We start from the raw sequence: 57,450 nt of genomic DNA on the forward strand, positions 1-57,450 counted from the left end.
GCTAACTCATAGGGTTATATTGGGTAATATTTTCATAATTTTTGGATTGCTGGTTCAATACTAGATTTATCTGCAAGTTCACTCTATTTCTGCTCGCTGACACCCTAACAGCATGTGCTGTAGAGAGCATAACTCTCTCTACAGAATTCCAAATTGGATGAAACCAATTTTGTATGAAAGCTAACGTATAAGGCTATGTTTGGTAAAATGTTCATAATTTTTGGAGTGCTCGTTTAGTACCAGAATTATCTGCAAGTTTGCTATGTTCCTGCTTATTTCTGTGATTGATTCTGGAACTGCTGGTAAATTGATATGAGACATTTGATGATTTTGTGTTGCTATTTTGTCGGTGGAATAGTGAATGATTTGATAATTATATTGAAGTGTTATTTTGTGCAATTTTGGTGTGATTTCCGTTATGGAATTTGGTGAGAAAATATGTTATATATTTGGGGCTCGAGTGGTCTCAAATTGCATGTTTTAATTTACGAGTTTTTGCACGAAATACACTTCATTTAGTCAAGAGGCAACGTGTCGGTTTTCATCGGAAAACTGAGGTTTGTCCCAGAACTGGCGTGGTTCTGGAAGTCTGGAGTGGACTTCATTGGTGGTTAACTGTCTGGAGTGGACGCGGTGATACCGCTAAGGTTAACTGTGAGACCTAAGTTTTTAGCTTAGAATAAATTAGTGAAATTTCTTATTCACGAATAATTTCGATGTAACGTGAAGTAAGGAAACTGGATAAACGTTTATTAAATGGAATAAATGTATGGAGAAGATATTTCACGAGAAGGTTAAGGACAAGATTCGAATCGACGGAACTTATGACGCAAGTATTATTCGTTTACGCCTAGGACAAAAACCCTAGGAAAAGATTAATTTATACCCTTGGAACACTATAGGAATAAATTCCAAAAATCTTCAAGAGGAATATAAGAAGTTCTCTTATACCTTTCCATAACAAGCGTTTCGATACGAAACCCTGGAATGTACGAAGGTCAAATTCCAATACTCGGAAGTTTGCCGAAACTAAATCACTGATAGTTCAAGAAACCTAAAATCAACCGACGATGAAGACTTTTTCTTTTCGGAGCTTCAAATGAAGATTCCACACGCGTGCACCTATTTCTCTTGATGTTTCCAACCTTTCTTCAGAATGAAGTTTTCTCATCCGACATCAACTGCAAAAAGTAGTTTTTCGGGTAAAATCGATTTACACCGACTTTGGATCGTTTGATTTAATTCCAAGAAACCTCTTTTGAGTTTTGAAATTCTGTCGCCAGAACCTATCTTAGAATTCACAGAGGAATGCGCAGGAAAAATCGGAATCGCGAAATTTTCATTTTTCCGCATTTTCCAAAACCTATAAATACTTGAAAATGAAAAAAAAAAATTCAAAAAAAAATCACAAAAAACACACACACGGCCGTGAGAAAGGAGGAGGAGAGGAGGAAAAGTGATTCTTGCCTGATCGTCCCACAGTTCATTGCTACGCGTAGGCCTCGAGGTACTGATGCTTTTCCTTACCTCTGATCGTAAATTCTGTCGCTTTTCTCTATGTCTTTCTGTGCACAAAGTTTTGAGCTTTTTGTAAAACTGTCCAAATAACTTGATTTTAGTGTCTAAACTTATTCTCTACGTGCCCCTGAGCATGTTTAGCGGATTACATTTTGCCGAATGTCGCCGAAAGGCCGCCGAGTTTCAATTCTGCTTGAAAAACCCATTTTTGGCTAAAGTTCCGTCCTTTGGGCTTAAAACTCTCGACTGAGCTTAGCGTTAGTAGGATTAGTCGTCATAATCGTCGTTGGTGTCGACCCCATCTAATTTGTTTTTCGAAATTCTGATTTTGAGTTTCCGAGCTTAAAATATTGACCAAAATACCCCTGCGACAGTTTTCGACCCGATAATTTTTCTGAGAGTTTCCCTGGCCTAGATATCGCCTAAGAATACCTAGGAATCGATTTAGATCGAAGAAAAAGTTCGGAAACCCTATTTTTGAGAGTGGCCGAAACCTATTTGCTAGGGTACCGTGTCTAAAAATAATTTTTGGGTCTCTATGACCTGAGCCATTATGTAGCTCTTTCGATTGTCGAAATTTTGGCGTCGGTTTCGTGTCATTCCGAGTTCTGTAGCTCGAGTTATGCTCGTTTCGGCGAACGAAGTCTCCGTTGTCAATATGTGCTTAAATAGGAACTCTGAAGCTTTAAAAGCTTTCTATACGATTTCGATTAGTGTTAATAGATAGTGTTGTTTCTAGTGAGGCTTGTGTTGATGATTGTGTTTCCTTGTTCTAGGTTCACAACTTCCATGCACAACTTCTACTCACGAAGGTAAGGGTAACTCAGTTTTAGAGTGTCCTTGAGTCTTGCATGATTTATTCGCACTGCCTGCGTTTGAGATGAAGGTGTTTATATTGATTGGCATTGGATTATGATTATTATGCTGAACTGGGAAAATGTATTCTAGAGGCTTCGGCCGAGTGAACTTAATGAGACGTGTGTCTCCGTTTTCTGAGAGGCTTCGATCGTTTACTGGTTTCTGTCATTGAACTGAGTTGGTATGCAATTGAATTGATTTATGTTCGTTGATAATAGGAATAACATGTGGTTACTTTGGATTGGTCCTTGGTTGGGCTTTGTTGTTGTCTTACTTGGCATATAGGGCTTAAGTATAAGTGGCGATGAGGAGGTGTGTCCTATCATTGTCCCGTCTTGTGAGACGTTAAGTGGCATCAGGAGGTGTGTCCTATGATTGTCCCGTCTTGTGTGACGTTAAGTGGCATCAGGAGGTGTGTCCTATGATTGTCCCGTCATGTATGACGCTATCAGTGGCGATGAGGAGGTGTGTCCTATCATTGTCCCGTCTTGAGAGACGATATTGATCGATCCATTTTGGTAGAAGCATATAGTTGCATTATAGGGAACTAACACCTGACCCTATGTTGTTGGATTTTAGTTATTGGTTTATTGATATCTGATTTGATGTTACATTGTCGAGGTTATTATTATCTGAGTTAATCTATGTGTAAGTTGTTGATATATGAGTTGAGTTATGTTGCTAGTTATTTACCATGTCAGGTAATTAAATTTGAACAGCATGATTTTCTCTTTTATACATGGTAATTGCATGGAGTTAACCCTTTCTATTTGCTACTTGTTGTTTGAGCGCTTAATGCTATTAGGCGATGGAGATCCTTCCGCCGAGGCTTAGCTGTTCGAGTTGGAGATCGAGTTGTAAGCGGTGGAGTAGAGGTGTGAGAAGCAGCTTTGCTTCTCTTCTTGTGGTTTAGGTTTGAGTCTCTTTTTCCATACGAGAACTCTGTTATTAAAGCCTTGCTTCCGCCACTTTTAAAGTGCGCATGTTTATTCTGAACCTTACTTATGGAGTTGTAAACTATTATTACTACATATCGGGAAACAGATTATTTAAATAAAGTTATCATGTGTTTCCAACCCTATGGTATTCATTCTCAATTACAAAAAAAAAAAAAAACCCTTGGATTTTAGGGATTGCAGAATAGTCCTTAGACTTTGTTAGGTTACTAATGTGACTCCTCAGTTGAGAAACCGGGGTGTTACAATTGTGGTATCAGAGCTTTGGTTGAGAAAACCAGAGCTTTTGGGTAGAGTGTCTGCTTAAGATGTTTGAACTCTGAGACCGATTGATGGGGTGTCAATCGGAGGAAGAGTGTGCTTGATTACTGTTTATATAGATTATTTTTGAAGGTTATTCGTAAGTGAATAACCTTATGCTAGTTATTGTTAATTATACATTTGATATAAGTATATACATAGTTAGTTATTATAGAACTTTGTGTTGTTCTGACCTGAGTGTTTGTTGTGGTCTTTGACCGTTCATGAAAACATGAACAGGAGGTTTCCACAACTGAACGAGACTCAAGGTTCAGATCACATGAATTTGATGGAGCAAGCTATTGCTAATCTGACTGCCCTTATGGCACAACAAGTTTCCAACACTGCTGCAAGGGAGGAAGCTGAAGCTCAGCGAGCTGCTACTGCTGTTTTGGTGGCTACACAGAACCAAGCTGAAGAGAATGCTCGTCGTGTGCAGCGTGAGGAACGTGAACTAGCTGCTGCTCAGACTCGGGGTCTAAACGATTTCAAGCGTCAGGATCCACCGAAGTTCTCTGGGGGATTCGATCCGGAAGAAGCTAATTTATGGCTCCAGGAGTTGGAGAAGATCTTCACCTTTCTGCGTACCACTGCAGAGATGAAAGTGGATTATGCGACCTACCTGCTGACTGGTGAAGCTGAGTATTGGTGGCGTGGGGCTAGAGCTATGATGGAAGCCGACCATCAAGCCATCACTTGGGAGTGCTTCCGTGGAGCTTTCCTGGACAAGTACTTTCCTAATAGCGCTAGAGCCGCTAAGGAGGCACAGTTTCTGAGACTTCGTCAAGGAAGCATGACCGTTGCTGAGTATGCTGCAAAATTGGAGTCATTGGCGAAACATTTCCGTTACTTCAGAGGACAGATAGATGAAGGCTATATGTGTGAGCGCTTCATTGATGGGCTGAGTTACGAGCTTCAGAGGGCGGTGCAACCGCTAGGACTGAATCGCTATCAAGTGCTGGTGGAGAAGACCAAGGGGATTGAGGCCATTGATAATGCAAGGGGCAGCTTCCAAGGTCTGAACAAGCCTCACCAGGGGAGTGGAGGTCCGTCTAGGGCTAACCAAGGTAGAAATGACAAGGGCAAGCACTTTCAGAAGAAGTCGTACGTTCGTCCTCAGGGTAGGGGGACAGCTTCTGGGTCCTTTTATCCTACTGGTGGAAATGCAATTGCGTTAAGAACCCCATCTGGGAATCGGGAGGATGTGACTTGCTTCAGGTGCAACAAAAAGGGGCACTATGCCAACCACTGTTCTGAGAATCTTGCGGCGTGTTGGAACTGCAACAAGCTAGGTCACACTGCCGGAGAGTGTAGGGCTCCTAAAGTTGAGGCTGCTGTGAATGTTGCTGGGGCGAGGAGGCCTACTGCTGGTGGAAGAGTCTACTCGATTACTGGAACTGAAGCTGATGAAGACGATGGTTTGATCCGCAGTACCTGCGAGATTGTGGGTAATTCCCTTATCGCGCTATTTGATTCTGGTGCTACGCATTCCTTCATAGACTTAGCTTGTGAGACGAGGTTAAAGCTAGAAGTGTCGAAGTTACCGTTTGACTTGACAGTGTCTACCCCTGCATCTAAGAGTTTAGTAACTAACACTGCATGTTTGGAATGTCCTTGGATGTACCTAGATAAGAAGTTTGTAGCAAACTTAATCTGTTTACCTCTCAAGGGATTGGATGTGATCATAGGCATGGATTGGTTGTCCCACCATCATGTTCTTCTTGATTGCGCCAATAAGGTAGTTATCTTTCCCGATGCTGGACTCGCCGAGTATCTGAACTCGTACTTTTCAAAGCTTTCGTTGAGGAAAGGAGCTTTGAGTTCCTTTTTGTCTGCAACTGTGATGGAAGCTAAGGATAATGGAGTACAAGGAATAGTTGTTGTGCAAGAATTCGAGGATGTATTTCCCGAAGACGTACCTGGAATACCTCCGGTCAGAGATATGGAGTTCACAATTGATATGGTCCCAGGCACTGGACCTATATCAATCGCACCGTACCGTATGGCACCGGCAGAACTGACTGAGCTGAAGAGTCAACTTGAAGATTTAACCAAGAAGGGGTTTATTCGACCTAGCGTTTCTCCGTGGGGAGCGCCAGTGCTGCTTGTGAAGAAGAAAGACGGAAGATCGCGACTTTGCGTGGATTATCGACAGTTGAACAAAGTCACAGTAAAGAATCGTTATCCGTTGCCAAGGATTGACGATTTGATGGATTAGTTGAAGGGTGTTGCTGTTTTCTCGAAGATTGATCTGAGATCGGGATATCACCAGATTAGAGTCAAGGATGAGGATATCCAAAAGACGGCGTTTAGGACACGCTATGGGCACTACGAGTACTTGGTGATGTCGTTTGGAGTTACGAATGCACCAGCTGTATTCATGGACTACATGAATATGATCTTTCATCCATTTTTGGATCGCTTCGTTGTGGTGTTCATCGATGACATCTTGATCTACTCGAGGAATCGTGAAGAACACGAGGAACATCTACGTCAAGTATTGCAAGTTCTTCGAGAGAAGGTACTGTATGCTAAAGCGGCGAAGTGTGAATTTTGGCTCGAAGAAGTAAAGTTTTTAAGACATGTCATCTCAAAGGAGGGTATTGCTGTGGACCCCAGCAAAGTTGAAGCGGTACTTGCATGGGAGCGTCCTAAGACTGTGACAGATATAAGGAGTTTCATCGGTTTAGCTGGATATTACCGACGATTCATCGAAGGTTTTGCTAAGATTGCAGGACCATTGACGAAACTCACCCGGAAGAACCAACCTTTCGCTTGGACAGAGGATTGTGAACAGAGTTTCCAGGATATGAAGGAGCGCTTGACAACCGCGCCAGTTCTGACTTTACCACAAGAGGAGGAACCCTATGAGGTTTACTACGATGCTTCGTACCAAGGTTTGGGTTGTGTGTTGATGCAACACCGAAAGGTTGTGGCTTATTCTTCAAGGCAGTTGAAGATTCATGAACGGAACTATCCTACGCATGATTTGGAGTTAGCGGCTGTGGTATTTGCGCTCAAGATTTGGAGGCACTATCTTTATGGGAGCACTTTCACTGTTTTTAGTGATCACAAGAGCCTGAAGTACCTGTTCGATCAGAAGGATCTGAATATGAGACAAAGGCGTTGGATGGAATTTATCAAGGACTATGATTTCACTTTGCTGTACCACCCAGGAAAAGCAAATGTCGTAGCAGACGCACTGAGTTGCCAGACAATTTATATTTCATCGCTGATGATTAAGGAATTGGAACTTATCGAGACTTTTCGCGACCTCAGTTTGGGTATGCAAGTGACACCTGGAAAATTGAGCTTTGGGATGGTGACGATCACTAGTGATTTTCTGAACGAGATCAAGGTGAAGCAACTGTTAGATGAGGAGTTGATCGAGAAACGGAACTTGATCATTTTGGGAAAAGCGCCGGATTTCGAGGTACGTACCGACAACATTCTGCGTTGCAAAGGACGTGTCTGCGTGCCTTTGGACATGGAGTTGAGAAGGATGATTCTTGACGAAGGTCACAAGAGTATATTGAGTATTCATCCGGGATCGACAAAGATGTATCAAGATCTAAAGTTGAATTTTTGGTGGCCAGGAATGAAAAAGAATGTAGCAGAGTTTGTGGCGGCATGTCTGACATGTCAGAAGGCGAAGATAGAACATCAAAAGCCTGCGGGTATGTTACAGTCACTTGATGTGCCGGAGTGGAAGTGGGACAGTATCTCTATGGATTTCGTGGTAGCTTTGCCAGCTACGAGGAAGAGATTTGATTCCATTTGGGTCATTGTGGACCGTCTGACGAAGTCAGCACATTTCATACCGGTGAAGACCACGTTCAATGTGGAGGCATTTGCAAAAGTGTTTGTCGCTGAGATTGTACGACTTCATGGAGTACCATCGAGTATTGTTTCTGATAGAGATCCGAAGTTTACTTCGCATTTCTGGAAGGCCTTGCACGAGGCGCTTGGGACGAAGTTGAGGTTGAGCTCTGCCTATCACCCTCAGACAGATGGACAGACCGAGAGAACAATACAGTCATTGGAAGACTTGCTGCGAGCCTGTGTTCTGGATAGTCAAGAGAGCTGGGATGAGCTGTTACCGTTGATCGAGTTTACTTATAACAACAGTTTCCATGCTAGTATTGGAATGGCACCTTATGAGGCGTTGTATGGGAGGAGATGTAGAACTCCTTCATGTTGGTTTCAAGATGGCGAACATCTTCTCGTTGGACCTGAACTAGTACAACAAACAACTGAGAAGGTAAAGCAAATACAGGAGAAGATGAGGACGTCACAGAGTCGACAGAAAAGTTATGCTGACACACGACGGAGAGAGTTAGAGTTTGAGGCGGGAGACCATGTGTTTCTTCGCGTGACACCTACTACTGGAGTGGGAAGAGCGATAAAGTCGAGGAAGCTGACACCGAAGTTCATTGGACTGTATCAGATTATCGAGCGAGTCGGTAAAGTAGCTTATCGGATTGCGTTGCCACCGTTTCTGTCCAAGATTCATGATGTGCTACACGTGTCACAATTGAGGAAGTATATTCCTGATCCCTCTCACATCATCAAAGAAGATGACATCCAGCTTAGAGACAACTTGTCTTTTGAAGTGGCACCAATGAGGATTGAGGAACGTAGGATCAAGCAGTTGAGGAACAAGCAGGTTCCTCTGGTAAAAGTGATTTGGAACCAAGTCACGGGCGATGCTACTTGGGAACTAGAAGAGAAGATGAAGGAACAGTATTCGGAACTCTTCACTGAGCCTTAAGTTTCGAGGACGAAACTTTCTTTTTGGGGGGTAGTATTGTGAGACCCAAGTTTTTAGCTTAGAATAAATTAGTGAAATTTCTTATTCACGAATAATTTCGATGTAACGTGAAGTAAGGAAACTGGATAAACGTTTATTAAATGGAATAAATGTATGGAGAAGATATTTCACGAGAAGGTTAAGGACAAGATTCGAATCGACGGAACTTATGACGCAAGTATTATTCGTTTACGCCTAGGACAAAAACCCTAGGAAAAGATTAATTTATACCCTTGGAACACTATAGGAATAAATTCCAAAAATCTTCAAGAGGAATATAAGAAGTTCTATTATTCCTTTCCATAACAAGCGTTTCAATACGAAACCCTGGAATGTACGAAGGTCAAATTCCAATACTCGGAAGTTTGCCGAAACTAAATCACTGATAGTTCAAGAAACCTAAAATCAACCGACGATGAAGACTTTTTCTTTTCGGAGCTTCAAATGAAGATTCCACACGCGTGCACCTATTTCTCTTGATGTTTCCAACCTTTCTTCAGAATGAAGTTTTCTCATCCGACATCAACTGCAAAAAGTAGTTTTTCGGGTAAAATCGATTTACACCGACTTTGGATCGTTTGATTTAATTCCCAGAAACCTCTTTTGAGTTTTGAAATTCTGTCGCCAGAACCTATCTTAGAATTCACAGAGGAATGCGCAGGAAAAATCGGAATCGCGAAATTTTTAATTTTTCGCATTTTCCAAAACCTATAAATACCTTGAAAATGAAAAAAAAATCAAAAAAAAAATCACAAAACACACACACACAGCCGTGAGCAAGGAGGAGGAGAGGAGGAAAAGTGATTTTTTCCGATTCTTGCCTGATCGTCCCACAGTTCGTTGCTACGCGTAGGCCTCGAGGTACTGATGCTTTTCCTTACCTCTGATCGTAAATTCTGTCGCTTTTCTCTATGTCTTTCTGTGCTCAAAGTTTTGAGCTTTTTGTAAAACTGTCCAAATAACTTGATTTTAGTGTCTAAACTTATTCTCTACGTGCCCCTGAGCATGTTTAGCGGATTACATTTTGCCGAATGTCGCCGAAAGGCCGCCGAGTTTCAATTCTGCTTGAAAAACCCATTTTTGGCTAAAGTTCCGTCCTTTGGGCTTAAAACTCTCGACTGAGCTTAGCGTTAGTAGGATTAGTCGTCATAATCGTCGTTGGTGTCGACCCCATCTAATTTGTTTTTCGAAATTCTGATTTTGAGTTTCCGAGCTAAAAATATTGACCAAAATACCCCTGCGACAGTTTTCGACCCGATAATTTTTCTGAGAGTTTCCCTGGCCTAGATATCGCCTAAGAATACCTAGGAATTGATTTAGATCGAAGAAAAAGTTCGGAAACCCTATTTTTGAGAGTGGCCGAAACCTATTTGCTAGGGTACCGTGTCCAAAAATAATTTTTGGGTCTCTATGACCTGAGCCATTATGTAGCTCTTTCGATTGTCGAAATTTTGGCGTTGGTTTCGTGTCATTCCGAGTTCTGTAGCTCGAGTTATGCTCGTTTCGGCGAACGAAGTCTCCGTTGTCAATTTGTGCTTAAATAGGAACTCTGAAGCTTTAAAAGCTTTCTATACGATTTCGATTAGTGTTAATAGATAGTGTTGTTTCTAGTGAGGCTTGTGTTGATGATTGTGTTTCCTTGTTCTAGGTTCACAACTTCCATGCACAACTTCTACTCACGAAGGTAAGGGTAACTCAGTTTTAGAGTGTCCTTGAGTCTTGCATGATTTATTCGCACTGCCTGCGTTTGAGATGAAGGTGTTTATATTGATTGGCATTGGATTATGATTATTATGCTGAACTGGGAAAATGTATTCTGGAGGCTTCGGCCGAGTGAACTTAATGAGACGCGTGTCTCCGTTTTCTGAGAGGCTTCGATCGTTTACTGGTTTCTGTCATTGAACTGAGTTGGTATGCAATTGAATTGATTTATGTTCGTTGATAATAGGAATAACATGTGGTTACTTTGGATTGGTCCTTGGTTGGGCTTTGTTGTTGTCTGACTTGGCATATAGAGCTTAAGTATAAGTGGCGATGAGGAGGTGTGTCCTATCATTGTCCCGTCTTGTGAGACGTTAAGTGGCATCAGGAGGTGTGTCCTATGATTGTCCCGTCTTGTGTGATGTTAAGTGGCATCAGGAGGTGTGTCCTATGGTTGTCCCGTCATGTATGACGCTATAAGTGGCGATGAGGAGGTGTGTCCTATCATTGTCCCGTCTTGAGAGACGATATTGATCGATCCATTTTGGTAGAAGCATATAGTTGCATTATAGGGAACTAACACCTGACCCTATGTTGTTGGATTTTAGTTATTGGTTTATTGATATCTGATTTGATGTTACATTGTCGAGGTTATTATTATCTGAGTTAATCTATGTGTAAGTTGTTGATATATGAGTTGAGTTATGTTGCTAGTTATTTACCATGTCAGGTAATTAAATTTGAACAGCATGATTTTCTCTTTTATACATGGTAATTGCATGGAGTTAACCCTTTCTATTTGCTACTTGTTGTTTGGGCGCTTAATGCTATTAGGCGATGGGGATCCTTCCGCCGAGGCTTAGCTGTTCGAGTTGGAGATCGAGTTGTAAGCGGTGGAGTAGAGGTGTGAGAAGCAGCTTTGCTTCTCTTCTTGTGGTTTAGGTTTGAGTCTCTTTTTCCATACGAGAACTCTGTTATTAAAGCCTTGCTTCCGCCACTTTTAAAGTGCGCATGTTTATTCTGAACCTTACTTATGGAGTTGTAAACTATTATTACTACATATCGGGAAATAAGTTATTTAAATAAAGTTATCATGTGTTTCCAACCCTATGGTATTCATTCTCAATTACAAAAAAAAAAATACCCTTGGATTTTAGGGATTGCAGAATAGTTTTTAGACTTTGTTAGGTTACTAATGTGATTCCTCAGTTGAGAAATTGGGGCGTTACATTAACAATTGGTACCACATGCATACATTAGAGTCTCACATACTAAGTTTCACGTTTTCAGTGGTTTTATGTGTTTGGTGATTTGTTGGTGAATTGTTTTACTGTTGTGGTAAAGTCGAATTATTATTGTTCTTAAAGCTTATAATTTTCCGAAACATTAATAAGAATTGTGAAACTGTCTTGAGAGCAGATATTATAATCACTCAGATTTTAAAGAAAAGGTGAAGTGTTTATAAAGCTGAATCTGAATTGTTTACTTGCTCTTTGTTATGCTATATTTTATACAATGTAAGTTCTTACCCTTCTGTTGGAATGATGTTCTATGCGACATCGCTCAGGTACTTGAGGTAGAGATGTGGCTCATGAGGAGTAGCTTCGGAGAGTCTTAGCTTATGTTATTATTATTATTATTATTATTATTATTATAAAATAAGTGTCTTGCTCTGTAATGTAACACTGGGTAGATATTTTACGTTACTTTTACACTTATGTTGAGAGGATTTTATAACCTCTCCTTATGGAAGTTGTTGAATAAATTTCTAAATTATGGCGATGTCGTACTGTTGATGGCCGAAGTGCCTATGAAATTCAGTTTTGAGTATGATGAATTTTATTGGAATATTAAGGAAGATAAACCTATTTAAATAAGTGATTTTATGCATCTTAGGATTATCTGGCTGGTTTAGAAATTTTATTGGCAGAAATAATTCATTCTTTGGAAAGCATATGAACTTATAAATTTTCAAACACAATCAGTGTTAATTTTAATGAGTTTTCGTGAAGAAGTGTAATACTCCCTTGATATGTTTTTAAACTCTGATAAACGTTTTTAAATAAAACAATGCATTTATTTTTCTCCTCTTCTACAGACTGTCTTGTAGCTTTGATCATTTTTTTCTTGTGTAGATTGTCTTATAGCTCTGTCTTGCATTTATCATTAGACAGTAGGGGGCATGAACCATCAGTGATATTTCATGAAATTCAATTCATATGAAATTTTTAAAAGATACACTTATACCCTTGAAATTATCATCATTCAAAATATAATAAACGTAATGAATAGCATTTGAGCTTAACACTTTGTTCAATTGGGTTACAAATCTGAGGACATATTTCCTTTGGTAACAAGCGTGAGAAGTTTCATAAGACACCACATGATTTCGATGAAATTCTTGAGGTTAAGAGTCCCCTTAGAAGATGGAGAAGATGGCATAAATATTACTACATGGTTCTTGGTGGTTGTCCAATCGCCAATGTGAAGCATGGTCTTAGGACGACTAGTCCTACTGTTGACCCACAGGTATAAGGCTAATTTCATATGTCGTTTATTTTATTTTCTTTTTCTTTTTGAGTCTTATTTAGCATTGTTATTAAGCACATTTTTCATTTTTTTTGAATTTTTCTAGATTTTATTTTATTTTATTTGGAATTTGTAGATTTTTCTTTATTTTTTATTTAGTTGATTTATTTTAGATTTTATTCGGATTTATTAGTTATCCAGCAGGTTTTTAGTAGATTTTATTAGGATTTAGTTGTCCTTAATTTGTTGTTTTATTTTTGGGGAATTGGAGAAGTTTGGTCTGCTGCTTTGTTATTTCTTGTGCAAATGATAGTTTTGCTAGTAGTAGAGACCAGAAAATAGATTAATTGAGTTTTTATGCACCTTAGACATAAGGGTAGAGCATGATTTTGTTGGCTTCATTAATTTAAAAATAGATTGAATTGGTATAAAACTATAGTCTTTGTGGAGACGATCTTTTATTACTACGAGCATTTTGTACACATGCAAAAGAGTCATCACCTACATGACTTAGAGGCTACCATCTCGACTTGAAATCGCTTGCTAGGTTTTAGGAGCCGAAATGGAGCCGCAAGACAATACCGAGGAAATGATCAATAGCTGAGAAAGCATCTTCCGCCCGAGGAAATATAGACTATTGATGGAAACGACGACGGAGAAGGCTCGAATCATGGTCGAATCACAATCTATCCTCTTAGCCCGCATTAGGAAGTTTTCCACGACTCCAGAGGATGTGGACTTTTCTTTAAAAAAGAAAAGCATATTTTCTTTAAGTTTAAATTTCAAACTTTGAATATATATTAGAATTCAATAAATCAAAATGGAGTTTCTTGTATATATTTATTGTATTCAAAGATAAAACTATTCGAACACAAGGATTCATCAAAAGAATGTGATTCGTCATTTAAATAAAGAGCAAACAATTCATTCAAGAAATGTAGTCTCTCTCGTATAATTGAAGACCGAACATAAGCAATCATTTTAAGGAAATAATGCAGTCTCCGGGCGAAATAGACATGATAAGTAATCCATTCATGGAATATAATATATTTGTCTTGGTGATGATTACACAATGTAAATCTTACATGCTCACAAATGTTAATTTCTTACATTTTTAATTTAAATTCACACACAATCTCTTTCATCAAAAGTGACTTTGTTTAACATCGGTCGCAGAACCCTCCCAAATTGTAACATAACCGCTACCCAGCTCCTTTTGTGGTAGTAGCGGTTATAACTTAGATATTTTGTATTATACTTTGAATAGATTAATAAAGCGTTTTTTCTCATATTTAATTTATCATTGTAACCATGTATTAAAAGTGCGGTTAATTAGTGGGCACTGACTAAGAGATTTCAATTTTCTATAAAAGATTGTCGGTACATAGAGTATGTATGTTCATTTTACTCTCTCCGTTTCAAAATAAGTGTCCACTTACACAAATGTTAAGAAGTTCACTTAATATTGTTAACTTTTGAAAATATATTATTTATTTTTCTAGTTTGTCCCTTAAGATGTATTTCTATCTCTCCTCATTTATTGTTCTTATAAGGTTATTATATGGATAAACATCAATTAATAGAACATTAAAATTCTAAGTAAACACAGTTATGAAACAAATATTTTTACTCTAAGTGAACATTTATATTAAAACGAATGAAGTAGTTTTCAAAGACTGACCTTGAAAGTTCCTTTATTCTTAGTCTCCATATTCAATATTCACTGTGTGATAGTTGAATGAGCTTAATTGGGAGGTAACAATTGGGTCAAAATGTGAAAAGTTTATTATTTTTCATTTTCCTGACTAAAAAGCAGCACGATCCACGCGTATCGACTTGTTGCTATAAATAGCGGTCACTTCATTCGCCTATTTTGTTCAGTCACCATAAATTATTAAATTTGCTTTGTCATTATTTTTTGGCTTTGCAGGCCCTGAGTTTCATCACCCATAAATTCTCTCTGCAAATATTATTATCCACTCGCAGATAAAAATAAGGGAAGAGATGGCAGGTCCAGAGCTTACAAATGGGAAAACCTCATTGAGCTTCTTCAAGCCTAGTCATGAAACTAGAGGAAAAACCATTACTTGCAAAGGTTCATTCATTTCACATATCATTGTTAACTACTTGCATATATATACTTAATTTCTCATCTTGTCTTGCTAGCTTATATGGATTAACCATATCATGATGTATTTATTAGCCGCTGTGGCATATGGTCCTGGAGATCCATTCGTAGTGGAACAAGTTCTTGTTCATCCACCTCAGAAAATGGAGGTTCGGATCAAGATCCTCTATACCTCCATCTGCCACACTGATCTTAGCGCTTGGCAAGGCGAGGTAAACATGACACATGCTTCTCTATAATTTTTGCTCTCTTGAAAGACTCTATAATTATTAATAGGTAATACTAGCTTGGGTTATCTAGCTAGATGATTCTAGATTAAGTTTGAGTTGAATAAATTTATAGTTCTAAGTGTACTAATAATATTTAAAATAAATAAATAAATATGAAACTTTCGGCGTACTGATCTTGAATGGTAGTTGTTTAGCTTAAGACTAAAGTGGTTTAATTAACTCATATTTTACATAGAGTTATTTAGACAACTATTTATATGTACTAGCAACACTCAATTTAACAATATTTTCATCACTCTCATTAGTTGAAATTCATCTGAATTTTATTAAAAATATGAATTTCATTTCAACTTTAGCGAAATCCAGATAAATTTTGAACAATAAATAAAAAAGTATCAAATAGAGAATGTTAAAGTAAGCATTGTCGGTCGGCATTCTCAAATACATGTTTCCTTAGAATTAACTATTAAAACCATATTATAATATCTTATATGCTGTATAATTTTTGTTTGTTTCTCACATGTATGATTTTCTTTTCTTTTCTTGTGTTGCTGAACCAAAGAATGAGTCTCAGCGTGCTTATCCTCGGATTTTCGGCCATGAAGCATCCGGGTAAGAACATGAAAACATTTAATGTCACCCATCATCAACCCATGATTGCCAGTTGTGACCATGGTTCCAAATTGTGAGGATTTTTTTATTTTTTGGTAAACGTTTTGAATTGTGATTACCGTCACCATAGCGAATACATCAGAGATCTTGGATTTTTGTGAAAAATTGACTATTATAACCATGTTTGATTAGTGTATAAAAAAATCCCGTGTTTGATTAGTTTTCACAGTTTTTAATTTTTTTATAAATTGACAAAAAAATGTTTGTTTTGATATAAATTATTTAGCTCTAACCATTTAATGGGCTGATAGTAGGAAATAATATTTAGTCTTACCAGTTGTGGACATACTTTATTTAAGATAAAAGAAATTATTTTAAACAAGTTTTTATTTTTAATTTTTCAAATTAAATTTTTTTAAGTTTTCATTGATGTTTCCTGTTTTTATTTTCAATTGTAAGTCACGAATTTTTCAACTTTTGCCAAATAACTTCATGAGGAGCATTGTTATATTGCACGACGGTTAATATGCATAATTTGCACAACAATTGAATCAACCAATTAGTTAGATACACATGTATAAGTGAGGAGAGAGAGAAAATTGAATTGTAAAACTAGCTGAAAAGCAAAGATTGTTTCAACTTTTGAGGTCATTTTAATCGTGCCACACAACATTTCTCCTTAATGAAACTACCGTTTCTATTTGCAAATAAGATTCAAAATTTGTTTTTTATAATATTTTTTCTTTGACTTCTAATAAGTCTCAGATATTTCGTCTCTTAAATAAATTGTTGATTAGACTTTCAACTTCTATGAATGAAAAAAAAACCACCTTAATTAACCAACTTTCAACTCTTTAGTATACTGACCGTAGTGAGGAATTAGCATCACAGGCTCACACCTACTGATTTTGGGATACCTTTACTACAAAAAGAGTGTCTTGATCTGTTTGATGTTGAGAGTGAAACCTGTTGAGAATCACAATTTAAAACCATGGTTATTTGTGACAGATAATAAAGACGGTTGATCTAAATGGGCAATTTTTTAATGTGTAGGGTTGTGGAGAGCGTTGGGGAAGGTGTGAGTGACATTAAAGAAGGTGACACAGTGGTGCCAATTTTCAATGGAGAGTGTGGTGAGTGCAAATTCTGCAAGTGTGACCAAACCAACATGTGTGAGAATTTTGGTGTAAACCCGATGAGAAAGGTGATGTTTGGAGATGGAAAAAGCAGGTTCTCTACCGTTGATGGAAAACCTATTTTCCATTTCATGAACACTTCAACGTTCGCCGATTACACAGTGGTGGACTCAGCCTGCGTCGTCAAGCTCCGCCCTGAACCCCGCCTCAGCCTCAAAAACCTCACCTTGCTCAGCTGCGGAGTTTCCACAGGTAAAAGCTTGCAGTCAAAGTCAAATATAAACCACTATTTTTATAATTTAGATTTCATATCTCTTCTACATGCATGTTTGAGCTCAATTATATTATTATTATTTTTTACATCGAAAATATAAATTGTACCTGTTAGGAATCGATCTCTGGACCTCCCCTATATAATTCATATGTCCTCAACTTCTAGCACTTGAGTTATCCTACGAGTACATATATTATTATATTGATTGATATTGGTATTATAGATTTGAGTATAAAATATTGGAACACTTGTTTGATTGTTTCATAGGATAAGTTTAATTATTACTTAAAAAAAGGATAAGTTTAATTATTTGTAACCCCCACTTGTTTGAACTTTGAATATTCCGTTTCTCTTTTTTATTAAAAACAGTTTAAAAATATCATTTTCTGAAACTTTGATTATTTATTTATTTTTTTACAGAAAACGTTTTTTTTTTTTTGCTCCATCGGAAGATTTGACAGAAAACTTTGATTATTTGTTTTAGTTCGTAGAAGTTTTTTTTAAAGAATTTATATGCATTATTAGTTAGGATAAAACAATTTTACATCACGTGAGGAATAAAACTATTTTTATTTTAAATTTCAACTAAAATAAAAATATGTAATATAATTTAATGAAATTTAATTGGATGATTGTGAAAATAATATTTACACCGATTTGTTTACAGTCAGTAGATATACCTTTAATCTGTTTTTAAATACGATTTTATTTTATTTTAATTTTAATATTTTATTTTAAAGTAATTTTTATCTTCTTTAAAACAACAGAAAGGATTTTCCGATGCATAAAAAAATAAAACAACAGAAGCATTTATGTACGACAGGGATACACCCGGTGACGAATCCATGAATTTGATATTATGAGGGTAATATACACATTTAAATGTATAATAAAAAAATCAACATATACTATTAGAAGTGAGAGAATTTTTTATCAAAGAGGACACAAATGAAAGCATTTTTTACCAAAGAGATTATTAAAAATTATATACTTTTACTACTCAAGTGAGGGTATTTAGCATTGTGGAACATAAGTGAGAGCATTTTTTATCAAATAAATCATCTAAAACCACATATTTTTACTACTCAATTTTTTTCTAATGATTCTTTTTAAAATTAAGTGAGGGCATTTGCCCTCATACCTCCTAACCTCCGTCTCTGGATACACCGGCTTAATGTACTAGCTGTCTACGTCTTTCGACGTATTGGATAATTTTAACAAAAAAATCAAATCATATTTTTTACGGGAAAATTCAACATCATACTATTGAAAGTTACTGATATTTAAATAATATATATATACTCTGTACATGCCCCATATTAATGTCGTAGTTTTCCGTCCTTTTCAAAAGTTATGTTTTGTGCAAGTGCCCGGAAAACAAAATAAGAAAACAGCCACAGAACACAACTCCACACTAGGCCCCAACAAAGCGACCCAACACCTCATGATGCTGCGAGGGGTCTAAGATGGGTAAAACAAAAAGATATCATGTGAAATAACCAATTATCTTAAAAATTTTAATTATTAAATAAGAGTCACATAAATAATTTTATATTATTTTAACACAAATCCTCTTGTAACTTATAGCCTTCACTAAGCCATTCCACACCACAAACCCCTTGAATCCATCCAATTTGAGAAATCGATTTTGCTTAATGTGCTTCTCATAAAAAAGACTCACCTAAGGTTTATCTTCCTTTCTAAGAAGATGCCAAACATTCTTCCACAACAATGCAATGTTTTGCTCCCTAGCCTTCTGCAATCCAAAATACCCGCCATCGATCCTTCTTCAATTTTAGTAATTAGCTTGTCCTTCCATGCTCTTGTACATTCCTCAACAAACCTGCGAATAGCTCCATTAATCTGATCACACACGTTCCGGAAGCCAAAGGTGTTGTTGTTGTATACAATAAGCGAGCATTGACAAAATAACTAACTGAGCCAAATTAAGTAACCCTACTGGCCTTATTGAGAAGAATCAACAAAATTTATGCTGGTTAAAAACTTAAGATTATCAAGGCTGCGCCTACCGTGGGTTGTTTTGAAACTGACCCACGGTGGTCTAGTTACTGTTCCCCTCCTAAATTACAAAAATACCCAATTTTTCTTTTCATTTTTTTTTCTTCTCCTTTTTTCTCTCCATCTTTCCACTCCACACAGTACTCACCCAGCAATTTCAGCAATTCACTCATGCGTTTGAGGCAACAATTCAAAGTTTCTCCATGACCATCTTCTCATTTTGGATGCTAAAGTGATTTTGGTCCCCTAAATCTGGATTTTTAACATCATAACACACCAAAATCTGCAATATAAGTTTAGAAATCCAGATTAAAGCAGATTGAACAAAGAAAGAGGAAAAACCCCATATTAAACCAGAACTGTATTTTCACCACAGGCTTCTTGCGGGTTTGAGTGCTGGATTGGAGGTTCTGGTTTCCTTTATTTCTTCTCCACCTTCTGGTACTGAATTTGGGGCTTCTGATGGTGGGTTTTCTGGTTTGGATGGTGGTTACGGTGGCTTTGCAATAATGGGGATGGGTCAAGGTTGAGGAAGATGAAGGAGAGGTTTCATGGAGGTTGAGGTTGTTTCAGACTTTGACAGAGGATGGCGCATCTCCGGCGTGGTTGCGGTGGTGGCACCGTGGTTTGGTCATGGAAGTGAACGGCGGTGTTTGATTGTGATTCTGTGATGATGGTTGTTTTTTTGTGGCTGTGTGGTACTGGATGATCGATGAAGTAGAAGTAGACTACCACCGCGAGCCCCTGCGACCACCGCTTCAGACCCCATCTCTGCCGTGGGCTTCGTCAGGGCTGCATCTTCCTGGTGCTTTCCATGGTTGACGCCTGTCAGTATGTGAGATCAGAATAGTGGTGGAGGTGGGTGGGAAGGGATAAGGATATTTTAGTAAAATAACATATATTTAAGAAATAAATTATTTTAATGGTTAATTGATCTGAGTCGTTAAAATTTAAAAAACATTAAATCAACGGTGAAAAGGTTAACTGCACCACCGTGAGTCAGTTTGCAACTGACCCACACTAGGCAAAACCGATTATCAATGATGTAGATGTGTTACTCTTTCTCTTGTTGTGCAAATGGGCATGTCAAATAAATAAACGAAAAACAAAAACAAAAACTGAATTCTGAATAAATTTTCAAAATTGAGTAATAAGAATTTATTTTTTCTGATATTATTAAATACAAAATTAAGTAATAATGTTTTTTTCTTCTTTCTCATTGAGCTTTTATCTTTTTATATACTTTTATATTCATATTTTCATTATCATCATCATGTGTGATTAAAATGGTTGTAAACCTTAGACCCCACCAGTGACTCTTCCCCAATTCTTGCCAAATTCTCCCACCAAACAAAATAACTATATTGTCTCCTATCCCTTATTTGGCGAACATGCTCTTTAATGTGTTAGGTAGCGTTGCGTTGGGGCCGGGGTTGGAGGCTGATTTTCAGTTTTACTAATTACTACAATCAACATCATGCTCTGTGATGCATGCATTTAAGTTGATCCTTTATTTTTAACCCTAAAGTTGCCTAAACCCGCACCTATATTTATTATAGTGATTAGTTGAAATTTTGCAGTTTAAATTTATTTCTACCTCCATTCCTGAGACGCTATTTTTATTTAACAAATTCAAGATTTTTGTTTCCATCTATATCCCTATTTTTTACATACATAATAATATGATATGAAATGATCTTAATCCAACTATTTCTCATTTACCTTGTTTTATACTCGACCCTGCCATATGGTCGTCTACTTAACTAGCGCGCTCCTTAGAGTTAAGATACGCTCCTTAATAATATATAAGTTTCGAGAAGGCTTAATTACAACTTTGGTCCCGACGTTTACCAATGTCACGATTTTGGTCCCCCACCTAATTTAATTACGTGGATGGTCCCTGACGTTGTAGGTCGTGTGCAACGTTAGTCCAACCGTTTATTTCTTAATGGAGGAGGCTTACGTGGACGTCTAGTTGGAGAGAGAAAGGTGGTATGAGGAGAGAGGGAAGCACGTGAGTATCACGTGAACTCACGTGAACTTTATATGAACTCATTATACCCAAATCTGAAACCCTAGGGATCTAAATCATGTTACCTTCTTCGTTCCAGGGAGGTCAGCGGTTTGGGTATAATGGGTTCAGATAAGGGTCACGTGATACTCACGTGCTTCCCTCTCTCCTCATACCACCTTTCTCTCTCCAACTGGACGTCCACGTAAGCCTCCTCCATTAAGAAATAAACGGTTGGACTAACGTTGCACACGACCTACAACGTCAGGGACCATCCACGTAATTAAATTAGGTGGGAGACCAAAATCGTGGCATTGGTAAACGTCGGGGACCAAAGTTGTAATTAAGCCTTTCGAGAAATAATTTGTTACCCTAAGAGATGAGAGAAACCAATATTAGCATTAAATCTAATCAAGAATAGAACACCTAATTATGTGACTTTTTTCAAAACGTAATGTGATAACCTACTTTTAATCCTCACCATGTATATTTATATAGTCATGATTTAATATTTAAATTTCACATAATAAACTCTTACATTTGTATCTCGACTTCTTATTCAATAAAATTTTTGCTTTAAAAAACATGATACTATAAAATTAGATAAAACAGTTGACGCGAAGTAGAATATTGAAATTAATTCTACTCGATTTTGTCAACAAGTCACTTTCTGAAAATCTTCTAGTCTATGTAAACCATCGGATCAACTGCCGGGAATAGAGGGGAAAATGAAAAGCGATAAGAAAATGAACTTCTGTCATTACTTGCAAGTTGCAACTTCAGGTGTCATCGTGAGTCTGTTTCTAATTTTTTCCAAAACTGGATAAACTTCAGATTTTGACTTTCTCTTTTGGATAAAACGGATTAATGGAGTGGGTCAGATGTGCATGCTAGTGATGGATGGGTCAGCCTCTGATATATGAAAAGACAACAACAATTAATGGTAGGGTATAGATATTGCGAAAAATAAGTTATTGGATTTTCAAGTAGATAAGTTACTGAGTTCTAAATTCCGATATGTAAAAGTTTCAATATTCGCTACATGGGAAGTTGTGAAAAAATAAACTACTGAGTTTTTTAAAATATGATAAATGAGTTATCGGATTTTAATTCTCAGAAGTAATTTTTGAAAAGTATGTTAATTTGTGAAGACACTTATGGATTTTAATTGCTGAAAGAAATTTTGCAAAAAGTAATACTACTGGGTTTTAATTATCAAAATCAATTTTGGTTTTACATGTGCTAGATTTGAATTCTCGATTTCTCGTTACGGTACATTAACAGCGAAAAAGTGTATCAGGTTTCAGAACTTGGTAGTTGGTACACAATGAAACAAATGACATTACTACTTTAAAAGGGGGTGGAAGTTGGGTTGATGGGATGGTAATATCAACTCCCTTAATGTTATTTTCCTATTTATACATTTTAAATAATGGGGATTGTGTAGTTTTTTGGTTGTAGATTTCTAGAGAAATTGCAGAAAACTTGTTAGATTTACTTTCCGTGTACTTTCCTGAACACCTATAAGTTTATGCGTAGCACGTTAGATTTACTCGTTAAGATGTAATTTTCCCTAATGATACGTCATACAATATGATATATGCTATGAGGGAGGAAATTACTATCCGTTAGGTGGAGGTCCCTAGCTTTATTATTTAGAGATTCAAGTAATAGATTTGATATCTTTTAAGAATTAAAATGATGAATTACTCTCTAAATCTAACTACAATATTATAAAACTTATAGCGACTCTACTTGGTTGCGACTTGGAAGAACGGGTCATCACGAGGCCGGATCATGATCTTCTGTGCCTAGATGGGGTTTTAATTTCAAATCTCACCACTGAAATTTTATCTTTTGTAATTTTAAACTTACATGATAATTTTTAATTAACATGTCAAACTTTTATCTGCAGATTTCACTATAATTTATTACCTAAATTCAAGTTTGATAACATGTGAGCAATGTTACATAGATGTGACTTTAAAAAAAAAAATGTTACATAGATGTGATGTGAATTTCTAAAAACCAATCAAATGTAGGAATTGGAGGTGCTTGGAATACTGCTAATGTACAGGCCGGTTCATCTGTGGCAATCTTTGGTTTAGGTGCTGTTGGTCTCGCTGTAAGTTTCTCATTTTCTGATTCAATTCTTGCTATTTCTTAATAAATTCTCAATCCTGGCCCAAGATGATAAAATTATAAATGTGTTTTGAAGAATAATTATAATTTCAAATATGGTGAAGAATTATTTATCATTTAAATTTGAACTTGGCCAGGTTGCAGAAGGAGCACGAGCCAGAGGTGCATCAAAAATAATAGGTGTGGACATAAACCCAGAGAAATTCATCAGAGGTAATTTCCTCTCAGTTGTTTGAAAGTTCAGATAAAAGAATACTACCTATTAAAGCTTTACTTAACCTTCTTTTTCTCCCTAATTTCCACTTATATAATGACTCCATGATTTCCATTCTAATGTGACAAGATACACTTTTTTTGTTTTCAAAGCTCAAGAAATGGGAATCACTGACTTCATAAATCCAAGGGATGAAGAGAAGCCAGTACATGAGGTTGGTTTTTTTGTGTCTTCTATCTCCTCTTATTTCACTAAGGACGAAAACATACACATGCACTTTCACCAACAAAATGATAACTTTATTTGCAGATAATCAGCGAAATGACTGAAGGAGGTGTACACTACAGTTTTGAATGTACAGGAAACTTGGATGTTCTAAGGGAATCATTCTTGTCTACTCATGAGGTATTTTGCTATGTTCAGTTTATAACTTCCCCCCATATTTATGGTTATAGTGTCAACTATCCTCCATAAATAGTTCCTCATTTGAAAGCAAGGATCAATTTTAGTTAAAAATAGTAAATTACAAATTTCATGTCAATTTGTGATGCAGGGTTGGGGATTGACTGTAATGTTGGGAATTCATGCATCACCAAAGTTGCTCCCGTTCCACCCAATGGAGTTCTTCAATGGTCGCAGAATTGTTGGATCAGTCTTTGGAGATTTCAAAGGGAAAAGTCAATTGCCTCATCTCGCCACGGAATGCATACATAAAGTAATGTTCATCAAATTTTGCAATATTGTATTTCTGAAAAATAAGACTGTTTTGATTCACAGTTCATAATGTTCTTTTATAATTATTCGAGTTAGAAAAAATAATGCACCTAATACCTATTTTCTATGGCTCCTATAAACTTCTAGGATGTGAAGCTGGAAAATTTCATTACTCATGAGCTACCCTTCGAGGAGATAAACAAAGCCTTCGACCTTTTGATCACTGGGAAGTCACTGAGATGTCTTCTGCACCTTTAAGAAAATATGTGATTTTGAATGGCTGGGATAAAGGGAACTCACTCATTTTCATATCTGAATACTTAGAAGTATATATCTAAATATGAATCTGTAATAGTCTAAGAGGGGTTCGGGTGATTTTGAACATAATTATGCTGTATTATCTCACTATGTGTGAAGTGTGTTCAGGTTTGTTGATCTCCCAATATTTGGTGAGTGTACTGTGCTGTAGTTTCTTTTTTATTTCTTTGTACCCAGTAAACAATCACTTCTGTAGTTGGGAGAGAATAAAATAGCCACTATTATACTGCTATATTCAGATGTAAAAGATGGCATGCAAAGGTAGATCCAAAATTTTCACATTCTGTGTGCATCTCCAAAATATTACACCTAAAAATGAATTCATCAAAGGTTAAATAGCATATACAACACTCCTAGCAAAAAAATATTATCCTACAAAATTCTCAGCCAACAGGTACAGGAACCTTGTCAGCTGGATAATTATCATTACTGCTGGCAGAGAGACTAAAGCAATTCCCACAATAATGAAGGGAGTATTGTTCTCAAATAAACAAAATTTGAGAGCAAGAATGGCTAAAATAATATCATGATATCAAAGGTCACTCACTATCTTTGATTGTTTATGTTCTTTTGTTTGTTGCGATTTTCCTCTACAATTGTTTGAAATTCTTCTTCACTAGCTGCAATTATGCGCTTAACAATGTCATAAGTGGTAAGCTTGATGCTGCAGAGAGAAACAAGGGAGGGATAAGAAACTAATGACGAGAAAGCATGAACATTTAGCTGTCAAGAAGGAAAATATGGACAAGGTAAGGCTTCCCAACAATTGCTAAAGGGTAATGCAGTTAAATATAATCATAAATTCATTATCTTATTTCTATAGGCAACAGGAGAAAACAAGGAACCTGCTGTTTGGTAGGGTTTTTAGAACATTGGGCACAAATCCTCGATACAAACCAGTAACTCCATCTCGAGCTACAATACCTGCATCAACATCAACATAAGAATAAATTGAAATAGCTAATCCTACAGAAGCAATAAAAATTGAAAACTTGCCAAAAGTGAATTCCAATGTTATAATCATCTCATTTTAGTTTGAAGAGATTTGGAGGGCACAAACTAAAATTCATGTTTGTCTTTACTAAACAAAGATACCTATAACTTCCAAAAAGTACGAGCAGGCATATTAACTGCATGCCTCAGCAAAGAGCTCCAAGGTTTCCCTCGTGTTACAATACAAGAACTCAAATAATTTACCATCCAGAGCACCCTCCTACCATTGCTAAATGTATAAACACTAAATAGTAAATACTATATTGTTATATTACAGCCATGATCATGAACATGTTTGGTATCTTTCAGGGGAAAAAGTAAAGAACGACAGATTGTAGACAGAAAAATACAGTGGTGGACCGTGGACAATTAAAGCAATAAGATGCCTTTGGAAGAACTTATTTGAGCCTACCTTATAATAAGCACTTAAACATAAGTTTAGTTAAGCTTATGAATATAGCTTCTAACCTATCTATAGTAAGCTCATGGATAAACACTTACATACTAAATAGCTTATTTCAATAAACATTTTAGCTTACGAAAAATCGTTTATATGATACGTGGTTTTTGACATGAGCACTTTATTTAGAAGGGAGAGTGTTACAAGAGGGACACTAAGAAGGGAGAGGGGGCCTGACCTAGCTTATCCTGTTAGTATTGTCAGTGTTAGTATTGTCAGTCAATTCATGCATGACCCACGGGAGAGGCACTTACAGGCGGTGGATTCTTGCAGTATCTGAAGGCAAGTCCAGGCAGAGGTCTGCTGTTCAAGAAAAGTGAACAGTTGACTATGAAGGTTTATACTGAATACTGATGCAGATTATGCCGGGTCGATTGTTGACAGAAGGTCCGCCACTGGATATTGCATGTTCTTAGGCGAAATTTAGTGACATGGAGGAGCAAGAAGCTGAATGAGGCTTCCAGATCAAATGTCGAGGCAGAATTCAGAGCCATGACTCAAGGAGTTTGTGAGTTGTTGTGGATGAAGATCATACTAGATGATTTGAAAATAAAATATGAAGCTCCTATGAGACTATTCTGTGATAATAAGTCTGCCATTAGTATTGCTCACAATCCAGTCCAACACGACAGAACAAAGCACAAAGAGATAGACCACACTTCATCAAAGAGAAATTGGACATGGTCTTATTACTACATAGTACGTTCCCTCAGGACTTCAGTTGGCAGATCTGCTAACCAAGGATCTTCGCTTAGAGCGACTCCGAGATCTTACTTGCAAGCTGGAAACGATAGATATCATTCACCAGCTTGAGGGGGAGTGTTGTAATATTCAGATATTATTTGGTTTTAGGAGATTTATTTTTTATTTAGGACTTAGGAGATTATGATATTGTACATAATTACTTATTTATTTCCTTAAATAGGTAGTCTGGCCTCTATATTGTAATTACCTAGTGTATTTGTATTCAAGTAATAAAATTATATTTTCTCCATATTTCAAGTGTAATATTGTTAGTTAAACTGTTTGATAGTTGTAACTGTCAGTTAGTTAACAGTTAATAGTTTGTTCCATTATTGAAGAGTAGTTAAGGAATCATGGTAGATATTAGATCAGTTTTGGGAGAGACTAGCCTCTCAAATGCTAGAATGTGTAATCAATCATTTTTCTTCTTCAATAAGAGAATTCATCTCTTTGTTCAGTTCTATTAGATACAGTTTCTATCATAAACCTTTTGATGTTATAAACTAAGGAAGCTTATATATTTGTCAATAATTAGCACATAAATCTAGTCTGTGGTGGTATAAATTGCTGATGCTAAAATGTACACAGTAGTAATCCTCACCTGAAAAAGCATCTAATAATGTCTTATAAGGTGTACCCTTCAATTGCATCTGTCTTCTGACAGTGTCGAGAGGATAGCATGTCATTGTGGCAAGAGATGCCGAAAGCAAGGCAGTAAGGATAGATGTTTCAGTTCTATTTTGATATTTCTCAGGCAATGACTTCTTTAACCTATCACCCATAAAGATGAAACAAATTCAATGTCCAAGTTCATTGTCCCACCATTTACCCGAAAGACAAAAGACTATTAATCAACTTACAAGTCAAAAACACAAAAATTCATAGCAATATAAGGAGCTATTGCAATTAGAGAAGGCCCCAGGCCTTTGTAGAAAGATGCAACTCCTTCCTCCCTTAGCATGCTCAAGGCAACCTGGAAAAGCCATAAAATGGTTCATTTTCACAAACGCAGATTTTGCTTCAATACTAAATTAGTTCAATCATACCTCTGACATGGTTCGATAACCAGGTTCAACTGCTAATCGTAATCTCAGAACATCTAATGGGTAGGTAATCTACATGATATAAAAAATATTAGATACATAGATGGCCTTTGATAAAAAATGAGCAAGATCCAAAGGATATAAAATAACATTTTGCATAAAATAAACTTCTAATAGGTATTGACTGTATTATATAAATACCTAAAAGAAAAAAAACACACAAGAACACCACAAACCAATGAAACCACAGAAGCAAGTGTCCTCTAATTAATTACTTACAAAAGTAGATGTCATGCCAGCAAAAGCACCTGCTGTAAGTCTTCCCACAACAGAGAGCTCGCCATTCTGTCCCCTGAATATTTTCTGTAGATCCGAAAGCAGAGCTTCAGACATGAACATATAATATTTGCTATTACTAGAACTGCAAAATGGATAGTTGGAGGTAACCTTATAAATTTCATAAGCAAAAAGCTGAACTGCGCTATAAGGTATAACCCGGATAACCTGGAAAATTTAAAAAGAAACACTAAAACAAATGAAAAGACTAGTCAATATTAAGGGGATACAAATACAGAAATACCAATATCGTCATTCCTAATTGCACTGACCTGAGGGAGGTTCCCCTTCCAGTAACCTCTAATCCCTTCTTCCTTTCCTATAACTGTTATGGCCTGTAATTTTGGCATTTAAGATCCAAGAAAAATTTTACATTGTTTTCATCAGAGTTTAGTGCATCTAAGAAGGGAAAAACTCAAACTCCTCCAGCAAAGATACTGGAGAGGCAAATAAACTGCATTTAGTAATTGATGAGCGATTTGTAGATATTAATCCTTAACAACAGGAGGTAACTGACAAAAGTAACCTTCTCTTATTATTAGTAAGCTAACAGTCTTTACATACAGAACATGCCAAGGTAATGGAGTGTACCAGGAGGTATGAAACTTCTCAATTTACCCCTTGAAATTCATTCTTTGCCAAATCTCCTTTATTTGATTCAATTTTCCACTGTTCATATAAAATTATTCATGTGCTCTACCGAAAAATTTAAGCTCGTGGGATAATGGATTCATGACATGACATCAAAATTTATCACTATGACCCATTCCTATAAATTTATAATAAAAAAAAATAAGCATTTTTTAGCACAAGAAACTGAAAGGGCAACATGTGCATTATCATTCGAAGCCCAATGAGTATTTGTGTGAGGGAATGTGTTAGATATAGAATCTTTAATGAATGCATGTGTTTGCACTCTTTACCAAACAGTTTAAACATTTGAGAATAGCTGGTTCATGATAAAGTTAGTGGTTGTAGGCAAGGGTCATTCCTAAAATTTAGAATCCTCTTATTAACATGAATAAGCACTCACAATGGATGATAAAGTTCAAACTCAAAAAGACAAGAACCCTTTCTTGTGGCCTATTATTGTTCCAATCATTAAAAGGAAAGCCCATTTATTGTTATCAATGAAATTTGATGAGTTATAAAGCCTCATCTCTTTCAGTCTGAGACGGTGAAATTTTATTCATTTGACTAGTATATACATACACTGATACACCATTTAAAAGTATATATGAAAAATGTATCAGTAGTTGTTAACAAATAGCCCAGGTAGTAGCATCATACTTGCTTGTATGACCCTATCATCTCAAGTTAGTGAAAAATCCCTCATCCCAATTCCGAAACAGATTCGTAGCTAGCCAAGTGTTAGGCTAAAAGGGATTTAAAAGGAAGTACATAAGCAGATCATTATCATATAGCACATATACAATCACCTTACACATCTACAATTTAAATGCAAAACAACATACTCTTGAATCTGCATATCGAAACAAATGTAAAAACAAAACAATAAACAAATTAGGATGGAAGAAAAGAAAAAAGATTGAACATTACCTCCACGAAACCTATTGCCGCCTTCTTAGCACTATCTTGCCCAACCCGCACACCATGAGTCTGCAAATAAATAGTGACTGAGTTTTCAAATTTGATTAATTAAAAGTTATCTCTGCAATGTCTTGGTTATGACTAATGAGGGAGTATCTCGCTTCTTTTTTGTTTTCATTTTTAGTTGACTTGTTTTCACTTATGTGCAAAACACCATCTCCTTCCTCTCTCTTATTTCCAACAATTTTGCATATCAAACTAACATTTCCTTATGTTAAACATGTGATTAATAATTTGATATTTTATCGGTTATTTTTATTATAAGCTTTTCTAAACAAAAAATAAAGCTAATCCAAACATGATGCACAAATATTTTTTTGGGTTTTCCAAGGTATCCGCACAACCGGCACCAATAAGACTAATCCCCTGAAGCTATGAGATCACGTTAAGTGGATAGGCCTCTCCCAACAAATCCATACGCTCTCAAGCACACATAATCACATATACAAAACAAATTTATGATTCAAAAACTTCTTTATTTTTTTTGGCAGAATTCTTACATAACCCTAATTATAGGTCAACTCATTTTCAAAGCTCCATTGAAACTCTGCGTTTGGGACGTAGTTTCTTTCAGTTAGCAAGTTGTTAAATTTCAGTTACAACTTACAAGCTAGTTAGGAGCTAGTAAAATGCGATTTCCGCACCTGCATAAGGAGCTTGATACGGTCGAGCGGCGCTGTGACGGTCTTTGCGGCGGCACCGGCGATGGCTCCGGCAGAGAAGAGGGAAGCATCTCTGGGCACGAACGCCAAGATGGCCAGAGGGTGCTTAAGGAGCTGAGACAGTGTCGGAACGAAATGGTCCGGATGCAGTTTCGTTTCCGCCACCGAGAAGCAGGCGAACCTGCAGTCACCGGCGGAGGCCGCGAAACTGACGGTGGCGCTCTGCCGGAGCGCGTGGCGGGTTGTACTTGGTGTAACGACACCGCATTGGAGGTGCGGGATTTGGCGCCACGAGAGTAAGGCCCTCTCCTCTGTGGCGGACATGGGAGCAGACAGATGAAACGACGGAGAGAGGAGATAAGGCGCTAGAGAAGAGGGTGGGTTTAAAAAGCTCAAAAGTTAAAACCCCCAAATTATTTTAATAGAATATAAGTATTTAATTTATTATTCTCATATGAGAAATTCCGGTAAATATTAATAAATTTTGATAGTTTTACTTATTTCTAGGTGTGTTTGGGATGAGCGTTGTATTAGGGTATGTGAGAATAATTGGTTGTCGACAATGACTTCTACCGTCTATTCGGAGGACGTCGCTCACGATTTAAATATTAAGTGGATGACGGATCTTATGGTCTTGGGCTAGATGAAATGGAACAAGGAGTTGGTGGATTACCTTTTTCTAGCCTCTCACTACCCAGCAGGATCCTGGCAATCTTGCTGCCTCTTTACTAGCATGAGCATGTGTTTTTCTAGAAAATGGCTACTAATGACTGATATTCTCCTAAACCTAGGAATCACTTTATTACATAGTATGGGCGGACGAGCTTGGCATCACCTTCAGACTACCCACCCCTCCCTGCTACCGGTTGGAAGAAATTATGGAAAATGACCACTTTGCACTTTTGTAAGGAAACAACCTGGCGAGCTTGCTTGAACCTTCTCCCTATTCGATCTAACCTGATTGGTCAGGGACAAAGATGGAAACCTGCTAACCTTATATTCTCGTGTTGTGTTTCCACTCAGGAAACGACGCATCATATGCTCCTGACTTGCCCTGTATTTACAGCCTTTGTGGTTTGCTTGTAGCCTTGGGTATTAAAGTTGATCATATTACCTCTATGCAAGATTTCGTGTCAGATTTTTTATTTGTTCTTGACATTAACTCCATTTTGTATGACCGACACAACATGTTATTTTGTGGTCAACCTGCAGCTTCCTTTGGCGTGCCTCCTCTCTCTCCCTCTCCTTGGTGACGACATCCCCTTCAGCTCGACTACTCCTAGGGACCTTCCGTCGGTTTGGTCACAACCTCCCTCTAGGGTGGTGAAGGTTAACTTTGATGCATTTGTTGCAGCTTCAAGTTTAGCTAGCCTTGGTTTTGACGCCCAAGATGACTACATAGAGGTTCTTGCTTCAGCTTCTTCAGATGTCGTGGAGGCCCTTTCCTTTCGTCGGTCTCTCCTTGGCTTTTGATATTTTCTTTCCTTAGGTTTGCTTCGAGACTGCTTGCATGCTTCTGTTTGAGGCTTGGAAGAGACCTTTCGGGGGTTGTTTTGTTGGGCCAAAGAAAGAGGCAAGAAAGGAGATGGTATAAAACTCCACATTGGACTTTTAAAGAGCAAACCATAAGTGAACCAGACACCACATCCTTCACCCAAAACATTAAGGCAATGGGTGTGTGAGTTCTTACACTTATAAACCACTCAAACTTTTTCTTATCTTTCCAATGTGGGACTTACTCACACTTGAAACACAACATGTTTGTGTGTCTTCTAATATCCGAGATCGTTGAGACTTAATTTTATCTCTTGATTTTGTGGACTTTCTTTTATTCGTCGTCCTGGTGATTTTGTGGCGGATAGCTTGGCCAAACTTTCATTTTCACATGGTTTTTCTGTTTAAAATAAGGAAGCTCGGGCGAAACTTTGTTCCCTTAGTCATTTGCTAGTTTTGATCACCATTTATTGAGATATTTGAAAGGAGCAGTTAGCACTAGTTTCATGGAAATCTAAAAAACATTAGATTGTTTCTAAGTCCTCATCCGAGGCAGAGTATACGGATTTAGAAAATGTAACCAATGAGTTGACATGGATTCATTCCTTGTTCAAGGACTTTCATCTTGATCCTGGACCTTCCTTGGTTTTTTGTGACAATCAGTCTGCAGTATACTTGATCACTGATCCTACATTGCACGAGAGGTCAAAACCGACTGCCACTTTGTCAGAGAGAAAGTTGCTTCTGATGGTCCCTATAAAATCTGCTTATCAATTGGCAGATTTGTTCACTAAACCAGTGACTTCTGTTTTTCATGCTCCATTGTCCAAAATGGGATTAATGGATTTGTACCTCCCATTTTGAGGGATAGTATTTGATCAAGTAAAGAGTTAGAAGTTAGTTAATAAGTATTTGAATAACAAGCAAGTTAGTTACCCTAAAGTTAGCTAATTCTATGGCTTAATTGCACTTTTGGTCCCCCAATTATTGTCTTCCTGTGAAAAGCGTCCCCAAAATTCAAAATTAGCAAAAAAAGTCCTCCAAGTTTACATGCTGTTGCACTTTTGGTCTGCCGTTTGCCTTCCGTGAGAAAACTAACGTGAGAAGCTGATGTGGCTCCCTCACGTGACTTTCTTCAGAGAGCTTGATGACTGGACAAGTCACATGTTTTTCACGTGACTCGAAAACCCCTCTTTTAAGGGTTCCATGGTGAAGAAGACAATGGAGGAAAGAGATGATCGTTGGAGCCTTTTAGAGTCACGTGAGAAGCATGTGACTTGTCCAGCCATCAAGTTCTCTGAAGAAAGTCACGTGAGACACGCGTGAGGGAGCCACATCAACTTCTCACGTTAGTTTTCTCACGGAAGGCAAACGACAGACCAAAAGTGCAACGACATGTAAACTTGGAGGACGTTTTTTGCTAATTTTGAAGTTTGGGGACGATTTTCGCAGGAAGGCAATAGTTGGGGGACCAAAAGTGCAATTAAGCCTAATTCTATTAAGTAACATACTGGAACTGGGGAACTACACAAGCTTGATCACCATTGTATATAATCACTTGTACAATTCATTGCTCAGTGATGATAATTTCTTTTCCTCATTCCTTTCTTCATTCTGTTTACACTAAACAGTTACAACCAGTTTGATGTAACAGAACACACTACAAGCATAAGATGTGAAGATGTTGCTAGAAGTGTGTGGGCAGGTATATTACCAGACAAAACTAACTTGGCTCAAAGAGGGGTGGAAAATGAGGACAAAACATGCCCATGTTGCTAGAAGTGTGTATGCACTATGCAATTTCATGACTAGATTGCACTACTCTTGCTTTTATTACCCTTAATATAGAAGAAGTCCCAACTTTAATTTAGAGACCCAATTAGTATTCACATGCAATAAACACTTCATTTTTATTTCTATATCTTTCATCAAAATTTTGTTCTATTTTTCCTTACTAGGTTTTTCTCAAGGGGGTTTTCCTAGTAAGGTTTTAATGAGGCATTTTTTTTCAAAGCGCTTCCATGGTTGGTGCTTCTTTCTCTCTTTGTAAATCTCTTCTCTTTCTGCTTCTCTTTTCTCTCTTTGTATTGGGTTGAAGTACCCTTTGTACTTCCGTTCAATATATTCTTTTGGCTTATCAAAAAAAAAATCTAATCACATTATCACACATATCACTTCTCCCCAATTTTTTTTTACTAAAGTGTCTACAACAAACTCTATGACCCTTAAGTTGGTTTTTAATAAAGAAAAACAAAAAGAAAATAAATTTTATGACCCTTAAATTGGTTGATTTTAATAAAGAAAAATAAAATAAAATTTATGACCCTTAAATGTTAAAACTCTAGGTGAGTCCCATGCGGGAGTTTAAGTGCACAAAGGAAAGAAACTCAGCAAATTCGATAGGTGCAAGAACAATAATTTCCATAATTTATTTATCATCTAAAGAAGCACACGATCAAAACAACCCACTGAGTCCTGTGCCACCAGGCCACAAATTCTTCGATAAAACACACATATGAATAAAAATCTTGTACTAACAGCTTGCAATAACTAAATTACTTGCTAATTAAGCCACTGCAAACTTTCTCTGCCTTCTCTTTTCATATGAGTATAACAAAATGATTGAAATGAAGCAATGAACCAATAACCAATCCATTGAATCTGTATGCCTGTGAGTCTTGACTCTGCATGCTAGCTACCAATCTTCATCTCAAGATTGAGACCATAATAGGCCAAAGCCTGCAATCCAGGTTCCCATTGTTAGCTCCAGAGTAATAATATATTCAAAGGATTATGAGCCTGTTTGGATGTGGACAGAAAAGCACTTCTTGAAGATAAGCTACAAACAGTGTTTTTTATCTGCATCCAAACAACTTCTATATCTCAATCGTGCTACATAGCATGGACTTACCTACTAGGCGCTTAAAGCTGCATTAGGGACTGATTTGAGCATTATGTTGTTAGCATTAATTTGGTCTGAGAAAAAGAGGACAAAAATTAAGTCAGAATTATGAGAATACATTATCTACCATGGATCTTGAAAAATTTAGTCCACAAATTAAAAGAGTTTCCTTGCAAATTTAATTTAGCAAGTAAAATTATGGTTCATGGGTGGAAACAGTTTTTAACATGGTACACTGTAGAATTTCCCAATATAAGAATTGTGTAGATTTTGAGTGTTATGTAAGCTGAGATAATAATACATATTATTCTTACCGGAGGGTAATCTTTGTACGAAGAAGCAAGCCCCAATAACAATGTAGCAAAGGAGAAGAATAAGGCCTTTGATGTAGTGAGAGGTTCCATCCTATAAACAATTAAGATGGTGGTTTTGTCAATGCTTTGAGTACAATGAAAATATGAAGTTAAAACAAAGTTTTTTTTTTGGTGAATTGAGTTTGAGTTGAATGTACCTGTAATGTGAAGGCTGTGACTATTATTGCCACAGCAAGAGAACCTGTCTCTAGAAGGTTGAAGTTCAAGTCCATATTCACACCCATTATCCAAGCAACAATCACGCATAGGGGAACCTATATTGTGAAGCATATATAAGCTTCCATTACTCAAAAAGAATATCAAATGAAAATTTCAATTCACATTTTGAAGGTGAGTATGTTACCACAAACATGCCAATTTGAGTTGCAGAACCCAATGCAACACCCAATGAGATGTCCTGCAGTCATGATAGGATTACTTAGTTTAATTCACCGGAAAAATGTTATTTTTTCATGGCTTGGAAAATATGAATTCATGTAACATGAAAGGAAGCATTGAATTGATAACACTTACTAGCTTGTTCTTGAAAGCAAAAATGATTGCTCCTGCATGTTCTGCTGCATTGCCAACTATTGGTAGCAAGATTATGCTGAGGAAACTTACAGACAGACCCCATGAATCTGATGCATCCTGTTAAAGATTGAAAATTTAATCATCTCAGTATTTAACAATCACAATAGATCCACTTTTGCTGGAAAACATTTTGATAGCATGTCATAATCAGATTATTTTTCGTCAGAATCAATTTTGGCACCCAGAAGCTACTTAGGGACGTTTCTTCTTCCTAGAATTGATTTTGACTTTAGAATCAATTGTAGCAGAATTTCAAAAGATGTCATGAGTCAATTACCTCAATTGTATCGACCACGTATTCAGACAACAAAGCAATGAATACAGTCATCCCAACCAGCCAAGCAAAGCCACTCCAGAATCCAATCACAGCTTGTTCTTCTGATTCATTGTTGCCACCTTCATCTTCCTGTACAATGCAGACAATGTTAATTGCTTTTCAAGATATTTTCATACACCAGAATTGCAACCAACTTCACCACTTCAGAACTCAAGAAAGCTTACATCTTCAGCTTCAAACAATTGCCTGTGTGTCCACAGTTGAAAGACAAGGTAAGCAAGATATGCAACCAGCATCACAATGCTCGAAGCTCGCGACAAATAGAGCGACGGCTCGACAGTTAGAGCAGCAGAGGCAGCACTGTATCTGAATAGCATTGGGAGCAAGTGGCACAACAAAGCCAGCAGCAACATAAGTGAGTTCACATCTGCTTGTCTCTGCAAATTCAATAGGCAACATAAGTTAGTTCACATAATGGTGATGTAATGAGTTTCCACAGTAAACCTTGTTTGGATTCTGAGTTTCCATATATCAGAATCAATTCTGAAACCCAGACACAAGAGCTTCTTTCAGAATCATTTGCAGAAGGCTTTTCAAACATGCACTAAATCATGTAGAAGCTTTTGGAGGTTGAGAATTATTGATTATGAGTCTTCAAAAAAACTGATCCAAACACGCTATAAAAAAATATTTGCACTCTCAGTATGTAACCTTGATTGTATTTAGGGCCTTACTCTGTCATATTTTTGTTCTGCTCTAATGTTTGCAATGCCACCACAGAATAGAGAGGTTCCAAGGACAAGAAGTAGGTTTGAAAGCACAGAACCCAAGAGAGAATACTTGACCACAGCAATTTTGTTGCTGCTAAGAGCAAATATTGCTATGATGAGCTCAGTAACATTCCCACATGTTGCATTAAGAAGTCCACCAACTGTAATTATGAAACAAATATAAAACATTTAGTTTCACCATCACTATTATAATCTCATGATAACATTACAATTAACAATTGCATTATCATAATGTACTAGAGGTTCATACCTGTGGGACCTGTGTAAAAGGCAATTTGTCTGCAATAATTGAAGTAACAAATAACAAACAGAGAAAACAGAATGAGAATCAGCAATCAACCCAGAAACAAAAAGATTGAAAGATTAAGGTAAGGTGCAACATACTCTGTGAGGAAGCTGACACGTTCAGCTAGTGGGGTCAGTGCAAGTAAGCTCAATACAAAAACCCAGGACTGTTTGCGATAGAAAAATGAGAGTGGTTATAATCTTAATCACGTAATAGCAACATATGAAATGACACAAATCTACACGACATTTAAATCATATAATTTTTTAATTTAATGAAAAATATTAATTAATCAACTGTCGACAATCTCAGAAGACATAGACTTGGTACCTTGAAATAAACTTTACTATTTTTTAATTGCTACCTATGTTTTGATGTTGTGTATGCATTATTTTTATAATAAAATCTGTTTGAACGTGTTTGAATAAACTTATCTTGTGGAAATATTGCTAAATTTTTGTTAACCTTTTCCTTAAAGAGCTTTAAAACAAAAGGGGAGAATTACTCTTATTATTATTTGCCCTAATTTTTTTTAACAGATTATTTGCCCTAATTCACTGCTCTTCTGTTTTGTATCTGCCAAAACATTGTTTTATAACTATCTAATTAGATTATAAATAAATTTTACAGGTAAATCTAATTAAAATATCCATTTTACCATATCATAATTAAAAAAAAGTGAAAAGATAAAATAAAAGAATATAATTACATGTTTGATTTAAAAAAAAAATCCACACTTAAAATTCACTTACATAGTTACATGCATCAAGATATGTATAACACAGGAAAAAAAATAAGCGATACAACAGATGATATGATAAGAAAAAAAAAGAATAATTGAAAATAAGATTGAAGACAAAGAGTCAATCAGACGGAATATCGAAATCCAGATCATTCATCTCCTTTCTATCAAAACCTTTAAAACTTGTGGTATAATAATTATAGTTTATGATAGAGAGTAACAAGGTGGTAAGAGGAAATTAATTAACTTACTCTGCCCAAGCCATAGCACTCAGCAAAAATGGCAGCGGGAATGAAAGGGAAGAGAATGGAGAGCTTGGTGCCCAGAATAACCTCTTGGAGATTAGCCAAGAGGTTTCTGAGCAACCCGCACCGGACCTTCGACACGAGGGTGAGATCAGACTTCTTCCGCAGGGAAGATGATGACATGCTGTGCGCGGTGCGGCCATGCCTCATCTCCTTGGTCAGCACTTTCACGTTGCCATTCTCCATCAGCCATGGCTCTTGTTGATGAGAATGAGAAGAAGCCATTGTTGTTTTTTTTTTTTGAGTGAGTGATGAATTTGTAGCAAGCAAAGGACAAAAAACTGTACCTAGTGCAGTTGCTACTTATCCTTGCATGTGTTGTTTTGTTGGGGAGTATTTGAGGTATATTTATATAACGTATGTAGAGGAGCAACAATCGAATCTGTAGGAAATTTCCGGGAAGTTTCGTAATTTGTATATTTCAGAAATTTTATAAATTAATAATGGTTTTTTTTTGAAAATATAAATTAATTAATAATGGTTGAATTTACAGATATATAATAGAAAATTAATAATGTAATTAATACCATTGATATAATTTAATTTAAATTTTAATTAAAATATTCTTATCCATTTTGAAATTATTATTAGTATTGTTTAATGGATCCTTCCGCGAAATTTCTATTGATTTATTATAATAAAGTGATATAATCACAATTTTTTATTTAATTATATTTTCTTGAAATAATTAAAGTATTCAATTATCAAACAACCAATTAACTCAAAACTTACTTTCAAAAAAAAAACTCAAAAAATAATTAAGCTTTATTACATCAATAATTTTATATTATTATTTTTAACATAATCCATATTTATCTATATTTAATAGGCATATTTTAGTGTAGTATTAATTTTAATAATTATTAATTTTGGAGTTTATACGCATGGATTTAATTGGATAAAAAAACTTAAAAAGTCATCCAATTAAAATCCAACAATTTTCAGGTGATAATTAAGTTTGAATTTAAAATAAAGAACACTTTACACAATGTTTTTTTTTTTGAAAGTCACTTTACACAATGTTGGTGCATATAATTTAATTCTAATATAAAATATGTTTAAAAATATTTTTCTTACGAAATAACTGTTTAATAAAATATCTCTATTACTTAACCAAACTCTCACCACAATTTATTTTATTCAATACATTGGACTGAAATTCTATGAGATTTAGCAATTTTACAATGACCTCCCATAAGATTATTATTATTATTATAACACTCTACATCCCTAAGTTATTTATAATGGTGCATGAGTGAGGGAATGTAACTTATGTAAGTGCACTTTGCAAAATAAAAAAGGGAAAGTTAGTGTACATAATAGTGATAAACTTGAGGGGAGGTTTTAAATTAAGCAAACGAGGTACGATTATATGACATGTTCGATGGATAAGATAAGCTGATAAGATAGTGTAATCACATTCTGCTATGATTTGTTGTTTGTTGCGCCTACAAGATATAATTATGTAGTCTTATCCCTTATCCTAAGCGAGAAGTTGGGATAGAATTATCCTGACAGGATAAGATAATAGTTGTCGATTCTATTTTAGTACCCCAACACTGAATTCAATTATTTCAATATTTATTTTTATATAATTAATAAATATAACAATATTAATTTTAGTAATATAATAATTTTATTATTTATAAATTACTATTTTTTATTTCTAAGTTAAAATTATTTAACTACTCATAAATTTAATTAAAAATGAGCTAATTTATTAGTTGTGAAAATATTGAATTTACTCATATAAAATAATTAAATCATCATAATCACTTTCTACTACTTTGTTAACATTATTTTTTAACTATCTATCTATCTATCTATCTATCTATCTATCTATCTATCTATCTATCTATCTATCTATCTATACTATGTATAAAGGAAGAGTTTTTGCAACCTTGAAGGCAATTTGGTACTTCAATATTTTATTGTACAATATTTAAAATTTAAGTATGGTTATTTTGGTAAAAATACTAATTACTTCTTCTTGATTAAATCACAGCCGTTAGTTCCCTTTACAATCTTCCTGGCTTTTTGGCTTCTCAAACGTATCCGCTCACTCTTTTCGTTTTCTCCTACCGTTCTGATTCTTCTCTTTCGCACGGTTTCAGTTCTGTTGTACGCCTTCCATTTATTCTCTCTGCCTACTGCCTCATTTAATTCATTTGTCGCTGCTGTTCACTAGATTCATCTCACCGTTGGATTTGAAACTGCCGCCGATGCTGACCGCACCGCTGCTTCCGCCTTGGATTTGTGGCTTCGTCGTTGCGGTGCGCCTTGGATGGGTTTATCATGGTGTTAGGTTTCTTTATCTGCAACTCTTTGATTGTTCTTCTTTTTATCTTTCATTTGTTCATCTCAATCAACCTTATTATTGTTGGGGAGAGTCACGGCGAGGGCCCATGGGGCAAGGTCCAGGGGAAACACCAAGGAGATCTTAGACACCACATCTTAATCCAAAACCTTAAGGCATTAGGTTTATGGGTCCATCTCCTTATAAACTCTCCCTCTTACCTTGACTTCTCTGATGTGGGACTTGACTCTAACACTTGATTCCAACAAATCTCCCCCTCAAGTGTGAGTCCCTCAACCACATCACTCATGGTCCTCCCGTCTGCGGAAGCTATCCACCTTATACCGCCGTTCGCTGGTCAACGGAACTCGCTGCCTAGCCACACTGCTAGGAAGACTTTCGACACAAGGAGCCGTTACCATGGTCCCACGAACCATCGGGTCTGATATCACTTTGTTAGTGCAAAGGAGAGAAAGAGAGAGTAATCTATCGTATTGACAGAACTGAGAGAGATAGAGATGAGGGAAAACTTTTCTGTTATTCTAATATTCAATCTGTAATATTTACACACTAATGAGCTGTATATATAACAACTCTTCTATTTACAATAAAACCCTCAAACTAATAACTATTTTGAATTTACTCCTAACAATTATGTGATTTAGGGTCTCATCTTCTCTTTCATTTTTAATTTACTTGCAGTTCTGCTCTGGACAGGCCGAATTTGAGGGACTTTGATTCATTTGAACTGATGCCCATGCTCGCATTTTCTGGGTTAGAATTGAATTGATGTTTTTTATGCATGTGTTTTTTTACTGTTATGGAGTTGTCAATCCCCATTGTAAGAATGATTCTCTTTTTTCCTCCTACATAAATTATAGAACTAATTTTTTTTTGAAAGGCTGCTGATTTTACATTCTTTGATATTTACTATGTAGGAGAAATGGTTGTTGAAATGGTGTCTGGGCTTCCACACATGTAATGTGCAAGGAACATGATGCGTCAGTGTGAGAATAGCAGGTCCTGTATTGTTTCTTGCATAGTGCCTTTTCAATGCCTTTTTATTAAATCAATGCTCTTTGGACTGGCTTCACAAATACTCTTCTACTAGAAATTAAACCCGTGCGTTGCACGGGTTCGTTTTTAATTTGTACTTTTTAATTGTAATATTTAAATTTGCAGAAAGGTAAGAAAACTATTATTTAGAAGAAGATTTAGAATATATGTATAATTAAATATAATTGAGTTATGATATTCTCACACTTTCTTTCTCTAATAAGGGAAAAAAGGATCAAACAGGTAGATTTTTTTTTTTTGCTTCATCGGAAGAAAAAATAGGTAGATTTCTATTGAGATTGAAATGAGAGTAGTTTTTTTTTATATAAAATAAATTTAATTACTTAATTAGATTAGTATTGAAATGAACGTGGTAGTCTACTATTTTTTTTTCTAATATTGATTTAGTCATTCCAGTGATGTTATCAGTTGTGCTAATTTTTTTTTTATCAAGATTAATGTGTTGTTTACAATTGCTGGTGGCATAGGAGTTCTTTTAAAATCACTTTCACGAACATAAAAATAGATTCTATCTAACTGCAGGATGGACGTCATTTGTTCCCTTTGAATGATTAAGTTGCTATTTTTTTTCCATAATATGATAATATTGAGGAGTGAAAGATTTCTATTTCTTATCAAGAATATAGTGAGTACTACATTTTACACTTATCTTTCTAGTGCAGTATATAAATTTATGTGGCTCACACTTTGTTACTGATTTGTGTCATTTAAATATAGAAATGATGATGTATTTGTATGATTTCAATTGAATGAGAAGAATTGTTTAGTAAATTACCATATATGTGAAACTCTCAGTTTTATTTTCCAATCATCTGCAACGGGGATATATATCACTAAGTAATGTGTGTTTCTTGTTGTTGTTGATGATCTTTCTCCTGCAATAAAGAAATAAGAATGAGTAATTAAAAAAAAAACAATTTTGAAATTAAATAAAATAATTAAAAATGACATACTTGTTGAAGTAGTTAGAGACAATTGTCATTTTTTTCTCACCAGCAGCTGAAGTCTAAGAAATATGAATAATTTGAGTTTGTGAGTGATTTCACTGGTTTGTTTATATAGAGATATAATATATGCATGGTTCAATATAATACATTTCATTTTTTATTTATTGAATGTAGATAGTTGAATGGCCTCTTGACATTAACAATTTTATTAAGTTTTTGACACTGGTATTGCCATCATGCCACTATTTTTAATTTAATGTTAGTTTTTCTTCGGAGTTACAATGTTCAAGAATTCTAAGAGTTTGTGAGTTTAAGAAAAATAGGCATATATTCCTGCAGAAAATTGGACAGCAAACTAAGACCGTTGCATATCAAGATTAATTTAGGCGGAAGTATGCTTTATTGTTAATAGTTTTTTTTTTCTTTGACTAAATTGATATTAGTTTAAAATTAACATTAAATTTGATTTTAATTTAAGGTACTGTGCTAAAACCATTTGTAGATATAACTTTGTGGCCTGTTACACTTTTGTAATGATTTTACTCTTTTGCTTATACATTTGATATTTAGTAAGTTTAAAACTGAAATCATTAGTGCACAAGTTTCTACTACCCGTTCATTGACTCACTAAGCTATCTCATTAAAACACCAGTTTTTTTACTAATGTATGTAGGTTCTCATGTGTATTTGTACTTAATACTTAGCTCAAGTGAGCTTTACTAATATATAAGCTATCTCATTAAAACACCGGCTTTTTTACTAATGTATGTAGGTTCTCATGTGTATTTGTACTTAATACTTAGCACAAGTGAGCTTTACTAATATATATAGATAGATAGATATTTTTTTTTTGGAAAAACCAAATATATATATATATATATATATATATAATTACTTTGGGAAATAAGAGCCCCAAGTACTCTATAGATAGATATATATTGATAGAAATTTTTTTTATTTTAAAAGTATTTTATCTAAATTATTTATTAATAAATATTGTTTTGTTTTTTATTTTGATTTTTTAAATTTGTCAAATGCAAAGCTCAAGTCAATTTTAAGTCTATGAATGTTGTTATTTTATATAAGTAGTTGAATAGGTTTTTATAATACAATTTTTTTTCAGTTTTTAGTTTATTAAATTTTTTATTTTTTAATGTATTTAATATAAAGGTATGTGAGCTTTTATGGTTTAATACATTAAGTGCATGCAAAACACAAGTGTGCTTTTTATTAAGTTTTTGACACTGGTATTGCCATCATGCCACTATTTTTAATTTAATGTTAGTTTTTCTTCGGAGTTACAATGTTCAGGAATTTTAAGAGTTTGTGAGTTTAAGAAAAATAGACATATATTCCTGCAGAAAATTGGACAACAAACTAAGACCATTGCATATCAAGATTAATTTTGGCGGAAGTATGCTTTATTGTTAATAGTTTTTTTTTTCTTGGACTAAATTGATATTAGTTTAAAATTAACATTAAATTTAATTTTAATTTAAGGTACTTTGCTAAAACCATTTGCAGATATAATTTTGTGGCCTGTTACACTTTTGGTATGGATGTTACTCTTTTGCTTATACATTTGATATTTAGTAAGTTTAAAACTGAAATCATTAGTGCACAAGTTTCCACTACCCGTTCATTGACTCACTAAGCTATCTCATTAAAACACCAGTTTTTTTACTAATGTATGTAGGTTCTCATGTGTATTTGTACTTAATACTTAACTCAAGTGAGCTTTACTAATATATATAGATAGATAGATATTTTTTTTTTGGAAAAACCAAATATATATATATATATATATATATAATTACTTTGGGAAATAAGAGCCCCAAGTACAATATAGATAGATATATATTGATAGAAATTTTTTTATTTTAAAAGTATTTTATCTAAATTATTTATTAATAAATATTATTTTGTTTTTTATTTTGATTTTTTAAATTTGTCAAATGCAAAACTCAAGTCAATTTTAAGTCTATGAATGTTGTTATTTTATATAAGTAGTTGAATAGGTTTTTATAATACTATTTTTTTCAGTTTTTAGTTTATTAAATTTTTTATTTTTTAATGTATTTAATATAAAGGTATATGAGCTTTTATGGTTTAATACATTAATTACATGCAAAAACACAAGTGTGCTTTACATATATATATAGATTTTATTTCTAAAAGTATTAAGAAAGAGTGTAATTTTAAAAGGGTTTTGATTGTTAGACAAGCTCTTAATTAGAGCTTCTTCTTTTCCTATTTCTTATCCAATTTGTTCAGGTCTATGGTCTTAGAGATGGAAGACTTTTGGTTTTCCAAGCACATTAATATTTATCTATGCAGCTATGAACCAAGGCATAAGCAATTAATCAGACATGATAAAAATCAAGAAGGTAACTTGAAGAAAAAAAGGAAAGCGTGGTGGGCATGTGGTCTGGAAAAATAATCCTTATCATATTCCCTATCTGACCTAAAAAGAAATTCAAAATATTTCATACTACTTTGACATTCTTTTGATTGTTATGTTGCTGCCAAATATACTCCCACCTCTTTGTTTCTTTTATCCATGATTCTGATATATTTTATTCATTTTATTTTAGCAGCTAGAGCATGAAAACACTTAATTTTGGTAGTACCTGTTGGATTTACTTCAGAATCAGCTCCAACCACTGAGTAGCTTACAAGGTTTCGAACAACAGATGGGAGGTGAAAGTTCTAAACCAATGGGAATCTAATTTTACATCTCAAAAAATGAATAGGTAAGTGTGCTCTGTCTTTGGCTTTGGCTTAATTCGCTTCACCCTTAAATTGCTTCATTTACATGCATTTTATAAATTTCTTTCTTTAATGTAGCAAGTTTGTTAATTTTCTTAACATCTAATGTTTGTTATACAATTCGCTGATCTCATAACATGGGGAGTTTTAACAGGTTAGCACTTTCTATGTTGGGTGTGAGTGTGACCATGTTGGAGATGTAATGTTGTCAAAGAAAGTTCTTACATTAGCTGCAACTAATAAATTCCAATGCTAGACATATATCTTTCCTATAGATGATTAAATTTTATTTCATCCTACTACTTTTTGTCTCCTTAATACAAAATCTGTTGTGTTTTTGGACTCTGAGACTTGCTGTTCTGGGACATTTGTGCACTTGATCTACATTTTCAAATAAATTGATTTAGATTCATACATATGTTTCCTCAACAAGCTCTTTCGTGCTCTTTTCCTTCTTAGGTTATTGGTCCAACTTCACCTTCTTGCATTTATGCCTTTTCTTTTTTTCCCCTTTAACTTTCAAATTTAGCTCCTACCCCTTTCCCATGATCAACCTAAGTTACCATGATCTATTAGCAAACTTTTATCTTCATGTACATTGATTTATTCATTTACTGAAATAACTAGAGGCTGCTTGGTTGCTGCTTCAGATCTTTGGGAATTAAATTTGATCTAAGATATTGGGATTTGGCATGAAAGCTTGAAATAATTTACTGAAATAACTTGAGGCTGAAGGTGAAATAATTTTAGCATCAAGTGTACAAATTATTTTAGGTCTTAGTCAGTCAAGGGGCATTATTCTAGGTAACCTCTTCTTTACTATTATTGATCAAATTCTCTTTGCATGTAGGACATTGTGTAAGAAGCGGAAGAGGGACCTGCCTTGGTGAAAAAGCAGGAGCTTGAAGCTGCTAAGAAGAAAAGAGAGCCAAGAGTCGTAAGATTATGTACAACATGACTAAGCAGTGCGCGAAGGAGTGCAATGAGCAGGAAATGAAATTGATTCCATTGAAATGTGAGGAAAAGCTGAAAGGTTGATTTTATGTATATCCTAATGCTAAGCTCTCTCTTATTTATTATTCGTATCCTTGGCATTAATGTCATGCATCCTAAGACAAGGAGGATTCTACAGCTATTGAGATTGAGACAAATTTTTAATGGTGTTTTTCTTAAAGTTAACAAATCAACAATGAAAATGCTGCATAATACATAGTTGATCCCGAATTTGAAGAGTTCATGTTTGGAAAGTTGAACCAACATAGAGGATACAGAAAGTTGAACAAGCAGATATTTGCTCTGATTGATAACTCTGTCATTGAGGGGGGCCTGTTATTGTTCAAAGTTTATACCTCTATTATACTTATAGCTCTGGATTTGGATGCCATGAGGAAGATGTAGCGGTGACTGAAGGCGCAAAGTGTTTGTTAATTAACCAAAATAGGCGTAGAAACATCCTTGATATATGTCTAAGTCATTACTTGATGGAATATCTAAGTCATTACATGTTCAGTGAAACAAGAGATGTTGATGAAGATGATGCTAATGTTAATGGCTAATGCTATGGTCTCCTAAAATAAATGAACTTCAGCTTGAGAGTTTGTAATTATCCGGTTAGTCTTCATTTATATATATTTAGTTTTAGGTGATGCAATTTATTTCATGACGTGGTAGATGAGTGCACTTTACTAGAGTTTTATATCAATCATCTACTGTTTTTTGTGGTTTAACTGCAATATCTATTCTATGCAAGTAGGAGGCGGGGGTAATGTATTTGCACTATCAATCATTTAACATAGAAATTAAATACAATTTAGTGGTTAGTTATTAGGCATTCGGGGGGAAGGGTAACTCACTTGGTGAGTAAAGGGAAATGAAGAGATTTGCAAGGTGAAGAGTCAGGAATCAAATCTTGGCAAATGAACCGGTTATTAGACATTCATTTCAGTAAATCAGACACATTTATCAAAAAAATCAATTTTTTGTTTTTTTTAATCTTATTTTTTTTTATTCATGAAATTTTTCTTAAAAAAGTAACAAAAAAACACATATTTTAATCAATTACATGCTATAAACTAAAATTAGTATCCCCGTGCGATGCACGGGTAAAAGTACTAGTATTATAATAAAAATAAACATAAGTATTATTCACTAAAAGTAAAATAGATTTCTCACTTATAAAAATTTATTTATTAGTAGTAAATATAGACTAATTTTATATTACTAGTTGCTATTATTTAAAATTATTTCTCTACTTATATGATAATTTATAATTTAAACATAAAGTAGTTTTGAAAGAATAATAATTTTAATAATATTTTTAAAATTTAATTATTTTTTATTTTTTATTACTTGCTACTACAAAGTTAAAACCAATTGGTTAAATATATAGCTTTTACATTTAATTAAAATAGGTTCCATTTGTGAAAAAATTTAAATAGACTAATTAATAAAAATAATTTAATTTTAGATAATTATAAAACACAGGCTCGATCTCACTTATAAAAAAGATAAAATAATTAAATTTAATATAACAATTACTTTTTTAAAAAATTAATCAAGAAAATTAATTTTAAAAAATATTAATTATATATTTTTATTCAAAGGAAAATTTGATAAATTTGTATTGTTTATATCATATCCTATCATTATCTTATCCATCTCAAACACAAGATAAGATAAGAGTCTATTTTACACTTATACTGTCCTGCCTTTATCCAACTCTCTCTCCTATCTTGACCACCAAACATGTCCATATTATAGTAGAGAATTAAGTGTTCAATATAAAAAAATATAATTAATTTTTTTTAAATATAAATTGTATTTTAATTTAAGAAAAAAAAAGTTTGCAAAATGAATATGATCAGGAGCAAGTTTTAAAGAAAATGAAGTTTTGAAAAATGAATATACATATAAAGAAACGACTAAATACATTTTGAGAAAAAGTTTGCATTGAGAGTGTGAAGTTTTTTTTATTTAATTAAATTGACTGACATGACAAATCTTTAAAATCTGATTGGTTGATGGTGTAAAATAAATTTACAATTTCATTGCATAAAACTTAAACTCGTTTTTTCAATTTATACATTAGAATCATCGGTAATGGTTCTTAAACCACCTCAAAAATGACAATCTAACCCTCTAAGTGAAGATGTAGTACTGAGAACCTCTCCCCCTCGGCCAACCTTCATTTCGATTTCCTAGGCGAGCCACCGTGTTCCTTGTCAAAAGAGGAAGAAAACCCACTGTTCATTTTTACTTCGACCAACATCGTTGTCGTACTCCGTCGCGGTGTCCACCTTCTCCGATGAGCTCCTTCTTGAAAAAGCTTTGTATTTTCTAAAAGCTCTCATCTTTCTCATTCCAAATATCATATCATATCATATATGATTTTCCATGCAAAGAAAGGATGAAATTATCTTCTTTGGGTTTTCATGGATCGAAGAATAAGATGATCTCATGTATGGGATTCCATGGATTGAAGAAACAACCTTGGCTGCTAGGAAGGGATATTTCATGAAGAAGCAACCATGGTGATGGGAAATCCAACACAATAAGGTAGGATAACTCAAATAGAGCAATATACAACCGATACTAATTTTTTCTCTGTGAGGAGAAATAGCAAATAATAGCAACAAATAAAAGATCACATAAAGAATAGATACCAGAATTTTAATGTAGAAAAACTTTTTCAATGTGAGAAGTAAAAAGCCACAGACACAAGTTAGTCAATGAAGCTTCACTATGATCAAAATAAGGGTACAAGAGAGTCTCAAATCACAGCACAAATCGGGCTTAACAATTAGGCAAAACCAATAAAGCAAGAAGCATAAAATAGAGAACCAAGAAAACTAGAAAATAAGGATTTCGCAGCTACAATTCGTGCACGTTTTCTCCCATCTTAGCCATTCAATCGACGAATTAGATGTCTCGAACCTTCTGCTCAAATTTCAGTCCGATCCAACTGTGGACGAATTCGCAATGCTAAGTTAGAAGTCCCGAGCCTTCTCTCTTCTGCTCAAAAATCAAATTTCCTCTCTTGACTCTCACTTTTTTTTACCTCTCTTGCCATAGTAAACTCTCCCTCTTGCCCTAATCCCACACAGCTTCACTAAGGTAAGGGAGCCCAAAAATCCCAACAAATGGCTCGCTTTGGGAAACTTGGCCACCACATCTTCTTCCTCTCCTTCCATGTTTCTGAATTTGAGCTTTCTGATTTGAAGGCTCAATTGTACCATAAGAATACGAAGGTTGAGGGACATTGGTGTTGGTGGAATAGGGTCTGGGGCCGTAGTGCTGGGTGGGGGTTTCGGTGGTTGTGAGAGGGAAGAGGAGGAGGAAGAAGATGAATGTTGCGTTTAGTTTGGTTTTGAGATAATTAAGTCAGTACATGGAGTTAATTTAGGTTTAGTTTTGTGTTAATGATGTGGAATTAAAAGAATATAAAGAAAGAAGTAAAAAGAAAATCCAGTGTAGCTTCATTAAACAAGTGGGCGCCTATGTAGAGCAGTAATTGATGAATTTTAATGTCAAATAAGCATTATGATACCACAAGGATGATTTATAATCAAACAAGTTTTTTTTTTTCATGAAAAATAGATTTTTTAAGGACTGTTTCTGATTCAAGTGTATAAGTTGGGGACAAAAACATATTTAACCCATATAAAAATTAATATTAGACAGCAAACTGTTGCAAATGAATATAGAGAGACAGCTCACTCTTCACATATAATAAGGACACACTAATCGCGTAAATAAAAAATCTGCCTTTGCATTCAATCATAGTTCTCTATTTTTTATTTTAAATATTTTCAATTTGAAGTAAATTAAGGTATTAAAAATTAATAAATTTCTAATTAGCCTGCATAGTTGGAAATTTCTTGTAGAAAAGAGATATAGAAGGAAAAATATATGTGAGATATCATAATACAGTTGAATGAAGGAATAGAAAAAAAATAGAAAAAAAGCTTTCCTTTCATACTTATTTAAAGTGGGAGCCTGGGAGGTATGATTCACTTAAATTCATTTTGAAGAATATACATAATTAACTGAGTAAGGTTGCGCTTGCCTGTGACCCAAGTGGGGTATTAAAGTGATGGAACATATGTTAACAAACAATAACAATGGGTTTGACAGTCAAAAGAAAGGAGGTGACGGATGGCCGTAGCAACACCCATTGAATAAAGTAATGTAAGACTCCACAATAAAAAAGAAAAATATAGAGAATTAGATTGTAATTTATAAAAAAATATTATGTAAGTAAACATGATTATTAAGACAGAAGATATGAAACCCCGGCCCTATTTTTAGATGTATACGAGAAATTGCCAAATCTATATATAATATAAAGCAAAATCACTCCAAGAATTATTTTGCCACGTGTCAACACCATAACGATTCTGCTACGAGAGTGAATTTAGGAGATTTCAAGCCACGTGTCATTTTCTTACGAAACGGTTATCATTTCTATCCATTAAGTTCCCACCCACTTCAAATATAACTTCTGACCCATTAAAAAAATAACTCATACTCTAACTTCTCACCCACTCTCATCAAAGATCACATCTCTCTTGCTTTTGTTTATTGATGTGGTAAATATTGAACGATCAAACTATCCTTTCTTACACCCCACTAACTTCTATGGTTTAAATTTGTTTTTCACAACACACATTTCTATAAATTTCGATATTTTTGCCACTTAATTTCATGTAAGATCACATATCAATCTCATGAACATAATTTTAAAATATATAAGTTAATAGGGAAATATACCCTAACTTTAACAAATATTTTTTTTTTAATATTGAAAACATGGTATATTGATATTACGGATTTTAATAGCTAGAAGTGTTGTTACCATAGACACTTTTTTTAATACTTAAAGTGTAGAACCCTCTTATTAGATTTTTTTCCTTCTAACCTCATTATTACCCTAGATGATCAATATTGAATTTTTTTATTAACACATTCATCTACTCATCAGACTAATCATATACTCCCTCCGTTCCTATATATAAGTCACAAATAACTATTTCTCTTAGATTAAGAAAAGTAGTTACTAGTAATAAATTTGTAAAAAAAATGATTTACTTTCCTAGATTATCCTTATTTACTTTCCTATGATTTTCTCTCTCCAAGTTAATACTTCTAAAGTTTATCATATCTTTCATATTAAATATGATGGTGAATTTGGAAAAAAATATTTAATGCTTCCTAGATATTAGAAAGTGGCTTATATTTTGTAACAAAATTTTTTCAAAAAATGTGACTTATAATAGGGAACAGAGGGAGTATTATATAGGGTAGCTGAATTTAATTTTATATAATTCATTAATTGTTGTTGTTTGTTTGTTTATTTGTGTTGAAATCTTCAATTTACAATTTTTTGTCATTAGTATATTACAATTACGAAATTTTTATCTTTATTTTCGTGCAACCACTATTTCTTTTATATCAATAATCATGGGTAAAATTCGGAAATAAAAACCCTTCATACAACGCATGGGTGAACACACTAGTATTATACATTTTTATGAATCTAATAAAAATGTGAAGCCACAGCCCCACGTTTTTTTCTGTATGGATGCCTAACACTCAAAATCAACTGATAGCCGACTTATTGTCCATGTTAGAAAGCCAAATATATGAAGACAACGAATACCACAATAGAAAATGTAATGGCTGATGAGATAACCACGTACTATATTATGGTACAGAATAAGTACAAACCACCGTACGGCCACACTGCCATAGTGCCATGCATATATGCATTGATGATCTCCTTTAATGATAAAGGTCAAATAACAAATCTAAACTGTTGAAAAACCTGTATTTATTAATTTTAGAGTCAGTGGCAAAATAAGTATTTAATTTTGTAAGCGAATTTAATTTTAGTTCATCACCCAAAAAATGACGTTTAGTTATATACGGTCAAAATAATGTTTATTGATAGTTTTTTACCGCCACTAAATGTTGTTTTTCCACCGAATGATTAAAATCAAACACGCTTATAAAATTAGAGACTAATTTAATTATTAATTCTTATTTTTATTAACAAATCTTTGAAGTTTTCTCATAAAGATCGAGTTAATGAAATAGTATTCAAACAAGTTGTAACCATGAAGGCCTACCCAGAGAAGGGGGTCGAGTACGAATCACTCAGCAAGAGCGAGAGCTTCCTAACTTAGTAGAATCCGAGATAGTTTTGATGGGGAAAACCTTCTCCCATTTTGCAAAACCTATAATCCTATGCAAAGCCAAAGAGGACACATCCACCTCACGTCAAGGGTAATTCCCACCCTTCTTCTTCCCCGACTTAGGGAACAAGCATGTGATCTAAATGAGGGGATTGAGGTGCGTCATCCGTAACACAGAGTGACAATTACCCATCCTCAACAAACCCCGATAAATTAGGGGCGTAAGCATGCAACATTTACTCGACCTCTGCAAAGTCTGTAGCGCCTAGTTGTAGGCACCACCAATCACACGATTGCTGGGGAATCACATTGATGTTGTGTTGTGAGTTTCTAGGCTTGTTTATTTTGACAGGAAGAGTTTGATATGAGTTTTTCTGATATTCGAATTTTACTAGGGTTTGACTAAGATTCTTAGATTGTTTTACTTTGAGTTTTTTTTTTTTTTTTACTGACAAGGGTTGAGAGATGAAGAGAAAATATTAAATTTGGGTTTAGGAGACGGTGAAGTTTTTACTTTTAATGAATATTTTTGTTTAATAATCATGATTTCCAACTTGTAAAATAATTTATAAATTAAAAAGTTATTTTGTGATCAAGCCAGCCTCAATAATACACATAAAAAATGTCACGTAAGCGCTTACCGAACATGTAAGAACTTTGGTGAGGACTAAAATTATATATTTCTTTAATTGTAGGGATTAAAGTGCAAATTTTCTCTAGCGATAGACTCAAATAAAACGACCATACATTTACTAGGACTTAAAATCATATTAAACTGTTCATTAAAGCACATTTTATATTATTAAAATATTTCACTATTCACATGATACTCAACATATGCTCCATGCTGGATGCTATCGATCACTTTTCACCTACTGCCAATGCATACCTTATTGGTCGTGTTGGGTAACATAAGAGAAAACATCCATATCCACAGTGCTGAATGTTGGAAAAGCACCCCGCAGAGGGAAAGTGGTAAGAAATTTCCCAATCAATTAAAAAAAAGTGCAACTTATCTTCACTATAAATTGCTAAAACACCAGCTTTCACAAGAATAACTATGGAAGAGCTTTGGTGAAGAAACCCAATTCGGGTCTTAATTCCTCCACAATGTGATAGAGAGGCACCTCACTAGGTACTGTGTCCTTCACTTGCTTTCACGGGCTCAGTTTAAACTCGTCCGTGTTTGACTAGAACTCCTCCTTGTTTTCTCTTGAAATCACACATTTTCTCTACTTGAAATCATGTTCAAATTTTCCTCCTTGTTTTCAGTGTCTTAAATGTTAGTAAAAGTATTCTAAAGAGCGAGTTTTATAAGAATCAAACTCTTATCTTGTAAGTTCAAATAGCAACTTTTAACCACGACAACCAGTAACTAGTACTCATTCTCATAAGTTGGCAAAAAGATTACATACTCTATTGTAAATTGTGATTTGGAGTTGTCTTTGTGCCCGTTTGGCATCACGTCCATCTCAACGTAACTTCTGTTTGGCTTCTCCAACACCAATCCAAACGGCCCCTAGTAAATAGCACTTTGCTAGCTTGATTATTGTTCTCTTTTTCCTTCTGCAAGCAAAAAATATTTATAACTCAATCATTGTTTGATGGCAGTTGTAATTTAGAATAGTATTACTTAAGCGTACGAATTTCTGACAGACATGCTTGCTGTACATGCATATATTTGTCTGCAGAATTATTAATGTTGGTGTCCTATATATATACTAAGTTTGAAGTTATTTACTTTTAAATTTTTTATTATGAAAATGATTTGATTTATTTTAATATTTTGTTCTCTCTATCTGTGTGTAATATTTTATAATTAATTGCCTCTATTTTTGTTGCATATATATCTTCTTCAGGTTCATCATCCACTTGCTCTGTCTAAGTTACATGCACTTAATTCTGGTATATATCATAGTAATAGATGGACCACAACCATATTTGTCGTTATAGTCATTATATTAATTGTGATTCTTCTTTCGAATTCAAATCTTACATCAACATAACAGGATGATAAAGCCCCACTAGTATGAGAATATATGTTCGTGCAGTGTGTTTGAAATTGAAATTCAATTAATAAACAACAATCATTCTTCTCAAATGTCGGCAAGTTCACCCCGGCCACCTACAATTATAAAATAGATGGAGATAATCAAGTAACTTTGAACGATTGGCACTCCAGTTATAAGGTCCATACGAGATATGGACATACTAATTTTTATAAAGCAACTCCTAGCTCACTTCATATTTGGTCCAGGTTTAGGATTGAGTTTGACCTGGCCTAATCTTAGATCTAAAAAGGATCAACTTGTTCCATGGAATTACTAGCATAATTATGTTGGAATTAAGTTAGACTGAACCTAAACTCTAAAATTGTGAAAAAAGCATTAATTAGTTTTGTTCGAAATCTCATTTTACTTAGAGATATGATTGAACAAGTGTTTACAAAGGATAAAACAACCCTCAATTCTTGAACTAGTTTTTAGGTTGAGTTATGCCTCCCGAATTCTAATACGACATTAGAGTTTATCCTAGATTAGTGGTGCTCATTAAAGTGAAAAAATTAAGAAAGATAAGAGCATTATTGTCTATTTTTACCACAATATATAGTTCACTATTTTAGTAACACTGAAATCGCGCCATAAACTTCACACTTCCTTGCCAAGTCCTAAACTAAGTGATTACATGCTGCATTAATTAGCCATGTAGGCGAAGTATATAGTTCTTTGAAAAGTAGAACAATATACACTCTTGAACTAGATTTCGAACTAGAGATAATTCTGCCCTGTTATCAAAAAAAAAAAAAATTGTCTAAATGACCCATGATAAAGTTTAGGTTAAATAACCCATCATTCAATCACATTGGAGATAAGTGAGTTGGAATATCTATATTTTATTTATTAATTTATTTCCAACTCATTTATCTCTAATGTGATTGGATAATGGGTTATTTAACCCAAACTTTATCATGGGTCATTTAGACATAAAAAAAAATAATAATTCTGCCCAAAATTCTATAAGAAGCAGAACTTACCAAGTATTAGATATCTACGTACAGCAAAAGTAATTTACTGCCAGCCTAAGAATCAAGGGGCCCATTTTCATGGCCCAACAAAGATTGCAGAAATCACAATCTATATACTCTCTAAACCGGATATGCATAATTTGTTTTGTCGCACGCACATGTCTAACTGTCATATAGCCTCAGCCATGGGGGGATCACATGCTGAATGAGGCAAAACTGATTCATCTTTCTTTTGTGTGTTTCTCTCTGTCCTTGTCATTGGAGATTGGAGCCCAATGAATGAAAATTAAGAATTCCCAAAATTCTTAAAACTCTAGCTACATGTATATTTTGGCTTTGTTCTCCTTCCTTATCACATTATCACTTGCCACCAAAACACATCAATTGGTTCCAGTCCCATCCCCAATCTGTTAAACCTCCTCTCTTCCTCACCCTTCAACATACCCTATATAGCCACTAACATGTTTGTTAACTCCACATGCATTTGTTTTCTTATTAGCTTCACACCTTCCTCGAAGCTTCCTCTTTTCCCTTCAAACAAATCTTTGTGATCATAATACATATCAATGTCACACTCAGCCAAATTCACCAAGTAACTTGTTTTTCTTAATATAATCTTCTGCCTTTATTCAACAATATATCTATTTTTTTCAGCCATAGAAAGGAAACTATATATGTCACGAAGTACAATGATTAATATTGACCAATATCTTTGAGGATATATATACATGTGTGTGTGCACCACCCACGCCATCTAATAGTATACAATCAGTTTGTGTTTAAATGGTTTACGAGGTTTCCTGGAACTTTCGTTTGTCACTATTGCATCTTCATAATAAACAGCATAATATCAAGAGTTCTTTGACATAATACAAAGGAATGAGTATTCTTACGTTTCGTCTAATGCATCCTTCGTACTAAACAGCATTAGTGTTGTTACTAGCTAGAGAATGGTTATATTTCCATACATTACTTTTTGTTCATGCGCAGGACCATTGTGATTATCCGTTATTAAATACTGTTTTAAATTTATTTATTTTTACATCAGAAAAAAGATAAATTACATCATTTAGGGTCCACTTGGTGAACATGATAAGTAGACATTGTAGGATAGTGAAATCATATCCTGCTCTTATCTGTTGTTTGTTGCGCGAGCAGGATAGGATAACATAATCATGTCCCTTATCTAATCTTGTTCATCATGTGTAAAATTTATCCTGATCAACGAGAGTTATAATAGAATTATCCTGACAGGATAAGATAACAATTTTCGATTCTTTTTTAATACAAAAATTATAAATTCAATTATTTCAATATTTTTATTTAATATAATTTATAATAAAATTAATTAATAAATATAAAAATATTAATTTTAGTAATATAATAATTTTATTATTTATCAATTACTAGCTATTATTGCTAAGCTAAAATTGATTATTTACTCATCAATTTAATTAAAAATGGACTAAATTATTAATGGTGAAAATATTAAATTTACTCATATAAAAGTAATTAAATTATTATTATCACTTGCTTATACTTAGTTAACATAATTTTCTATTTATATTATAATAAAAATAAATAAAATTACTATTCACTAACAACGAAATAGACTACTTACTTATAAATATTGATTTATTAGTAGTAAATATAGATTAATTTTGTATCATCAATTGCTATTATTTAAAAATATTTCTCTAGTTATATAATAATTTATAATTTAAACGTAAAGTACTTTTTAAAAACATTATTAGTATTTTAAATTTAATTATTTTGTATTTTTTATCACTCGTTAGTATTAAGTTAAAACCAATTGGCCAAATATATAGTTTTTATTTTTAATTAAAATAGGCTTCCAATAGGAAAAATTTAAAATAGGCTAATTCATAAAAATTTAGATAACTTTAAAACATAGGCTCATTTATAAAAATATAAAAAAATTAATTTAATAGAATAATCATTTTTTTTCTAAAAAAGTTAATTAATAAACTAATTAATTCTTAAAAAATATTATGTATTTTTTACTCAAATGAAAACTTGATATATTTTTCACTATTTATATCATATCTTATCAGTATCA

At 34.6% G+C, this 57,450-nt stretch overlaps 4 protein-coding genes and 1 pseudogene across 4 annotated transcripts; 3 read left to right on the forward strand and 2 right to left on the reverse strand.

Moving 5' to 3' along the window:
- Nucleotides 1–4,425: 4,425 nt before the first annotated feature.
- Nucleotides 4,426–5,509, forward strand: LOC130712546 (uncharacterized). Its single transcript, XM_057562377.1, has 3 exons — nucleotides 4,426–4,557; nucleotides 4,669–5,076; nucleotides 5,483–5,509. Exons 1-3 carry the CDS (start codon nucleotides 4,426–4,428, stop codon nucleotides 5,507–5,509), a joined length of 567 nt encoding a protein of 188 aa, XP_057418360.1.
- A 9,035-nt stretch (nucleotides 5,510–14,544) lies between these two features.
- LOC130727936 (alcohol dehydrogenase-like 4) lies at nucleotides 14,545–24,702 on the forward strand. Its single transcript, XM_057579250.1, has 10 exons — nucleotides 14,545–14,767; nucleotides 14,876–15,012; nucleotides 15,593–15,642; nucleotides 16,696–17,030; nucleotides 23,125–23,207; nucleotides 23,362–23,437; nucleotides 23,591–23,652; nucleotides 23,748–23,843; nucleotides 23,992–24,153; nucleotides 24,300–24,702. Exons 1-10 carry the CDS (start codon nucleotides 14,677–14,679, stop codon nucleotides 24,408–24,410), a joined length of 1,203 nt encoding a protein of 400 aa, XP_057435233.1. The 5' UTR covers nucleotides 14,545–14,676; the 3' UTR covers nucleotides 24,411–24,702.
- A 30-nt stretch (nucleotides 24,703–24,732) lies between these two features.
- LOC130727937 (probable envelope ADP,ATP carrier protein, chloroplastic) lies at nucleotides 24,733–30,727 on the reverse strand. The gene is made up of 10 exons (XM_057579251.1): nucleotides 30,302–30,727; nucleotides 29,607–29,666; nucleotides 28,319–28,381; nucleotides 28,158–28,214; nucleotides 27,990–28,073; nucleotides 27,714–27,782; nucleotides 27,528–27,640; nucleotides 27,269–27,438; nucleotides 25,316–25,394; nucleotides 24,733–25,134 (listed from the first exon to the last, which is right to left on the reverse strand). Exons 1-10 carry the CDS (start codon nucleotides 30,641–30,643, stop codon nucleotides 25,017–25,019), a joined length of 1,155 nt encoding a protein of 384 aa, XP_057435234.1. The 5' UTR covers nucleotides 30,644–30,727; the 3' UTR covers nucleotides 24,733–25,016.
- A 3,490-nt stretch (nucleotides 30,728–34,217) lies between these two features.
- LOC130727935 (vacuolar cation/proton exchanger 3-like) lies at nucleotides 34,218–38,386 on the reverse strand. Its single transcript, XM_057579249.1, has 12 exons — nucleotides 38,010–38,386; nucleotides 37,115–37,182; nucleotides 36,981–37,009; nucleotides 36,674–36,870; nucleotides 36,164–36,376; nucleotides 35,940–36,068; nucleotides 35,603–35,719; nucleotides 35,433–35,486; nucleotides 35,227–35,343; nucleotides 35,030–35,120; nucleotides 34,725–34,789; nucleotides 34,218–34,552 (listed from the first exon to the last, which is right to left on the reverse strand). The coding sequence occupies exons 1-11, from the start codon at nucleotides 38,286–38,288 to the stop codon at nucleotides 34,728–34,730; spliced, it is 1,356 nt and encodes a 451-aa protein (XP_057435232.1). The 5' UTR covers nucleotides 38,289–38,386; the 3' UTR covers nucleotides 34,218–34,552; nucleotides 34,725–34,727.
- Nucleotides 38,387–45,289: 6,903 nt separating this feature from the next.
- LOC130712552 (60S ribosomal protein L7-4-like) lies at nucleotides 45,290–46,721 on the forward strand (annotated as a pseudogene).
- The last annotated feature ends 10,729 nt before the right edge of the window (nucleotides 46,722–57,450 follow it).

The sequence above is a fragment of the Lotus japonicus genome, chromosome 1 (assembly GCF_012489685.1).
Source record: "Lotus japonicus ecotype B-129 chromosome 1, LjGifu_v1.2".
Classification (NCBI taxonomy): Eukaryota; Viridiplantae; Streptophyta; class Magnoliopsida; order Fabales; family Fabaceae; genus Lotus; species Lotus japonicus.

Bases quoted from the DNA above. Each gene is read 5' to 3' on its own strand.
- LOC130712546 (XM_057562377.1), top strand. From the start codon at position 4,426: ATGACCGTTGCTGAGTATGCTGCAAAATTGGAGTCATTGGCGAAACAT. The intron at 4,558-4,668 runs GTGCAACCGCTA...AAGCCTCACCAG, and splicing joins GTTACGAGCTTCAGAGGGCG to GGGAGTGGAGGTCCGTCTAG. The intron at 5,077-5,482 runs GTGGGTAATTCC...CTGTGATGGAAG, and splicing joins TCCGCAGTACCTGCGAGATT to CTAAGGATAATGGAGTACAA.
- LOC130727936 (XM_057579250.1), top strand. From the start codon at position 14,677: ATGGCAGGTCCAGAGCTTACAAATGGGAAAACCTCATTGAGCTTCTTC. The intron at 14,768-14,875 runs GTTCATTCATTT...TGTATTTATTAG, and splicing joins AAAAACCATTACTTGCAAAG to CCGCTGTGGCATATGGTCCT. The intron at 23,438-23,590 runs GTAATTTCCTCT...TTGTTTTCAAAG, and splicing joins CCCAGAGAAATTCATCAGAG to CTCAAGAAATGGGAATCACT.
- LOC130727937 (XM_057579251.1), bottom strand. From the start codon at position 30,643: ATGTCCGCCACAGAGGAGAGGGCCTTACTCTCGTGGCGCCAAATCCCG. The intron at 28,382-29,606 runs GTAATGTTCAAT...CCAAAATTACAG, and splicing joins CGGCAATAGGTTTCGTGGAG to GCCATAACAGTTATAGGAAA. The intron at 27,641-27,713 runs GTATGATTGAAC...TGGCTTTTCCAG, and splicing joins GTTATCGAACCATGTCAGAG to GTTGCCTTGAGCATGCTAAG.
- LOC130727935 (XM_057579249.1), bottom strand. From the start codon at position 38,288: ATGGCTTCTTCTCATTCTCATCAACAAGAGCCATGGCTGATGGAGAAT. The intron at 36,069-36,163 runs GTAAGCTTTCTT...TGCATTGTACAG, and splicing joins AATTGTTTGAAGCTGAAGAT to GAAGATGAAGGTGGCAACAA. The intron at 35,344-35,432 runs GTAACATACTCA...TTCACAATATAG, and splicing joins CTCAAATTGGCATGTTTGTG to GTTCCCCTATGCGTGATTGT.